General features: G+C 39.1%; 4 protein-coding genes and 1 long non-coding RNA gene across 8 annotated transcripts in view; 2 read left to right on the top strand and 3 right to left on the bottom strand.

Annotated features, from left to right (window-relative positions):
- Positions 1 to 470, bottom strand: part of LOC110904111 — a 3,524-nt gene extending 3,054 nt beyond the window's left edge. For both annotated transcript variants that reach the window (XR_004879549.1, XR_002572354.2), the window contains exon 1: positions 151 to 470. This is a non-coding gene — a long non-coding RNA (uncharacterized LOC110904111). The remainder of the gene's footprint in view (positions 1 to 150) is intronic.
- A 28,582-nt stretch (positions 471 to 29,052) lies between these two features.
- LOC110904107 (lysine histidine transporter 2) lies at positions 29,053 to 33,680 on the top strand. The gene is made up of 8 exons (XM_022149927.2): positions 29,053 to 29,190; positions 31,422 to 31,579; positions 31,666 to 32,049; positions 32,191 to 32,590; positions 32,765 to 32,870; positions 32,946 to 33,037; positions 33,192 to 33,260; positions 33,345 to 33,680. Exons 1-8 carry the CDS (start codon positions 29,128 to 29,130, stop codon positions 33,441 to 33,443), a joined length of 1,371 nt encoding a protein of 456 aa, XP_022005619.1. The 5' UTR covers positions 29,053 to 29,127; the 3' UTR covers positions 33,444 to 33,680.
- Positions 33,681 to 35,779: 2,099 nt separating this feature from the next.
- On the top strand, positions 35,780 to 38,511 carry LOC110904106 (thymidylate kinase). 3 transcript variants are annotated; one of them, XM_022149925.2, is made up of 7 exons: positions 35,780 to 35,939; positions 36,521 to 36,573; positions 36,955 to 37,284; positions 37,381 to 37,492; positions 37,568 to 37,627; positions 37,712 to 37,816; positions 38,085 to 38,511. In XM_022149925.2, exons 2-7 carry the CDS (start codon positions 36,539 to 36,541, stop codon positions 38,199 to 38,201), a joined length of 759 nt encoding a protein of 252 aa, XP_022005617.1. In that variant the 5' UTR covers positions 35,780 to 35,939; positions 36,521 to 36,538; the 3' UTR covers positions 38,202 to 38,511. The 3 variants fall into 3 exon arrangements, with proteins under 3 accessions (XP_022005617.1, XP_022005618.1, XP_022005616.1); XM_022149924.2 differs by having other exon boundaries at positions 35,824 to 36,002; XM_022149926.2 differs by lacking the exon at positions 36,521 to 36,573 and having other exon boundaries at positions 35,804 to 35,939.
- Positions 38,512 to 44,919: 6,408 nt separating this feature from the next.
- On the bottom strand, positions 44,920 to 45,816 carry LOC110907517. Its single transcript, XM_022152488.1, has one exon. It carries the CDS (start codon positions 45,814 to 45,816, stop codon positions 44,920 to 44,922), a length of 897 nt encoding a protein of 298 aa, XP_022008180.1.
- An 18,838-nt stretch (positions 45,817 to 64,654) lies between these two features.
- The window catches only part of LOC110907516, a 19,643-nt gene continuing 12,208 nt past the window's right edge, over positions 64,655 to 72,089 (bottom strand). Inside the window, exon 3 of the mRNA XM_022152487.1 lies at positions 64,655 to 65,413. Coding sequence (XP_022008179.1) covers positions 64,655 to 65,413 — 759 coding nt within the window. The remainder of the gene's footprint in view (positions 65,414 to 72,089) is intronic.

Here is a 72,089-nt window from a genome sequence, read left to right as displayed (position 1 = left end):
GCAAGCATACATGTTTCGATTTTACGTACTTTATGGGTTAGGGTTCATAACCACAAAATAAATCTACTTGTAATCACACAAATCACATGGTTCAGACAATGCAAGCAATTGAATAAACAACAAATCAAGCCCAAACCGAAATACACGAACCTAAACCATGATGGTGTGGATATTCAAATGTTTCGTGGTGGATAAGTCGCTGGATTGCGACGGAAGCAGTGAGCTTCTGATCCTGCTCTAATCCACTATGGATACCATTCTCATTCTTTCTCAGAACACAGAAGAACAATCCCGATTGACGAAGATCAGTTTACTACGATTCAGATGAATGTTCGTTCAAACAAAGTGGGTGGTGGAGCTGTGGCTGGAGCGGCGACCTTGTAGAGAGAGAGAGAGAAAGGGCTGAAATTATGGCCCCCGGAGAGATTGAAAGAGAGTTTTAATCTGATAACACGTGTGGTGAACCGCCCAAATAGCCCAATCACCAAACACAACCAAAAATACACTGCGTGTCTATGCGGTGATGACTTCATCACCGCTAGATCCTCCAATGAAAAGTGTATGGCACTGTTCATTCAGTTTGTTTATTAACATATGTTAATTAATTGATTACCAATGAGGTGGTGATCTATTAGCAAAGACATAGCTCTTAAACATTAGAGTTTGAGAGAGGGAGGTCTTGGGTTCAAGTCCTAAAAACAACAGGGATTAAAAGAATATTGTCGTTCAAAAAAAAAAGATAATATAATTGATATAATACAACCTTTACGTACAATTAACCTATACATTAATACATGTGACATATAGGGTTAGGATAAAATACAAGGTCTCCAAAAAATAAGAAGTCCTAAGAATAATATCAGACGGACCCTGATTGACAAACGGCATTGAAACCGTCTCATTGAACTCTACGGTGTGAGATTTTAGGTTTTTGTTATTAGATGTTTAGCTTGTAAATTTTAAACTTTTTATTTACATCATTGTATCTTTTTATTTATATTTGTGTCTTTTTTTATATTTGCGTCATTGTTTATTTTTTGTGACTCATTGTATTATATTTTATAATCTATTTTGTCTTTATATACTTCTTATTTTTAAAAGCTCCATGTAATAACATATACAAACACATTTGCAAGATAACGTATATCCTTGTGAATTTATCATTAAGGATCCACATAGTTAAACTTTATTTAGTTAAACTATTTTCAACATCATATTGCCACATGGATAATGCCTTTTAGTTTGTTTGTCGATCTGAGGACTTTTTCATATAATCCATTTACATATACTATTATTAGAGGGCAGGATCCACTAAAAAGTAGGGTTGGCATAACGGGTTAACCCGATCTGTTAAAACACGAACACGATAAGATACGAACCCAAAACACATAAACATGAACACGACACGAAATCTTATCGTGTCAGACTTTGGAAACACGAACACGAACCTGTTAATAAATAGGTTACACGAAACGACCTGTTAAGACACGAAAAAAATCACCAACGTATTATACGACCTGTTTAAGACACGAACACGACCGAATTGGGGAAGCTGTGAACCGGATAGGGAATGGTGGTGTTTGTGAGAGAGATTTAAAATTAGGGACTGGATTATGGAAAAAGAACCGCTTGTGTTTACGTATAATTTGTAACACCTCGAAAAATTTCGTCCAATAATGTCTTGACACGTGTCATAAGGTTCCGGTATGTGAAAACAAACTTTAGAGGGACTAAAAGTGACAAACAGTGAAAACTATGGAACGTAAGGGTCCAAAGTGTCAACAATGGATAAATAGACTCTATGATAACCCAACATAATGTTTATAACCTTAAACGAATGGTTCATGGATCATACGAAGCGGAAAATGCCCAAAAGTGAGGAATTACAAACTATAGGGGCCAAAAGTGTCAACATGTTGAATTTATACCTCTGAGTGAACTTTTGGCAGACCCAAAGCTTTGAGAAGCTAAAATATACTCACTAGAATATGTGGTAAAAATTTCGTGAAGTTTCGATAACGTATGAGAAAGTTATGGCCAAAACCGTACTTGAAGGACTAAAAGCGTCAACGTCGAATTTCATGGCTTTTCGGTTGAGCGCAAAGTTATCCGAGGACATTACCATGTTGGTAAATGTCCTAAGGTTCTTAGAAACCAAGTTTGGGGGTTTACGGGTCAAGATAAGTAGCCGAAACATCGCACACAAGATCAGGGACCAAAGCTGCCAAGTTTGAAAATAGTTTGGCTGATCAGCAGGTCAGGCGACCCGCCTGGACAGGCCCAAGCGGGCCGCGTGAGACCACCAGTAACAAAATTTCGCGAAAATTGCAATCTGGTCCGAATTTTGAAATGGGGAACAGCTGGGATCACCTCTAAATTGCTCCAATAGATGGTCTTGCATGCCTATCCTACTGAGAACTCACTATAACCTCTGTATCCTCCATAAATCAGATCAAAGTTCATTTTCTTGGGCATTTGCATTTAGTAACAAGAAGCTCTCAACTCTCAAGAACTCTCAAGGCACTTCTGGAGCAAATCTGAACGACAAGGCAGCATCCTAGTGTTAACTAAGCATCAATAGGACCTTTGTAAGCTTCTAATTCAGTCCTTAATTCGTTCTAGCATAGGTTAATTGCTAAAAGTCAAACTGATTGTTCTGATACTTTGACTTTCTGATTAAACGAGTTTTACTCAGTCATTTCTCAAATTGAAACCACATATATGTTGGTATTTATGTGGGAAACAAACCCTCAAAAGGGTATTCTCTGATTCCCACTATATGCATGCTAATTGTCGAGTCAAACTTGTTTCTAAAAAGTCAACAGAAATGGTTTTTGTGAAAAATAGCTTAAATGGTAATATAGATGACATGCAATCTGTTTGATCATCATAGATAGCTTTATAATGAATATAAGAATGTGTTTTACCATGATCAACTCGACAATCTTTAGAATAAACACGAATCGGAACCGAAAGTCTTGTAAAACGACTTCTTCGTAGACTATCGATTCGGATTCGTACATGCATGTTTGAGATCTGTATTGGAGAGTATTTTTGACCATTTTTATTTCGGTAAAACTCTCTGGAATTTTGTTGCTTGAGTCTATGCTTAGCCGATTCATTTGCATGTTTCCGATTATGCTTAAAAGTTGACTATTTTGCCCTTTTTGATATAAAACGTGATTTTTGGAAAAGTGAAAGAGTAGAAATCTTTATTTCTAATATATAAACTTGCACCGAAAATTTCGGATCAGTTGGTGGTCCAGATTTTGAGTTATGGCCATTAGCGTAAAACTATGTTCTTAAGTTACATAAACGGCCCTTTTCGCATATGACCCATTTCAGGCCACGTTTTGATACAAAACTTTTTACCCACTGATGTTATATAATATTTTGGGATTTTTGATGATTTTTATTTAATTTTTGGCTGGTCGTATCTTAGATCGCTTGGTTATTTCGGTTTATGTCGGTTTTGACCGTTTAAGCCATAAAATGAGTTTTATGCATTCTTCTGACCCGAAACCTTTTCCTACTGATTTTATATGTTAAATAAATTATTTTGAGTATTCTGGAAATATAAAAATCCCAGATTTATTTTGAAAACCCGGAAACGGCGTTAAATCGCATTTTAAGCATTTTTAGCGCATAGTAAGCGTTATACTCATTTTAAACATATAAGACTTATACCTACTGATGTAATTAGCATATTTTCATATAATAACAGTAAGTATAAGTATATGAACTCAGATTTCCAGTTTTGGCATTTTAGCCCTTGTGAATTTACTAAAATACCCCTACGGTGCATAGTTTGATTTTAAATGTTAAGTTTGGTATATGGGTCATACCCTACTGTTATAACATGTTAAATGAAGTATATTTACTGTATAAACCAGACCCGAAACTCAGATTTCTAATTTGACTCTTTTATAATCTTTTAAATGACCAAAATGCCCTTCTAAGGCATAAATTGAGTTTAAAATTATTCCGGGCAATATAGAACATAACTTACTGATATTATATCATGTTTAAAGCATATTATCTCAGGGAACTTGCATTTGACTCTTTTGGCTACCCGTAGCGCCCTTTATGCGTTCGGTTCGGTTTACGTAACTAGTTTGCGTAAATTGACCGAAACGGGTCAAACGATATCATTTTTGTCTCAAAATCCAGAATGTATTTAGTATACCCATATTATACAAGTATTCAAACTTGTCGGGTCTAAATCACATTCTATCCGGTCTGTCGCTTAATCATGCGCTTGTACCGTATCGTCCTTAAAACTAACCGGTCAAAGCTAAGGCTTAAATAAAAGACCCGTTAGAAATCTAATAGATTATTATAAACCTTTGTTCCAGATTAGGAGGCCTAGTAAAAGCTACCAACACTTATCATTTGTGACTTATAGTTGCTCAGGTAAATACATTTTGACTTATTTTCCCTATACGGGCTTGGGGTACGGTATTTAAAATACCGCTTGATCGAGCGCACAAATCCTGCTCCCTATGGGTGTACAGTCTTGAATAGTTTGTGCGACTCGTTTAAACAGTCTTGTTCTTACTTTAGGCTTTGGGGGGTTATCGACCGTGTCCCGGATATCCTTGGCATTATCTTACGAGATGGCCACGACCAGAGCACGGGGTGTAGGCGTACACCCGGCGTGTATAACTCTTTAATGTGGTGTGTCATTTAATCTTTAGCCCGGACAGCAGATCCCGGGCCACCAAATGTACGAGTAACATGTAATTCGTTCACAAGTTTATATTGCATAATTATCCCAAGTTAATAAAAATATTTATGCCTTGTGCATTTAAATCAATTTTCAATCAATTTTCAAAATGAGTCAGTTGATTTGTATTTACCAGTGTAAACTGACGTATTTTTCCCAAAAGGTTAAGTGCAGGTACTATACGAACTAGGCTGGCTGTTTCCTAAGAGCGTCCACTATAGTCTCGCAAGCTCGGACGACAAAATAAACTGTTGAACAATTTTATCTTATTTTTATTTGATCCGCCTGTGGATCCGTTTCAACTACTGTGATATTTATTATTGCAATTTATTTAAAAGTTGAAATGTATCTATTCTGCTTCCGCTGTGCATTATTATATTGTGTTGTTTGTCTATGACGATGCCAACTACGTCACTGTACCCCACACCGGGCCCACCGGTGACACGTGGAGATCGGGGTGTGACAGGTTGGTATCAGAGCCAACGCTGAGTGAATTAAACACTAGTCCTTTGTGTTTAATCTCAGTTACACAATTGCACAATCCTCGATTTTCGAGTCTAGACAAAGAACTTAGGAAATGTTCGACATTTCGTTTATTTTATCTTTATTTTTTTTATTATCTTTGTCTTATATATTTTGTTGTGCAACTTGTTTGATTTTTGACAGGATCATCATGCCGCCACGTGTTCGAGGAAGAGGACGAGGAGGATTCGCCACATCACATGACCACGAGGCAGGACCCTCACACAGGCGAGCCCCATCAGCTTCGCACAACACTGCAGCCCATGATCTTTGGAGATCATTCGCCGAGCCAGCCAGGCACTCGGTATCTCTGAGCACCTCGCCATCCCTACCCCACTCATTTGGGCCCCACTCTGAAAATGGGCCCCATGACTCCCATGGATCTTTCATACCCTTACACCAATCACCTCACCACCACCCAGCACCAGCTTATCAGGGCCTATACAACCCTGATGCTTACTTGGATGAGCCAGTGGGTCATAACCCACTAGGACCGGAAGACCACTTCTCTGGTGGTAACGAGATGGAGGTTGACGAGGACACTGACCCTTCCCTGCCACCGTCCGGCACGCCTAACCATCCCATTGAGATATCGGATGGGTCACCATTTAGGGGATCACCCTACAATGGTGTTGATAGCTATGAGGAGAGGTTCAGGCAGCACGATTGGTTTTACACCCCCAGCCACCACAACTCTCCGATGCTCCAGTCTCACCATGGTTCTCCGGTGCACTCGCAGCACCACTCTCAGCAGCAGCAGCTTCAGCAGCCGCCTTTGCAGCAGGACCCATCTGAGGCCTTTTGGCGCGACGTGATTACTCCGTCGCCACCACCACCACCGGTTTTGCCTCCTCCGCCTCAGAGGCCAAGGAGGAACGCGCGTATGTCTACGCGAGGAGGGATTCGCATTGCCACCCCTCGACATTCAGATAGCGGCCGCTACTCACCGCTCCACGAGGAGTCAGAGACGGGAGAGTCTCAACATCCCGTCTTAGAGGTTACTTCTGCGACTATTGCGCCACTGCCGCCGCAGAACTTTGGAGAGCCCATTCCTGCGTATGCTAGCGCAGCGCAGTTCAACCCGTTCGAGCCGACTTTTCCTCCCGGTTATGATTATACGGGAGATCCCTACTGGTTAGCTTCAGGCTACAACCCTCTCAATCAGGAGAGTACTTTTGGAGGTCCCTGGGCTACGGGACCATCAGCTTTTGGATTCCCACCACAGGTTAGCTTCAGGCTACAACCCTCCACAGCCATAGCAGTACCAGCCACCGCCGCCGGCGCCGATGATGTCGCCACCGCAAGTCCAAGAAATCCTGCAAGGGATACATGACGTGCGACGGGAGTTGCAAAACGATCGCCGACACAACCGCGGTATGTTCAAGAAGATGGTTGACTTGATTAAGGGTAAGAGTAAGAAGGATTATTAAATCCTTTGATGTTAGCTCTTTTACTCATGTCCCTGCGTGGACATTTATTCCTGTATTCTACCCCTGCGTGGGTATGTTGTTATGTTAACCCCTGCGTGGGTTTGTTTCGTTTTATTTGTTGTTGTTGTTATTTGGTTTAGCCCCTGCGCAGGCATGTTATTCATGTTATTTGAATTAAAGTCCCGTTTAGGGCAAAGATGTACTAGTTACTTTATTTAAAATTTGAAATAGTAATTTGAATTTCCCATTTTATTTATGTGCATGAATATAATAATTAAAATAAATGGAAAATATCAATTTTTATTTGATTTGCCATTTTAATAAGAATCTTAGTAAGGTAGAACCTAGCTTGAATGCCTTATTTACAGGCCTAGCCAGTATGGTAAAACCTGGTTGAAAAGATTCAAATCTCTGTTAACATCTGAAAACATGTTAACATTCCTGGCCAAGCGTGATCTGTAAAATCACACAAGCCACCCTTGTTAATAAATTATCTACAGATTATATCTGTACACAAGTCTGTTTATGACTTGATACCTACGGGTTATGACTATGTCATATAGTGGCAGTTGTGGTTTATGACTCCCTGCCTAGCAAAGGATTATTTGTTTAATTATACAATGTTCATCCTATAAAAATCTAAATTTATAATTTAGTAAGTTGTCCGTAGTGACTAGGCCTATTGTGCCAATATATATTTCATTCCATAATATAATTGCTAATAAAAGCCTTGAATGAGATTAAATAAATTAACTATTATGATTCTTAATATCATGGTTAATAAATCGTCTAGAACGACAATACTGTTAGGTTTCTAAATAAGACCTTGTCCTTTATGTAGCTTAAAGCTACATGGCCAAATCGGAGGAGACCAACAGTCATTCTGGAGAACACCCAGATGATACAAAGATTCACGTCACTGGTGCGGAACTGCAAGCACTAGTTGAGAACGCTGTTGCCAAAGCTATGGATAGGCAATTCAGAGAATCTAGCGGGACCCGGAGTAGGACCCGAACTGCAACGCACGTTAAGCCCAAGACTCATTCAGAGGCTCATAGTAAGCCACCTTCTAAGAAGAATGAGCCAAAGAAGGATGAGGGGGATAATCACTCCTCCAACCACAGCAGTATTCCTAAGCAAGAAATCAAGCTGAAGCATGATACGCACAGCAAGTCCTGTACGTACAAGTATTTCGTTTCATGCAAACCCAGGGATTTTACTGGGGAAAAAGGAGCAGTTGATTGCATGACGTGGATTGATGAGATGGATACAGTTGTTGACATCAGCGGGTGTGCTGATAGGGACATTGTGAAGTACGTGTCCCAGTCATTCAAGGGAGATGCGTTAGCATGGTGGAAGTCACTTCTGCAAGCTGCCGGTAAGGCCGCTCTGTATAGCATGACCTGGGATCAGTTTGTGGCCCTGATCAAAGAGAATTTCTGCCCGCAGCATGAGGTCGAAAGAATTGAATCGGATTTCGTATCTCTGGTTATGAAGAACCTCGATTGTCAAGCGTATCTTACTACGTTCAACACTTTATCTCGGTTAGTGCCTTATCTGGTGACCCCGAAGCCGCGAAGGATTGCTCGATTTATTGGGGGTCTGGCACCGGAGATAAAGGCAAGCGTCAAGGCTTCAAGGCCTACGACATTTAGATCCGTAGCTGATCTATCCCTCTCCCTCACTCAAGATGTAGTCAGACTGAGAGCTATGAAAAGCTCAGAGGAAAACAAGAGGAAACGTGAGGATGACACCTCACGAAGATCTGAGAAACGACACAAGGGAAACAACGACCATAAGAAGGGGTCGGGGTTCAAGAAAGGAGATCAGTCGGGTGAAAAACCCAGATGCAAGAACTGCAAGAGACACCATTTTGGGAAGTGTCGTTTGGAAGCAAAATCCCAGTCTTCCGAGAAACGCTGTGGAATCTGCAAGTCCACAGACCATAAGGCATTGGATTGCAAGAAGATGAAGGATGCAACTTGTTTTGGTTGCAACGAGAAAGGGCACATTCGGCCCAACTGCCCAAAGAATGCGAAGAAATCTGATGATGGGAAGAAGACTAATGCGAGAGTCTTCAGAATGGACGCCAAGGAAGCAGTTCTTGACGACAACGTCATTACAGGTACGTTTCTTGTAAATGATGTTTTTGCTAGAGTCTTGTTTGATTCAGGAGCTGATAAGTCGTTTGTAGACGATAAGTTTTGTAAATTGTTAAACCTTCCTGTTAAAACCTTAAGTGTGAAATATGAGGTGGAATTAGCCGATGGAACCATAGAAACCGCCTCGACTATTCTAGATGGATGTGTTATATCCATTAGGAATCATTCTTTCCCGTTATCCTTGCTTCCCTTTAAGTTAGTTGGATTCGATATAGTGATAGGCATGGATTGGTTAGCGAAAAACCAAGCCCAGATTCTGTGCAATAGAAAGCAAGTAATAGTTAAGACTCCGTCTGGTGAGTCACTTACTATTCAAGGAGATACCCAGCATGGATTGCCTGAGCAAGTGTCCATGCTCAAGGCATCCAGATGCATGCAGAAAGGATGTGTCATCTATATGGCGCAAGTCACCATTGATGAGCCGAAGCCAAAGATTGAGGATATCCCTGTTATCTTAGAATACCCTGAAGAACTACCCGGTTTGCCACCGGATAGGCAAGTGGAGTTTCGGATAGACATCATTCCAGGCGCTGCGCCTGTAGCAAGAGCACCATACAGATTGGCACCAACGGAGATGAAGGAGTTGAGGACGCAGTTGGATGATTTGTTAGCTAAAGGTTTTATTAGACCTAGCTCGTCTCCTTGGGGAGCACCAATCTTGTTCGTTAAAAAGAAGGATGGATCGATGCGTCTGTGCATCGATTACCGTGAGCTTAACAAGGTCACTATCAAGAATAGGTATCCGTTACCCAGGATCGACGATCTGTTCGATCAGTTGCAAGGAGCAAGCTATTTCTCCAAGATCGACCTGAGGTCAGGTTATCATCAGTTGAAGGTTAAGGAGGAAGACGTACACAAGACAGCGTTTAGGACTCGTTATGGACATTACGAGTTCCTAGTGATGCCGTTTGGGCTCACTAACGCACCAGCCGCATTCATGGATCTCATGAATCGTGTCTGCAAGCCCTATCTAGATAAATTCGTTATCGTCTTTATTGACGACATCCTTATCTACTCGAAGAGCCAAGCTGACCATGAGAAACACCTTCGTTGTATTCTCAAACTTCTGCATCAAGAGAAGCTTTATGCCAAATTTTCGAAATGTGAATTTTGGCTTCGAGAAGTCCAATTCCTTGGACATGTAGTAAGCGAGCGTGGTATCCAAGTAGATCCCGCTAAAGTAGAAGCAGTCATGAACTGGCAGGAGCCGAAGACTCCTACCGAGATTCGCAGTTTCCTTGGATTGGCAGGATACTATAGGCGATTTATCGAGAACTTTTCATGAATTGCTGCGCCCCTAACATCGCTGACTCGTAAGAAGATTAAGTTTGATTGGGGCCCTAAGCAGCAGGAATCCTTCGACATTCTGAAGAAGAAGTTGAGCAACGCGCCAGTGTTGACATTGCCCGATGGCATAGAAGATTTCATAGTGTATTGCGATGCATCGCACACTGGTATGGGCTGTGTGCTCATGCAGAGAGGCAAAGTCATTGCCTACGCCTCTCGCCAGCTCAAAGTGCATGAGAAGAACTACACCACCCACGATTTGGAATTGGGTGCTGTTGTGTTTGCTTTGAAGCTATGGAGACATTACTTGTATGGAACCAAGTGTATAATATATTCAGATCACAAGAGTCTTCAGCATCTGTTCAATCAGAAGGAATTGAACATGCGTCAAAGGCGATGGATGGAAACTTTAAATGATTATGACTGTGAAATAAGATACCATCCAGGCAAGGCAAATGTGGTTGCCGACGCCTTAAGCAGAAAGGAAAGAGTGAAACCGATCAGAATCAATGCCAAGCGCATTGAGATAAGAAGTAATTTGAATGAAAGGGTGTTAGCTGCACAGAAGGAAGCTGTGTTGGAAGCTAACTATCCTGCAGAGAAGTTAGGAGTAACTGATGAGCAGTTATCCTACGACAAAGATGGAATGCTACGACTAAACGGACGAATATGGGTTCCAGTTTATGGAGGACTTCGGGATGTTATCCTCCAGGAAGCCCACAGCTCTAAATATTCCGTTCATCCTGGAGCTGATAAGATGTACCAGGATTTGAAAGCAAACTACTGGTGGATTGGTTTGAAAAAGTCAGTAGCTGAACATGTAGCAAAATGTTTGACTTGTGCGCAAGTCAAGGCTGAGCATCAGAAGCCGTCAGGTTTGCTTCAACAACCTGAAATTCCCAAGTGGAAATGAGAAATGGTGACAATGGATTTCATCACCAAGTTGCCGAAGACGAAAAAGGGAAATGATACCATATGGGTCATTGTAGATAGACTGACTAAGTCAGCTCATTTTCTACCCATCAAGGAGACGTATAGCTCCGATATGTTAGCTCAATTATACGTCGATAAGATTGTAGCGTTACATGGTATACCTATATCTATTATCTCCGATAGAGATACTAGATATACGTCACATTTTTGGAAAAGTTTCCAGCAATCGTTGGGCACTCGTTTGAATTTTAGTACGGCTTATCATCCTCAGACTGATGGTCAGAGTGAGCGTACTATTCAAACCTTGGAAGACATGCTTCGTGCATGTGCGATCGATTTAGGTGGTAGTTGGGATAAGAACCTACCACTGATTGAATTCTCCTACAACAATAGCTACCATTCCAGCATAAAAGCTGCGCCTTTTGAGGCCCTATACGGTAGAAAGTGTAGATCACCCATTTGTTGGGCAGAAGTTGGAGAAGTCCAACTGTCAGGACCAGATATCGTCTTTGAGACGACAGACAAGATCGTTCAGATTCGCGATCGTTTGAAAGCTGCCAGGGATAGACAGAAAAGTTATGCGGATCCTAAGCGCAAAGACTTTCACTTCGAGGTAGGTGATAAAGTATTGCTTAAAGTATCACCCTGGAAAGGTGTGATGCGATTTGGAAAGAAAGGCAAGCTAAGCCCGAGATATATAGGACCTTTCGAGATTATCGAACGTGTCGGGTCAGTTGCTTATAAGTTAAACTTGCCTGAAGAGCTTAGTGCTATTCACAATGTGTTCCACATCTGTAATTTGAAGAAGTGTTTCGCTGACGAATCACTGGTTATACCGCATACAGATATACACATAGATGAGAGTCTGAAGTTTGTGGAAAAACCTTTGTCGATTGAGGATCGACAGGTGAAAAAGCTTCGAAGGAAGCACGTGCCTATTGTTAAAGTCAAATGGGATGCCCGTAGAGGTCCCGAATACACGTGGGAAGTGGAATCCACGATGCAAGAGAAATACCCTCATTTGTTTCAGTAAATCTCGAGGTCGAGATTTATTTTAATGGGGTGAGGATGTAACACCTCGAAAAATTTCGTCCAATAATGTCTTGACACGTGTCATAAGGTTCCGGTATGTGAAAACAAACTTTAGAGGGACTAAAAGTGACAAACAGTGAAAACTATGGAACGTAAGGGTCCAAAGTGTCAACAATGGATAAATAGACTCTATGATAACCCAACATAATGTTTATAACCTTAAACGGATGGTTCATGGATCATACGAAGCGGAAAATGCCCAAAAGTGAGGAATTACAAACTATAGGGGCCAAAAGTGTCAACATGTTGAATTTATACCTCTGAGTGAACTTTTGGCAGACCCAAAGCTTTGAGAAGCTAAAATATACTCACTAGAATATGTGGTAAAAATTTCGTGAAGTTTCGATAACGTATGAGAAAGTTATGGCCAAAACCGTACTTGAAGGACTAAAAGCGTCAACGTCGAATTTCATGGCTTTTCGGTTGAGCGCAAAGTTATCCGAGGACATTACCATGTTGGTAAATGTCCTAAGGTTCTTAGAAACCAAGTTTGGGGATTTACGGGTCAAGATAAGTAGCCGAAACATCGCACACAAGATCAGGGACCAAAGCTGCCAAGTTTGAAAATAGTTTGGCTGATCAGCAGGTCAGGCGACCCGCCTGGACAGGCCCAAGCGGGCCGCGTGAGACCACCAGTAACAAAATTTCGCGAAAATTGCAATCTGGTCCGAATTTTGAAATGGGGAACAGCTGGGATCACCTCTAAATTGCTCCAATAGATGGTCTTGCATGCCTAGCCTACTGAGAACTCACTATAACCTCTGTATCCTCCATAAATCAGATCAAAGTTCATTTTCTTGGGCATTTGCATTTAGTAACAAGAAGCTCTCAACTCTCAAGAACTCTCAAGGCACTTCTGGAGCAAATCTGAACGACAAGGCAGCATCCTAGTGTTAACTAAGCATCAATAGGACCTTTGTAAGCTTCTAATTCAGTCCTTAATTCGTTCTAGCATAGGTTAATTGCTAAAAGTCAAACTGATTGTTCTGATACTTTGACTTTCTGATTAAACGAGTTTTACTCAGTCATTTCTCAAATTGAAACCACATATATGTTGGTATTTATGTGGGAAACAAACCCTCAAAAGGGTATTCTCTGATTCCCACTATATGCATGCTAATTGTCGAGTCAAACTTGTTTCTAAAAAGTCAACAGAAATGGTTTTTGTGAAAAATAGCTTAAATGGTAATATAGATGACATGCAATCTGTTTGATCATCATAGATAGCTTTATAATGAATATAAGAATGTGTTTTACCATGATCAACTCGACAATCTTTAGAATAAACACGAATCGGAACCGAAAGTCTTGTAAAATGACTTCTTCGTAGACTATCGATTCGGATTCGTACATGCATGTTTGAGATCTGTATTGGAGAGTATTTTTGACCATTTTTATTTCGGTAAAACTCTCTGGAATTTTGTTGCTTGAGTCTATGCTTAGCCGATTCATTTGCATGTTTCCGATTATGCTTAAAAGTTGACAATTTTGCCCTTTTTGATATAAAACGTGATTTTTGGAAAAGTGAAAGAGTAGAAATCTTTATTTCTAATATATAAACTTGCACCGAAAATTTCGGATCAGTTGGTGGTCCAGATTTTGAGTTATGGCCATTAGCGTAAAACTATGTTCTTAAGTTACATAAACGGCCCTTTTCGCATATGACCCATTTCAGGCCACGTTTTGATACAAAACTTTTTACCCACTGATGTTATATAATATTTTGGGATTTTTGATGATTTTTATTTAATTTTTGGCTGGTCGTATCTTAGATCGCTTGGTTATTTCGGTTTATGTCGGTTTTGACCGTTTAAGCCATAAAATGAGTTTTATGCATTCTTCTGACCCGAAACCTTTTCCTACTGATTTTATATGTTAAATAAATTATTTTGAGTATTCTGGAAATAAAAAAATCCCAGATTTATTTTGAAAACCCGGAAACGGCGTTAAATCGCATTTTAAGCATTTTTAGCGCATAGTAAGCGTTATACTCATTTTAAACATATAAGACTTATACCTACTGATGTAATTAGCATATTTTCATATAATAACAGTAAGTATAAGTATATGAACTCAGATTTCCAGTTTTGGCATTTTTAGCCCTTGTGAATTTACTAAAATACCCCTACGGTGCATAGTTTGATTTTAAATGTTAAGTTTGGTATATGGGTCATACCCTACTGTTATAACATGTTAAATGAAGTATATTTACTGTATAAACCAGACCCTAAACTCAGATTTCTAATTTGACTCTTTTATAATCTTTTAAATGACCAAAATGCCCTTCTAAGGCATAAATTGAGTTTAAAATTATTCCGGGCAATATAGAACATAACTTACTGATATTATATCATGTTTAAAGCATATTATCTCAGGGAACTTGCATTTGACTCTTTTGGCTACCCGTAGCGCCCTTTATGCGTTCGGTTCGGTTTACGTAACTAGTTTGCGTAAATTGACCGAAACGGGTCAAACGATATCATTTTTGTCTCAAAATCCAGAATGTATTTAGTATACCCATATTATACAAGTATTCAAACTTGTCGGGTCTAAATCACATTCTATCCGGTCTGTCGCTTAATCGTGCGCTTGTACCGTATCGTCCTTAAAACTAACCGGTCAAAGCTAAGGCTTAAATAAAAGACCCGTTAGAAATCTAATAGGTTATTATAAACCTTTGTTCCAGATTAGGAGGCCCAGTAAAAGCTACCAACACTTATCATTTGTGACTTATACTTGCTCAGGTAAATACATTTTGACTTATTTTCCCTATACGGGCTTGGGGTACGGTATTTAAAATACCGCTTGATCGAGCGCACAAATCCTGCTCCCTATGGGTGTACAGTCTTGAATAGTTTTTGCGACTCGTTTAAACAGTCTTGTTCTTACTTTAGGCTTTGGGGGGTTATCGACCGTGTCCCGGATATCCTTGGCATTATCTTACGAGATGGCCACGACCAGAGCACGGGGTGTAGGCGTACACCCGGCGTGTATAACTCTTTAATGTGGTGTGTCATTTAATCTTTAGCCCGGACAGCAGATCCCGGGCCACCAAATGTACGAGTAACATGTAATTCGTTCACAAGTTTATATTGCATAATTATCCCAAGTTAATAAAAATATTTATGCCTTGTGCATTTAAATCAATTTTCAATCAATTTTCAAAATGAGTCAGTTGATTTGTATTTACCAGTGTAAACTGACGTATTTTTCCCAAAAGGTTAAGTGCAGGTACTATACGAACTAGGCTGGCTGTTTCCTAAGAGCGTCCACTATAGTCTCGCAAGCTCGGACGACAAAATAAACTGTTGAACAATTTTATCTTATTTTTATTTGATCCGCCTGTGGATCCGTTTCAACTACTGTGATATTTATTATTGCAATTTATTTAAAAGTTGAAATGTATCTATTCTGCTTCCGCTGTGCATTATTATATTGTGTTGTTTGTCTATGACGATGCCAACTACGTCACTGTACCCCACACCGGGCCCACCGGTGACACGTGGAGATCGGGGTGTGACATAATTCATCTCGAGTACCACGATTGATGACCCCATGGCCACACCCACATATAATATTTTTTTTAATTTTTAATTATTAACATGTACTTAACGGGTCTTAACAGGTTAACGGGTTTTAACCTGTTTAGACACGAAACCTGTTAAGCTCTTATCATGTCGACATGTTTAGACACGAAACCTGTTAAGGTCAAACACGAAACATGATAACTTCGTGTAAGTTCGTGTCGTGTTATCGTGTTCGTGTCAGAATTGCCAGCCCTACTAAAAAGTTGATTTTGCCTAAATAATCTAAGAAGAATTGTGATGATGACATGTGGCACTCCTAATAAGTAGGAATAAAGGGCATTTTGGTCCTTAGTGCTTGTGTAGTGGGGCGTTATATGCCCTCATAAAGCCCCTATAAAGCCCCAAACACCACTATGAGGGGCTTTATGAGACAAAAAAATGTGGGTGACGCTATCTATATGGCGCCTGATGGGGGGGGGGGAGGATTTAAAAAATGGACCAATAAAAAAGCAAGTGTTTTTTTAATTAATTAATAGAATTAAAAATTAATAATTAGGTAATGATACTTAGGAGCTTTATAACTACGGGCTCTAGTGATATAACGCCCCATAAAGTCCCTGTGCGACGTGACACGACACGTGTCGCATAACGCCCCACAAGGGGCTTTATGACTACGGACGACCTTATAAATAGGAGTGAAAATGACATGTGGCACCCCTTTTATTTTTTTTAAAATACAACAAAAAAAATCTAGTACAAAAAAATATAGCACAAAAAATCAAGCACAAAAATCTAATACAAAAAAATATGGCACAAAAATCTAGTACAAAAAAATATTGCACAAAAAATATAGTACAAAAAAATATAGCACAAAAATACATAGTACAAAAAATATAGCACGAAAAATTCAACAAAAAAATGTAGTAAAAAAAATCCAGCACAAAAAATTGAGAAAAAAAATTTAAGACAAAAAGATTCAGCACAAAAAATTTAGTACAAAAATCTAGCACAAAAAAATGTTATATAACATAGAAATACAACACATTTTAGTGGGTTTTTTTCATATTTTATATAGCAATATGGTACTCAAATTAAAGATAAAAGGACACTCGATTTTACGGTGAAATTTTTACGAAAAAATAATGTCGTATAAAAAAGTTATGAACGTTTAAAAAATAGGGTGGAATATGCATGTGCCTTCCATATGGAGAGAGAAAGTCCATAAAGAAGATTTTCCCAAGATACCCTTGCACTCCTCTTTTCTCCTACACTCTAATCTTAACAACTGATTTGAAAAATGAATAGTTAAGATTCTTTCTCATCCTACTTAGGCAAAATAAACTTTTTATTTACCCCTATTATTAGTAATACAAGTTTTTTTTTAATGGTTATAAAAAGAAGTACCACGTGCATAGTTACTTCTAAGTTAGTATTTGTTCGAGAAACATGTTAAAAAACATGGTTTAAATTTAAATTTTGAATCTACTTTTTGTTTATAACTCTTATAATTTTTATTCCAAGACGTTATCACCTATTCACCTTTTCAAATATAGCGATTAGTCAATTACCAAACATATTTTTAGAGTTAATTACTGTTTTCGTCTTTGTGGTTTGTCAAAAATCACTATTCCAATCCATTAGTTTAAAAATTGCAATTTCAGTCCCTGTGGTTTCATTTCGTAATCATTTCAGTCCACTTCGTAACCATTTCAGTCTCTGTACTTACAGAATAAATGGTTTGAAATTGTTACGAAAGTGAAACCACATGGACTGAAATGGTTACGAAAGTGAAACCACGGGGACTGAAATTGCAATTTTTAAACTAATGGACTGAAATAGTGATTTTTGACAAACCATAGGGACGAAAACAACAATTAACTCATATTTTTATAACAATATAGAACATGTGGAGAGTTCAAATGAAAAGAATTTTTTTGTAAGAAAAAAAAAAAATTCAACCAATAAAAATATTTTATTTTTACTTCATTTAATATAAGTATTTAATGTTACTATATGGGATGGATCATGAGAAAACTAGTTTAAATGAGAAAACCAAAAAACTAACTAAAAAAACCTAAAAAAATACCAAAATTTTTTTTTACAATTTTTTAAAGAAAAATCGCTACTTTTTATGTATGGAAAAAAATTTTCAAAAAAAATTTTTTTTTTGTTGTACTGCACATGTGCACTAATACGGAAAGCCTAAACCACTTAACCTACCCCCCACCGACACCCCCCAAAAACCTAAACCCCCCCACCCCACCCCCCAAAAACCTAAATTCACCCTCCTACCAAAAGCCTAAACCCCCCCCCCCTCCAAAAAAAAACTTAAACCCCCCACCAAAAAAAAAAAACCCTAAAACTAAACCCTAAACATAAACCCGAAAAAAACCTAAACCCCCCACTCCACCCCCCCCCCCAAAAAAAAAAAAAAAAAACCTAAACCACCCCCCTCCCCCGACACCCAAAAACCTAATCCTAATCCTAAACCTCCAAAAAAAACTAACCCTAAAAGCTAAACTAGACTCAAAAAGCTAATTTTAAGCATGTAATGCAATTGTAGTACATGTTATATTGCACATGTGTACTACTATAATAATAGTGTTGAAAACAAGACGACACTATAAATCTTTTTTTATGTCATAAAAAATATGCTCGAATATACTTGAATGAAAGATAAGAAAATTTGTGATCTTATGGTGCCATTTTTGTTTTAAAATGATAACGCATGGAGAAATGGGAAATATTTGAAAAATTATATATTTTTTTTTTCCAATTTTACCCATCCTTCATTAAAAGTCCCCCCTCCTTCATTAAAAGTCCCCCCTCCTTTTTAGTGGATTTTAGTTAGTTTTCTAGTTTTCTCATTTATATCTAGTTTTCTCATGATCCTCTCCCTGTTACTATAAGGGTACATTGGTAAAATCTACATAGGTCATTAATTTGTAGTATTCCTCTTTAGTAGCTAAATGCATTAAATTTTTTGTAACTTATCTTCAAAATATATATTTTTTCAAAAATATTAAATAAAATAATTTAAAGTGTAGGATAAATTACGAGTGATGTAATAATAATAAATAACGTGTAGGATGAATTTAGAAATATGTAAGATAACTTTTGATGTGTGTAGGCAAAAAAAATTAGTGTGGATGATAATAGTCTTTATGACTAATTAATTAGTCAAAAATGATAATAAATGAGATAAGTGAAAAAACTATTTAGTGTTTTACAAAATTACCCTTTGTTCTTTTTCTTCTCAATTAAATTTTCTTCTCAAATGAACCTTCCCCTATAGAACATAGAGCAAATTTAAATATATATGATTTCTTATTTTTCATCCAAATGGATTTTTTTACTTCAAATTCAGTATTTCATTCCAATCACCAGGGCAAATTACATAAGGATAGCAGGTAGACGAGCAATAAACTGAGCCGTCATCCTTATCTGAATAGAAAACACTAATCTACTAAAATCTATCAAAATGGATTGCTGAATAGTTTGGCGATGAAACTTATTTTATGACGAAGTTCCATGATTGTACTTTATACATGTGACAATATTGATTGATTATCTAACGGTCAAAGTTCTTTCGTCAACATTTTCATTTTTATGGAATTATAGTTCGTTTAAATAATTAAATAAGGGTGCTACTAAATGACCCATTCTCTCACAAACATTAAGATGGGACCATATAAAACGTCATTCATTGTTGATGTTTGGATTAAGCAATTACCTAGTCACTACAATAGCTACAACTGCGAGAGGAAATGACAGAAATACATGATGTATTTCATGTAAGTAATCTCAAAAAGTGTTTAGCAGACGAATCTCTAGTAATACCTCTTAAGGACATAGAGGTAAATGAGAAACTTAAGTTTATCGAGAAACCTGTTCAGATTGAAGATAGAAAGATCAAGAATCTCAACACAAGAGATTAGTTCTCGTCAAGATGAAATGGGATTCCAAAAGAGGACTGGAATACACTTGAGAACTCGAATCTGAGATGCAAAGGAAATACCCACACCTGTTCCAGTAGATCTCGAGGACAACTAAATTAAATCCTCATTTATCTTTAATTTTGTTAGTTAGTCACTATTATATTCTCCTGTTTGAAAATTATGATACTTAATAATGTTTTTTGCATTATAATTAGTAGGCTAGTTTTATCATTAGTCGGTTAGTTTTGTCATGATCCTTTTTGTTGTGATATCTTTATATAAAGAGATCTGGTTTTTGGTTGGTTTTTGGTTATTCAATACACACTAAAAATATTATCAATCAATACACTCTTTTACTTATTTTGTATTTGGTTATTCAGTACACACTAATAATGTTATCAATCAATACACTTTTTTACTTATTTTGGTATTTGGTTGGTTTTTAGTTATTTAGTACACACTAAAAATGTTATCAATCAATACACTTTTTTACTTATTTTGTATTTTTCTTCGATGGCATGTCTGGACGGTTTGTAGGGCACTCCAAATCCATACTTTTTTTTTGAAGACAACTATGTTTAACCATTATCCATTAAAGTGTTTCTGTAGCGCATATCTCCCAAATTCAAGGACTTCCGCTCAAAGGCTCTTATCATCGACATTCCATCCTTTTAGGCATAGTGGTTTGGTCTTGTTCATTTACAACTTACAAGATCCTTCTCGACAACCCTCTATATCCGATGGTCTAGATAATGAGTCCCTTGTGCTCGTGAAGAGTCTTGACAGCAAATAATTAAGTTACTAATGTATACTTCGCCTGTTGATTCTTAATGTTTTGTTGTTTCATGAAGAAAAAAAAGCTTATAATGCTATGGTAAAAAAGAAAAAGAAAAAAAGATAGCCAAACGTATATTACTAGAGCTAAACCAGAGAGGGAATTTTGCTAGAACACATGTTACTTGATATGTTTGATATTTTGTAGCTACAAGGAGAAATGGTACTAAAATTATGAAATTACACAAGAAACACGTGTAAGAAAAATTAAAAAGAAAAGAAAAACACTAGAATTTTAAATTAGCATAATGTCTAGAGCTTCAATGTCACATTTATTATTTTCACACGTTCAGCGACATAAATTACGCCTAAGGGAGTGGGGGTGGTCACTAGTGATAGAATTTCATCACTCACAAGCACCCAATTAAGTTCCGCCACGTCATCAACCATTTTTCCATCACTTACAATTTTTTTTTGTAGCAATGGTCATCACTAACAACACCCAACAATAAACCCCTACACATCCATTTATCACGCTCAAGCCATAACGCGTTGATTTTATCACGGTCTTGATGTATCACGCGTTGAAAAAGTAGGTGGCGGTGGGAATTGTTCTTGAATCACGCGTTGAATTTGTGTATCACGGTGCTATAACACACCGCCCCCACCTGCCTAACTAGTGTAACGTGTGAACTTATACATACATTATACCAAAACAGAGCATTTCATAATATATAAATAATGTAACACGTGTGAAATAATCCATATGTTATTTTTATTTGAACGAAAAATTTGGATTACTGACGGACTACTGGAGTATCATCGTGCCACCAGCGGAACCACCCGACACAGAGCTGTCCCCAAGAACTTTTAAAAAAATTCAGGCCTCGGACGATAAAAAAAAATTGGGCCCAAAATTGTGGATAGGGAAATGAATTAAAAAACAAACCATTGGTGGTAGAGTAAAGACATGAACTTGAGAACTTTACATTATCTTGAGATGTTTTTTTCACTCCACCACCAACATTTTTTTTTGCATAGTCAGTAAATGCATCTATTAAATATATAATTAAGTATGTATATAAAAGCTCATAGAAACCTTTCGGGCCCTTTAAAAATTTGAGCCTCGAGCGAAGGCACAGGTTGGCAGGCCCAAGAGCCGGCCCTGACATATCCATCTCCACTAGACATAATGCCTTATACACCAATTTTGGAGGAAACCCAATAAATATGAGAAAACCCCCTTGTAAGAATCAAACCCATAACCTATTGTTCCAAAGTCTTATCCCATCCCTAAAATTATACTAGGCTATAAATACATATGTTTTTGGACTATCTTTTCTTTAGGTTTTGGGATGAGTCACTTTTGTACTTTTAAGGTTGTTAGTTGTTGGGATATATGTGCATAAAACAGAAGAGCATATTCTCTTGTTATATTTGTAAGGCTACGCGGAATATGTAACAACCCGACTCTTCGGGTCATTACTTGTCACTGTCATTTCATTTGTAACCGCTTGTACTCCCGAGATTTCGATTAATGCAAAAGGGTTAAAACTATATTTTCAAACGCATTATTACAACGCTTATTCAAAACGCAGTTATCGCATTTAACGCTACTTACAACGCATTAAACGCATTTTATCGCATGTTATATCGCTTATTTAGACTAAACGCTATCGCAACGCAAACACAACGCTACCGCAACGCAAACTCGAAACGAATATTTACTTTTATGCATTTTAGTTGTTATGTGTGTTATTGGTGTGATTATTTTTTAAATGTTATGTGATTATCAACACAACGCTTACACGCTCAAACGCTCACTCGCAACTCAATTAAACGCAACGCTTAACGCACGAAACGAAAGTTGGAAAACTAACTCGCACAACACGGCTGCCCGAATGGACATTCGATCGAATGGACATCTGTCCGGATGACCATCCGATCGAATGGCCATCCGACCGGACAACCCATTCGACCGGCAAGCCATCCGTGTAACACGCCAGTGTTTCGAAAGTCAAAGTCAAAGTCAAGATTGAAGTCAAAGGAAGAAAAGATTGCTAATTGTGATCTGTCTCCCCTTGCTCAATTCCTATTTTGACTTCTTGACTTATAGTTAGTCTTTTTTATTTCCGCTTTAGTTGTATTATATGGAGTATTTATTAAGAATCGCAGTCATCGATACATACTATTCGCTATAAATCGCCTTATGACTGTGAATAATAAGAAGTAACAATGCGATAAAGTTAACTAAACGCTAATCGAACTAATCTAATCAACATCGCGCTCGCAACTCGAATTACGCATTTTGGTGATTATTATACATGTGTGTGTGCCTTATGTGTTACTTGTGCATGTTTATTTACGTTATGCGTGGTAATCAATCGAATCGCAATCGAATCGCAAACACTAAACGAATACGAAATAAGGATGATTGTATGTTGATATAGTAGTTGGGATTAAAAGTAATTTGATTAGGAAACTCTGTTGCATCGCAACACTCGCAATCAAAATCGAAACAGCAAAACTCGTCGCACCGAACACTCGAACCAGGCGACCGATCGATCAGGCAACCTGCCGATCGACCAGCCGCCCGCCCGGACTGCCATCCGATCGGACAGGCTGTCCGATTGAGCTGCCTGGCCGATCGGCCAGCCCTTTCCTCTTTTGGAATCCTCTAAATACCCCATGTCACTTTCATTCTTTCCACTTTTGGAAACCCTCTGTCCGACCAGCTCGTGCTCCTCACCTTTTCTCAGATTTCTCTCGATTCCGGTAAGATCTCATTCTAAATCTTATACTTACTTGATCTACACGCACTCCTACACCTTTCTATCTTTTAAATCTTAACTTTTAACCGTGAAATCACCGAGATTCAAGGTGTTCTAGGATGACGTCATCATGTGTTCTTGAAGAACTTCATGTTTTGGCCTCAATCCACCAAGAACAACTTAGATCTAACCGATTTCCACATAAACAACAAAGATCTTTCGTAGATCTAAACATATTCACGGTGAAAAAGATTGAGAGAATGTTGTCCAACCTTCTTTCAACTCCTTTACACTCAATGCACTCAAAACCGATAGAATCGGAGCTTGTACCGACTTGCTACTCATTCTTGTGGTTGTGTTGGTTCAAGATCTGGATCATATCGACGAGGGTTACCGATTACGGTTAAACTTGGAACACCGTCTTAAATAGTTAACTGATCAGATTTGGGTGATTCCTGTCCGATCAGGAATACCAAGTATTGACGAGGTTTCTGTTGCTTAACACGTTATCAAAGACATCTCGATAAAGCGACAAACAATCAAAACAACCAAGTGTAAGACGAACAGGACGGGGGGCCGTCCGATCGGACTATTGTCCGATCGGACAGCCACCTGAACGACCGGTCAGCCGAACGGCTTGCACCTTGGGACCCACACTTCACCATTTTTGCCAAACTATGAAGTTTGAGTGTGGAACAAATCATTGTCCGATCGGACTACCATCCGATCGAACTGCCGTCCATACCATGAAACACTTAAGCTTCCATACTTAAACAATTTTCAACATGTTCAATGCACTAGGAATGCCACCCGATCGAACTGCTGTCCGATCGAGTGACATCCTGCTGAGAACTTGTTCTCGCTGAAGTGCCCAGCCGAACGGGTTGTCGGCCGATCGAACGACCGTCTGATCGACCGACCTGGAAGGTAGAGGTACTTCAATATTTTCAAAATGCTACAACAAAAACTTCAAAAGTCAAACCATCATACACAAACACATCCTTCCCAAAGAAAGGAAGAAACAATCCACTCGAGCGGCCATCCGAGCAGACAGCCGTCCGAACGGACTATCAACCGCATGATCAGCTGTCCGATCGGACTACCATCCGATCGACCAGCTGTTCGAACCATCAACACTTACTCTCGTTCTACGTGTTACTTATCGTTATGCTATCGAACTATTCAGGCTAACCTTACTCTCAAGCGCTCCCTTCAATCCATTCAACCGCTGTGAGTATACTCGATCCCTTTTTTGCTTTATGCACTTTTGGGTATTACATACGTTACTTATACGAAATCACATCGAACACACTACGCAATACTTTTAACGCTAACCTCTACCGCATGTATTACGTGACTTAATGAATGCTTGTTTGTTATGTTTACACATGGAATGTTGTCTACCTGCCTTAGAAACGATAGTATTATAGTTTGGACTCAGCACCCATTCACACGGGGGTTGTAAAGGACAATTACTTGCATGGATTACAGTGGTGATCATGTATTGCGAACTGCCTTGGGCAGTCAACCCGCAGTCATTGGTATTGATAGGTTCATGTCGATAACTAACATGCTTCGTTTTCCTCTGTGTACGTGCTAGTTATGCGTAAACTATTTCGAACTATATATGATATTATCAAACTTGTATACTCGCCTTTACACTATGTCTATTGACTTTATTTTAACGTATGTGACAGGTGTTTAGGATGCTTATCTGCTAGGAAAGCGAGGCTAGAATAAGGTCCTAGAGGCCAACAAATAGTTGTCTGTACAAACGAAATCTGAGTTGTCGGAACGGAACTATTTGCCTAGATTTTGTCTGTAATAATTGTACTATCTTTTATGACATGGTATGGGACATGTTGTTTTAAGTAACTGATAAATATAATTGTTATGGAAACTTCTGGACAATCTGTTTCGCTCAGTGCCACGGCCCGATGTTTCCGCCATTGGTTGGGGTGTGACAATCCGACCTAGCGCACCTTTCTCCACCGACTTAAACTCTCTCTCTCACGCCTATAAATACTATCCGTACACATCCCTTTCACTGATTTGACGTCTCCATTCGACCACCCGCACTCAAGTCACTCTCAGCCACTTTTTTTCACGATTCAAGGCTATTTCATAAGTATTTCTTCTCAAATCTTGTACAACTTTCATCTCTAAACACATCTACATCATCTTCTCCATCAAAATCACACACAAACACTAGTTTTCTTCTCGAAATCACCTTATTTGGACTCCTTGAAGGTGGTTTTCACTCGGTTGCTTCTGCAAACTGTTGTGTGACATCATCTCATAAATATTGGTACAGATCTAAAGGATTTCCACACTTTTTAACTTAAAACTCAATAAGATTTCAACATTTTTCAACTACTTTCAAACTCTTCTTCACTTTTCTACTCAAAACTGATGGAACCCGGACTCATTTAGACTCTCTACTCGTTCTTTAGTCGAGAGCCAGTTTGAAAACGGATTTCCACCAAAGAGATGGACCGATTAACGGGTCAGACATGAAACTTCAACATGAACAGTGAGTCTGATCGAATGGGGTGGTTCCCATCCGATCAAATGAACTGAATCTTGGTATGTTTCCATTGTTTGACACGTCGTCATGCCATCTCCGTTAACGCAAAACTCGTTACTTAGAAAATTTTATCAAATTTCAAACAACGGACCATCTGATCGAATGGCCATCCTTTCGGATGACCATCCGACCAGATGGCCTGCCCCCTTATAACTTTCAGTACTTAAACGTTTTTAACAAAACTTTGAACTTTAACAATTTTACAAAACACACACACTCATTCGAATGGACATCCGTTCGAATGGTCATCCGCTCGGATGACCATCCGACCAGATGACCATCCGTTCGGATGGGTTATCCCCATTCGTTCGGATCACCATCCGAACACACTGCCATTCGACCCTCTGTTTACGCACTGTTCAATGCTTACGCTACTATTCTATGCTCAGGCTAACTCTAACGCGCTCCCTTCAATACAATATAGTGTATGTTTAACATCTACGAACATACTGTGAGTATACTCGAACCCATTTTCATTTCACACACTTTTGGGTGTTGCATACGTTCGCTATCAAAACACAACAACACACAACGCAAACACTTTTAACGCTAACCGTTCCCGCATGCTATACGTGTACTTTGAATGCTTGTACTATGCTATACAGTGTTACACTATACCGCCTCTAGCAACGATAGTACTATAGTTTGGACTCAGCACCAGTCGCGAACAGGGGTTGCTAGGGATCACTCTTTACTTCACGTGTCCGCTGGACATGTGTCGCGCATACTCTACAACGCAGTCTCGTGGTTAAGTGTAGTCATTGCTTGATAGTTACATGCTCCGCCCGTTACGTGTTACATGCTGGTTATGCGTAAACGCTTTACTACTATATGCTATTCAAACTTGTGTACTCACCATTACATTTTATGTATTGACTTTATTTTAACGTATGTGACAGGTTGATGTTATGCTATGATGGAAATCAAGATAGGCAGTCTAGAAACTCCACTAATAGAAATCTAGGTTGTCGGACTTGTTTTGCTTTTGAGACACACTATCTGTAATAATTATTTGTGGAATCTTTGTTGATTGGTATGAGACAATTAACCCTTTAAATATTGCCATTTAATAGTTGTTATGGATTCTCTTGAGCAATCTGGTTCGCCTAGTGCCGTGCCCCGATATTTCCGTCATCGGTTGGGGTGTGACATAATATATCGCTTACCCCCTACCCCCATCTCACTTTTTTTCCTCAATAGCGTCGCTTCCCTACAATTTCATGCACGCTATTGCTTAGGCGATGTGTAGTCATAAAGCCCCTTTGGGGGCGTATGCGACAAGTGGCGAAATGCGTAAGAGATGGGCTTTATGGGGCTTTATATCACAAGAGGGTGTAGTGGTAAGGGGGCTATATAACCCCTTTAATTATACATACATATGTATGTATATATGTGTGTGTGTGGGCGGGGGAAGATTATGTAAATGTTCACGCCGTTATGTCTATCGCGTCTCAAAGATTTTCCACCCCCATAGCACCCCCTGTAATGGTGTTCAGGGGCGCCATAAGGCTTTATACTGAGAGATGGTGCTATGTAGCGCTCCATTACACATACTCTTATCCGTGATTGCAATAGTGATAAATAAAGGGTGTTTTTGATGGTGCCCTTGAACATGGCAATTTGACAGCGATTCTTTAAAAAAAAATGTTTTAAAATACACAGCATATTCTCTTGTTATGTCTGTAAGGCTATATCGCTAACCCCATCCATCTGAGTGTATAAATCTTGACCATTGATTTATATCATCAAATTGTAAGGTGTATTTTCGTCATCAAATCATGGCCATTGATTTACACTTATGTATACACTTGTGTATTTAGTCAAGGGCTACAATTAGTTCACTAGTGTTCATAATTAAGGGAGTGGTTCACTAATGAACCTAGCCCTACACACACACACACTAACTAAGGGGTTGTTTGTTTAGCTCTTAATGAGGCTTTTAATGGTTCAGACCTCTTACTGGTTCAACACTTAATGGTTCAGACTGTTTGTTTCGCGAGCAGATGTCTAATGATTCAGACACTTGCCACTGAATGATTAAGCATTATACTGAGTCTGAATGGTTAAAACCTCTTATCTGAATCGGTCAAACATTTGCCTCTGGACGGTTAAACATTATATGGCTCAAAATGGTTCAGACATCTTACTGATTCAACACTTAATGATTCAGACATCTTACTGGTTCAGCACTTACCCATTCAGAAGTTGTCAAACAGCCCCTTACTCAATGATATATTTTTACACACAACATATCACTCTCACTACCTAAATTTCACACAAATATCATCTCTCACAACCCACTACCATCATGTTTCCATTCAACAACGATCTAAAGGTGTTTGATCCGAACCACCCGCGTTACATAAACACTCAAGACAACATGTTGACTGTCAACACCAATAACGGCCAAGGTAAACACCAACCACTACCGACCGAAAACTCACCACGATGGGACATGCAATCCCTACAAAGTCGACAAACACCCCATCCATTCAAATGCCTAGTTATTTCATGTATCCCTTATTTGCCTAATACGTATCTCAACCTTTATCTCTTATCTACTATTATTTATTGTATAATTGCCGGGTTGATGTATTTATAGGAATTTATTGTATAACTGCCGAGTTGATGTATTTATAGGAAAATAGAGAAAAGAATTCAAAGGGGCTTAACAAAAACTACATCATGTATCGTATACGTAATGTCGCTTATCAAAAATAACCAAATAAGTGCAAATAGAACTATTTTGGACCAAAAAGGTATTTTTGAAACCTCTGGTCTGCATTCGTAATTTCCATTTAAACACGTGTATTGAATTATTATTATTATTAAATAAATTTTGCATGTTAGACGCTTTCGCAGTTGATTTAGTCACTGCTTATTACACTCCTATGTATTTTGTCTTTTTTATACTTTTAACTATTCTACCATCTATAATTCTATATCTTTAGCAATATGTTAAATACATTTATTAAAAAGATTACAATTTATATGATAATTACACCAGTTTAAATAAATTTACAAATCTAGATGATAATACATCAATCTAAATAAACTTAGATGATAACTTATCATCATCTAAAAATTTAAAAAGGTAAAGTAATAATAATAATAATATAATTATTGCGAAGTTATCGCAATTGTATCCTAATTTACCGATTCAATGCACATAATATGATCCTACAAGTCAACCCAAATCGAAATCACACCATTCCATTCCTCATACCATCTCTGTGAAATCTAATCTCAACGGCTTAACTGTTACCACCCTCCACTTTAATTGTTTATAAATACCACATACTCCTCCCTATTTTCTCCTCAAACACTCTTTCCATTCTTCACCACTCCATCCCAGCCTCACTATTTCCTGCAGCCATTATGGGAACCCAAGCTCAACCTGATCAATATTACGTCGACAACAACAACACTAACGGCGACAAGGTTCGCTTCTTTATTATCTTAATTTTTGTGTTTTATGTTTTCTGTTTTTATCCTTTGTGTGATGGTATTGAATTTACGTTTATTTTGATTGATCAATTGATCTGTGTGGGGGTGGGGGTGGGTCCATTGGCAACACTAGCGGACTCAGGAATCTTTTTCGATGGGTTCCTATACAGGTTTTCACTAAAAAAATCTATACAGTCTGTGTAGGTTATCACTAAAAATTTCAAACCGTGTGGTTCCTAGGAATCCGATAAATAAAGCTAGATCCGCCCCTGATTCACAATAGTCATTGGAGTTAAAGGGTGGGATGTTAGGGGTTTGAACCTCGGCAACGTTTACTTACAAAAATATATTGATGCTTGTGATTTAGAAAACGTAATTAGTTATAATCGGTTATGATTAACTGATAGCCATTGCACGAGATCTGTATTTGTTGCTCGATTTTTATGATTTAAATTTATACGTCTGTTCATGAAGCCATCAGTTCAGTTATCAGATCCGAATCTTCTCCAAAAGTCTAGGAGGGCTTGTGACTTATTATTTGTTTTTGTTATTTTTATTGTTATTTTATAGAGGGGGTAAAGTGAGCGTAATCTGTAAGTTTGTGTACCAAAATGGCACAGACTTAATCGGCATGGGTTTATAAGAAAACATATTTATATTTCGGGTAATATTGATTGAATACACAATTAATATTGTTCTGTTAAATCTGGAAAAAATAATTTTGTTTGTTTTTCTTTCTAAATTAGATATATAATATTAAATGTGTAGCTCTTAGTATTTTATTTTTATTTAAGAAAAAAGTATACTGTTTATTTTGATTTGTGGGTTGAGAATGAAACCAAAATTATTTAGTATTTGACGTGATGGTTAATGAAGCGAATGGGATAAAATAATTATGTTAAATAAATGAAAAATATTTTTATAGGCGTAACCACACATATTGAATCTATTAATATTTATAACCCATTAAAGAATTCAATTCTTCATGCTAATCTTTTAAGGCTCAATAAATAGCAATACTTATAACATGCGTAGTGAGCGTGATTTTTTCAAAAAATACCCCTAATAACGCCGGATCTCGCCCCATCTCCACCCCCATGGGCATGTTTTTTCAAAAAAAGCCCCTCTGGCGTTTTTTAAATCACGCCAAATTTCAAATGGTTTGGCCAATCACATGCATTCTTTCCTATGCTTGCCCAATCCCATTTTGTGGATGTTTTTTTTATTTAATTGTTTAACACCTCTTTTTAATATAATGTCCATATCTCCACTACATCCATTTTTAAAAAACGCCCAATAATGTCCATTACTGACTGTACTGCCACATGACGAAAAACGCACAAAGGTAGGAACATTATTCACCCAAACCGCTAGATATGTTCTTATAACATTCTTAAAACGCTTCCTAGGTTAAATTTTGCTTTTCGCATGTTAGTACAAATTTATTAAAATACCTTCATTATCAAAGAATAAAAACTCGTGACTTTTTGGTTATTCCTAAAAAGTTTTTAATGATTAGTTATTATTATTTTAAAATTTATTGTGAGTTAATGTTATTATATTATTTTAAATTTTAAATAAAGTCGGTCTACGTCTCCAATTTGAAATTCATATATTTACCATGCATTTATTATATAACCTTTATTTCCTTTCAATGACGCTTAGAAACCCTACTAATACTTATTGGTTCTTCGTTTACCAACGATGGGAATCGAACACAAACTCGAAACTGATGGGCAAGCCCATGAAATATTCGAGACGGGTATTTGGGTATGGAATATGTAACAATTCATTAATCATAGTTTAGTGGTAGTTTATTTTAGTAGTTTCATATCGTGAAAAGTAAACTTTTCTTTTAAAACATGCATCAATTATATCATTTATTAATTTTTGTTATGTGAGGCATTATTATCTTTTGGAATTTATATTATCATGAATTTTACATATTTCAAACCATTGACTGGGATAATGATATGTTTGTAGTTTATCATATATTAATTCGTTGCAGTTGTTACAAATATAAAGTTATATAAAAAATATAATGTTAACAAACTAACAAGTTTAACTGATACCTGACGGGTAATTACCTGACATATACCCGTCGAGTATTGGGCACACGTTCTTAGATTCGGTCCGGAATTACCAAACCATACCATTGACACCCCTACATTTAACTTGTTTTTTATCATGTACTTGTGTTAATGGATTTTCATGCATATAAACAGGTTGACACCAGAACTGAAAGAGAGAAACAAATAGATGAATGGCTTCCCATCACTTCCTCAAGGAATGCAAAATGGTGGTACTCTGCATTCCACAACGTTACCGCCATGGTTGGAGCCGGAGTTCTTGGTCTCCCTTATGCTCTAGCCCATCTTGGATGGTCAGTTGTTCTCCCTTTAATTAATCCCCTTTGGAAACTAAGCCAAATGTATAATGTATGAACCATTTGAAATTCTTGAATTGTAGGGGCCCTGGATTAACGGTACTATTCGGATCATGGATTGTAACCGTATACACATTATGGCAAATGGTTGAGATGCATGAAACCATACCCGGAAAACGCTTTGACAGATACCATGAGCTAGGCCAGCATGCTTTTGGGAAAAAACTTGGTCTGTTTATAATAGTTCCACAGCAGTTGATTGTTGAAGTTGGTTGCGACATCGTGTATATGGTCACTGGCGGTCAATCACTCAAGAAGGTTCATGAATTGCTTTGTGATGACTGCACTAGCCTTCGGCTCACTTACTGGATCATGATCTTCGCTTCTGTCCACTTTTTACTTTCTCATTGCCCCAACTTCAATTCCATCACCATTATCTCTTTGGCTGCAGCAGTTATGTCCATCAGGTACTTTACACAGTTACACGCGTGCACGCAATATATAACAGTAGTCGCTATTTATACGTTGTAAGTAATTAAATGGGTTGGTACCGAGCTCATCCCTATGTTACAAAAAATGTGCAAATTGACACAAGTTGTACGTTGCAGTTACTCTACAATCGCATGGGTGGCTTCAGTGGACAGGGGTGTGCAACCAGACATCGATTACAGCATAGGATACAAAGAAACTACCCAAGCGGGGACAGTATTAAGCTTCTTTAATGGACTGGGTGCAATGGCTTTTGCGTACGCCGGTCACAATGTAGTGTTGGAAATTCAAGCCACCATTCCTTCAACGCCAGAAAAGCCTTCAAAGGGACCCATGTGGAAAGGAGTGGTTGTTGCCTACATAGTGGTGGCCATATGCTACTTCCCTGTTGCCATTTCCGGGTATTGGGCATATGGAAACCGCGTCTCGGATAATGTCTTGATCTCTTTAGAAAAGCCCGTGTGGCTCATTGCAGCGGCAAATGTGTTTGTGGTGATTCATGTTATCGGAAGCTATCAGGTTAAGATTTTATATCTCCGCTACATTAAAACAAGTATCTTTTTACAGTACAAATCAGACGACTTTCACTAACTTATAATATTTTGGATTCACCATTTTTTATATTTTTTACCACATTACCAATCATTTCTTTGATTGTTTTTTAATCTGAATTTGCATCAATTTGTTTTCTAGGTTTATGCAATGCCAGTATTTGATATGATAGAAACCCTGCTGGTCAAGAAAATGAACTTCAAACCGACTTTTATGCTTCGCTTCATCACTAGGAACCTATATGTTGGTAAGTGAAAATTTATTTTAATGATTCTTTCATCATTTTAACTTATATTTTACTAAACTACTGCTCTGGTTGCAGCATTTACAATGATGTTTGGCATTTGTGTCCCATTTTTTGGTGGACTTCTAGGATTCTTCGGAGGATTCGCCTTCGCCCCAACAACATATTTCGTAAGCAACATTTTATTTAGATATTAAAAAAAATTCAACTTTTACAATCAAGTAGTTACTTTTTTTTGACGAAAGTGTTTAAGGTCAATCTGACCCGACCCATGTTGATGTGTTACTCACTTACACGCTTCTAACTTCGATCTTTATGATGCAGATACCTTGCGTCTGTTGGCTTATAATCCATAAACCAAAGGTTGGGAGCTTATCCTGGATTATTAATTGGGTATGTAACCATATCATCACCAAACACATTATTCGTTTTAATGTTTGATAATTGTGTTCACTGACCCTAGTTTTGTGTTTACAGATATGCATTATATTGGGAGTTTGTTTGATGGTGGTGTCGCCTATAGGGGGATTAAGGCAGATCATTCTTGATGCCAAACATTATAAATCTTTTAGTTAAGTTTGAGATCTTAGTAGATCACACAGGCTGAGGTTTCGTACCAGTTTTAAAAAAAGTCGAAGTAGCCTGTGGTGATATGATCTCTTTTATTATTTGAAGACGTTACGATGTTTAGATTAGAAATTATGGGATTTCAAAGCCTTTCCTTTTGTTACGATGTTTAGATTAGAATTTATGGGATTTCAAAGCGTTTCCTTTTGTTCATTTCTACTTCCAAAGTGAGGTTATTTGTGTGCATTTCGGGTTTAATGTTAGATATATCATGTTCGTTTCGTAAGATTGAGTCTGTAATTTTGTTGGCAAATCCCACATCACTCCTCTAAAGGACAGATGTTGGGTCACTCCACATAAGGATTGTCCGGCCGGCTTCATATGCCATCAACATGTTTTGCGTGCACTGATGATTCTTCTTCTTCTTCTATATGGTTTTGTTTCGCTACCAGATAATCTTCCATCATCTTCATAACTTAACAAATCATCATTGTTAAGTTCATTGATATCAGCCATCTAAAGCATAAAATTAATAATGTTATTCAGAAGATAAACTTCAAAAAATCTGTACTGAATTTATGTTTCCCTTACTCAGACATCAGTATCTTCATGAACATTAAGTTAAACTTGCTTCCATCTTTGCTCAAAAAGAAAGATTAAAGAGAATATATGCCATGACATGAACATCATTACCGGGTGGGTTATATGTCATGGCATTAGCAAAACAAGGAAGTCGAGTGGGTTTCATATATGCCTAAATTAAGTTTCTCTTTTAAATACATGTGATTCTTGATTACATCCAACCATGCTTAGACCATGTGTAGTGGTACACACGAATAATGCCCCTACCCATGGGCATTGTGCGACACGTGTCATCCCAGTCAGCAAAGGGGCATTATGGGCGTTTTTCACAAATGGGCGTAGTGGGATAATGCCCCATCAGTTATTACCCAATTATTATATTTTTGTTTTTTTTTTTAATTTAAAATTAATGGTATTTGAGTTGGAATGATCTCATTGGCAAAGCATATTGTAGAGAGGCGTTGATTGAAGCACGCCGTGAAGGATTTTTTGAAAAAAAACACCCTAAAACGCCAAGAGAGTGGGGCTTGGGCGTGTTGGGGAGAAAAACGCCAAAAATTTTACCACTACGGGTGGTCTTATGTAAGATCAACTTCTTCCTACAATTTCGCTCAAAGTTTCCTTAATTCTAAGCATACAGACTTGCAGTAAGTTTTTTTTTTTTTTGTACATGTAACAACATGTTTTATCTGCAAATGGCAGATTTGTTAAGGGATGATGCAAAGCTCAGATTGATCCAATTCTTGCTGGGAGTTTCCATAATCATAATAAGTATGGGTTTAACTAGACAAACAAAGCGAACAGTATGGATTAACTAGTTGCAACTCTTCTTTTTCCAAATATATCTCATGTCTGAGGCTCTGAGCCCATGAATATTTTTGGTTGTTTCCTATTTGAAATATGTGTATCGCTAGCATCTAATACGTGCATATTATATTATATTATATAAATTTAATTTTATTTAATAACATACTTGGCAAATTACATCAAAACAGAAGGTAGACGGACAAAAAGCTACGCTGCCACCCCTTTCTGAATTGCAAACACTAATCTACCAAAGACAAAACTCTGTCCCCCTGAGGCTGAACAATTGCTATGGATGACCCGTTGGACACAAGTTATGGTGATGATGTACTTGTAAAATAATTATGTCATAGACACAAGTTATGTCTTATGTGTTTTTCGGGAAAATCCGATTTCTGCTCACCCCTAACGAGAAGCGGAAGCATGTAATCCCTAATTTCCAATTAACCAATTGACTCCCCATTGTGAATTAACACCCATTGATGAAGCTTTGACTACTACATACGAATTATTATCACTAGCGGCTAGATTAACTAATAAGAAGGCTCTGCAGGGTTTATACACAGACTTATGTTTTTATTTAGTTTTAAACATGAGTAATTATCCATGATTTTTTAAGTAATTTCTATAATTAGGTTATATATCTTTAAATTAGCTCAATTAAGTTCAATCAACTTAACTTAGGGTGGTTTTGTCCATGACATTATAGCGTAGTGACATTTTAGTGGTGAGATAAAGTTTAGGACCATTAGCTCTTTGATTCGATTCTCACAATGTATAGTGGAGATGGATATGACCGGGTGACTCCACCGGTAACATGATGATACTTAAGTGGTTCGTCAGTAATTCAAAAATTTTCATTTATTTATTTTGACAGTTCTTTTTGGGCCTTTGGCATATTGGACCCAATTTTAACATGTCTACTTTTGGCCCATCGACATGCCCTGTTTGTTCACTCTTCTTTTTCTCATCTAAAAACTCTCCCGCCACCCCCTTTCTTCTTAACCTTAGCAGGTCCGAAAGAAACAGAATTAGGCGCCAAATTCAACCGCGTAAAAAGATTCAAATCTTCTGCTTTAAGTCTTTTCTAACGCACGGGGTAGTTAATTCTCACAAGTGGTATGCTGTTTTCTCTCTCTATTTAGGGTTCGCGCTCTCATATTTTGATTTCACTCGATTCAGGTAATTGGATTCATTAACTTGATTTTTCTTACTTACTGTTGAATCCTATGAGATATGTCTTTGATTTTCAGTTCTTATTTCGCTTTTCGTCAATTTGTTTAAGTTCGTTAATTTTGGATCTGCGAGTATTCCCTTTGATTCGATGCGTAATAATAAGTTTGTTCTCCAATTAGTGCATCTCACAGCACCGGAATCCGTCCCCTTTTCTTTGATCTTGTCGTTCAAACACGGTGTTTTGTGTCATTTGGTAGAACGAATAACACCCACCAGGTGTTTGACAAAATGTCACAAAGAAAGTTAGGTATCTTTTACATGTTAGGGTTAGAAAATAAGATGCAACTACAGATCTTATTTAGTCAGTTAACCGGTAGTAAATTTTGCTTGAACTTAAGTATTGAATGAGGGAACGTCATTTATACCGGATGTTGTGCACCGTTTATGGCTGCTTTGTGTTTGTTTAACAAGTGTAACTAAAGTTTTCAATTATCTGAAGATGAAATGTTTTTATATAAATTCAGTTGTGGGGTTTGGAGAACATGCATGCTTGCCATTTCACTCTATCTAAGCTTTTGTAAGTTGATATTTCTTTTAGTTTATAGTTTATGCATCATTTTGGTCAACAATACATTTTAGCTGAACTTTGGGATCATATTACTCCTTAATCAACTTTGATTTTCCAACTTGTTTATACCATTATCATTCAACTTTTTGTGTGAAAGACCTAGGAAATTAAACCACACGGTGAATCTTTTGTCTTGCACCTGTTTGAAGTTTGCTCGGTAGATGAGAGTTTTTTGGTCTAAATGTTTTAAGTTTTCACTTCACTTTAATCACAAAAATTTTATGTTTTATCATTTGTCTAAATTCTTTTATCAAGTTTTCTTAGTTTTTTCAAAAGTAAATCGTTTTAATAACCGTTGCAGCTTTTGCTAAACAAAAACTTTATATGCAGAAATTTTGGAGCTTTAGCTGCACAAAGGTCATCAAATCTCCGGTTTTCATACAAGTGTGCTTCCAGAAGAGTTCACATGGAAAACAATCACCACAGCGATGCAAGAGGTGCTCTTATCGTTCTAGAAGGTTTGGATCGAAGTGGGAAGACCTCACAGTCCGGTAGGCTTGTCTCATACTTAAATGGTCTTGGGCATCCAGTAGAATCATGGCGGTTTCCAGATAGAGATACTGCTGTCGGGAAAATGATTTCAGCGTATCTTTCTAATGAATCTCAGCTGGATGATCACACAATTCATCTTCTTTTTAGTGCAAATCGTTGGGAGAAAAGGTTAGTTAGGCCTTTTTCTTCATGTAATTGCATTATACCGCAAAACTGAATTTATTCCTTGAAACTGTTATAATCAGTTTTTTTTTTTTGGTTCAGATCATTGATGGAGGCTACGCTAAAAAGTGGTACTTCTTTGATTGTTGATCGATATTCTTATTCAGGGGTTGCCTTTTCATCTGCCAAAGGTTTAGATATTGAATGGTGTAAGGTAAGAATCATGCTTTAATCCAGTTAGTTTTTTTAATTGTTGGTGATATTTGAAAACACGACTATTGTTGTGCAGGCTCCAGAGGTGGGACTGCTGGCACCTGATTTGGTGGTGTACCTTGACATACCTCCAGAAGTAATTTTCCTTTGTTTTGTAACTATACTTTTTAATCGTATCTTTCTGTTATCTTATAATTTTCTCGATTGATGAATTTTGTAGAAAGCTGCTGAAAGAGGTGGTTATGGAGGTGAGAGATATGAGAAGCTGGAGTTTCAGAAGAACGTTGCTCAGTATTATAAGAAACTTAGTGATGCATCATGGAAGGTGATAACTAATAAATTTGTTTTAAAGCCATTTGTTTTACCACAACTTATGGGGTGTTTGGCATTGTGTTTGAAAATCATGTTTTTGAGACACAAAATCAGGATCTCATAATCTGATACTGATTATTCTATATTATATTCATTTTCTAAAGGCAATGTCAAACACTTCCTTAGTAATTGAATTTGGGGTTCTCAAACCATTTCTGACACGTGTTTGATGCATATGTTGGTATAACTAAACCGTCTATTGATTTGTGATCTCGTAACAGATAATAGATGCATGCCAACCTATGGAAGATGTTGAAAAACAGTTGAAAGAGATCGTGTTGGATTGTGTGAAGTCGTGCCAAAATGGTAAATCGGTTTCTCAGCTTTGGTTGTCTTAATTTTAGATGCTGTTAAGGGAAATATCAAAGTGGAATTTGGAGATGGTTTGAATAATTATGTCATTACAACTTTTACAAGCTACTTGGTTTGAGTTGTGTTTGTGTATTGGTGTGTTTAGTAGAGAACCATGCGAATCTCATAATCATTTATGCGCAGTGCTGACTAAATATATTGGAGAGTGAGAGAGAGAGAGAGTGAATCATGTGGTTACATACTTATATTATGTATGATGTTTAAAGCCGCAGGTATGTGTGTACGTGGTTCTTTACTTGCTATTGGCTCTAGTGTTGTTGGCCATCTATCTTGGTATATTTTTCTGTTAAATGCTTTTAAAGCCGATGATCTATGCCAAGTATCTTTTTACTTAATATAGTTTTACAAGCTGATGATTTATTCATCTTGGTAGATGTATTTTGTTTTCTTGTTTATATAGTTTTGATGATAAAAGATAGAGTAAAATGCAATTTGCGTACATGTGCTTTAGGGGCGCAGTCAACTCGAGTCCCTAAAATGAAATTTTCGTCTCTTGAGTCCCCGTTGTTTGAAAAGCGTCATGCTTTGAGTCCTTGAGGTTTTGTCACACACTGTCATAGGTGGAAGCACGTGGTGTGATCGTGATTGATTCTCATTGCATACGAATTAGATTTCGTGTTTATTTTATGTACATTTCAAGTTGTTCTACATTTCAACATAAATTTCGTACTTAACCGAGTGTGGTTAAATATAATACATTGTATAAATTCGATTTACTTTACGTTTCGACCTCTATTAACGCAAGACGGGTAAAATTATAGTTATATTATTATTGTCGTCGTCGTCGTCGTAACTAAAAGCATAGTCGTTGATGTTTGCACCTCTCGACTTTGATCATTTCCCTTTGCAAAACACTCATAGTTACCCTTGGATGTGATTGTGTTTTCTTTTTTCCCTTTTGTGGTTTTTATTTTTTTTGTAGCCATAGTAACCCCTTTTGATTACACATGTTAGTTATTTCTCTATGCATCCTTTATATTTTTTTGGTACATTACGTTATAACTATACGATATAAATTCGATTTACTTCATGTTTTGATTTAACAGCAATGCTTATATATAAGGCCGGCTCTGAGAATTCATGTACCCTGTTCAAGCTTGAAAAAATGTGCCTTTAGGCCTTAACGAAATTTGTTATTGGGCTCATTAAAGGTTTAAACCTAATGACAATGAGCTAGTAGCTAATCTAAACCATAAAAATAGTTTTGTAAGTGGGTTAATGTTTATGTTTTTATGAGTATACCCTATTAATTTATTTATTTTTACATTTACATATCGGATTTTTTTAAAAAATAATGTGCCCTTCAAAGCATCGGGCCCTGCCCGGTGGTCCTCCCCGCCCACCCTAAGGGCCGACTATGCTTATATAGGTCACATTGAGTTGAACCGAGTACGTCGAAACATGCATTTTTATACGGTTAACACATAACATAATGCTTGGACTTATCCATTCAATGTATGCAATAGATCCGCGAGGTATCGCTTGCGGGTCATACTACTAGTTGAACAGTGGCGGAGCTTGACCAAAAGTTTCGAGGGGGCGTAAAGTGATGGGACCCAATTTTTTTTTCCTATCGTTATGTTTTGGGTCGGGCAGGGTTGGCTATTCGATTCAAGTCGGGTTAAATAATAATAGTTCCAAATAAAACAAAGTGTATATTTACCAAACAACCCATCATTTATATACAAAGTTTATAAATATTTTAGGATATACAATTTAGGAAAAATAATCGGGGGGCGATTCTATATAATTTTAAAATTCTCGGACGAAAAAATCGGAACTTATACACTTATAACCGAAACATTAGGGTGGGCGGGTGCACCCGGACACCCACAATACTCCGCCGCTTGTTGAACTTAAATTTCCTGGTTAGCAACACAACTTTTACCATCCAGACAAATTCTCATACGTAAATAAGTGTGAGTGAATTTACTGAATTCACATCCAGCAACTACGAGTTTTAATTATCCGAAAATGTTTAAATCCCAGGTTAGCAATTCTCACATATTAATAATTTAAAGATGCCTAAACCATAATAATTTAAAGATAGCTAAACCGTAGTTTTAATAATTCATTAATGTAACACAACATTTTCTTTAAGTATGTTTTTTTTAATGTGTGGAACCCCCCAAATAAACAAGCCATCTTTTTATGTACAAAGAATCAAGTAAGATAATTCTTTTTATGTACAAAGAATCAAGTAACATAACCTATAAATGGGGAATATTGCGGACATCTTATCGTTGAGGTGTATTACGTAGGGACCAATGGTTCCAAGAGGCGACGTTTGTTTTTGGTAATTCATGGTACCAAATGTAGTAGGAATGGCGCCCCTCACAAGTGAATTCTCATTTGCTAATCAAAGGAGTCTACACATAAATTTTTGTTTCTCGTGTCCGTTACCACACTCATGGAGGTGCCTTGGCGCTCACGACGTGGTGTTTAGCGGCTCTTAGGCTATGAGGTGTGGATGGAGCCCCATGGGGCTTTATCAAGTCCACCTAAGATCCACCTCACCTATAGAGCCCCCCTTTAATTTACATGGTGTGGATGGAGCCCCTATTAAACAAAAAAAAAACATTTGATTGGTCCAAACTCCAAGCCATGGCGTTACCGGATGATGCCGTCCCCTCTTCACTTGGAGGGTGTGGTGATGCAGCCCATATGGGCGCTATACATGGTGACATGGTGGGGATGGAGCCCCCACACTCTCCAGCCTTAGGCCGATGTAGTTGATGGCAATGCCACCAACTACATATAGTCTAACAAATGTGTAAAATAAAAGTAGCTCTCTATGAATTATATTATAAGGGTGAGCGGGGCACTCCCCTAAGAGGGGAGTCCCCTCTCTTACGCACACCCAATCAGGTTATGCCACGTCAACTCCCCTCTTAAACTCCCCTCACACCCCAATTTGATGGCGGCACTCCCCTCTTAGATGACTTGTTTTTTTATTAAAAAAAATTTTCATTGGTTGATTGAATGGGGGGCCCACCTTCTCTCTCCTCCCCTCTTCGGTGCCGGCTCCCCGATTTTGGTCCCCGATTGAATGGCGGCACCGCCCCTCTTCGGCGGATTTGGTCCCCGCATGGGGTCACCGAGGGTGCCCCCCTCACCCTAAGTAGGTCAGAACCCCGTGTAATGCAACAGTTGAATAAATTATACTAAATAATTAAAAAATATATCTTTAAAAACCTCGTTTATTACGCGGGTTGAATAAATGTAATTTTATATATCAAATAATAAAACAATATATCTTTAAAAAATCTTGTTTATTACATAAGTTGAATAAATGTAATTTTATATATTAAATAATAATAAAAATTATATCTTTAAGAACCCCGTGTATTGTATGTGTTAAATAAATTTAATTTTATATATTAAATAATGAAAAAAAGTTACATTTTTAAGAACCTTAGGGGAGGGGGGTGGTCACTAGTGATAGAATTTCATCACTTACAAGTACCCAATCAAGTTCCGCCATGTCATCAACCATTTTTCCATCACTCACAACCTTTTTTGGTGGCAATGGTCATCACTAACAATACCCAACAATAAACCCCCACACCCCCTCACATCCATTTATCACGCTCAAGCCATAACGCATTGATTTTATCACGGTCTTGAAATCATCACTCGTGAAAAAGTAGGTGGCAGTGGGAATTGTTCTTGTATCACGCGTTGAATTGATGTATCACGGTTGCATAACGTGCCACCCCCACCGCCTTTATGTATTGTATGGGTTGAGCATATGTAATGGACTAAAATAACTTTAACTCTTTACATTATATTAATTTATATTTAGTGTAGTCTTTTGTTAATTTCAAGATAAATAATTTTGAAATCTAATAAATATTTCAAAAGAATATATTATCTCGTATACGAATTGCTTAAATTTATATTAAATTTTATTTTATAATTATCTTTTAATTAATATTAATTATAATTATGTAGGAGATAGATATGAGAAAACTAAAAAATAGATGGATTCAATAAATGACATGTGTCCTTTCATTTGTTTCTTTTATTGTATAGCATAGATTATAATTTACATCTATATCTATATTCTGTCTGAATTATATAAGACCACACGGAGTGGGTGTGGTTTGGAGGCGTGGAAGCCTCTCCACACCGGCCTATTGGTGGCGTGGAGGTTTGGTCGTTGGATTCTTCACCGGCGTGTTGAAGAAGATGGTAATGAGGTGGATTGTTTTGATTTGGTGGTGGATTTTTTATTTGATTTTCTTTTTTTAATATAAAATAAATATAAAAAATATATGTCACGTGTCACATCACACTACCCATTCACGCCTTATCCTACCCCATCCTTTTTGGCACCACACTACTTTCCTAACAAGTGCTAACAACGCTGTCACATAGCACTTCGCTAATATCGCTGTCACATGACGCTTCACGCCCCCTTTTCAAACTCTCCCACTCCTTATGATCTAAGAAATAAAACCTTTGAGAATACATGTTGCTTGTTGATACCTCCTTATTCTTATTTTCTTGTTTCTATCCCTATTAAATGATAATAATCATAATTCTTTTCCTTCTCTTTCCTTTTAAATAATATATTAAATCATATTTTTCCCTTTCTCCCTTTTTATTTAATATTTTCTTATACTCAACCATTTCCTTTATTTTTTCCACTTATTATTATTATTGTATAATATAATATTCTATTGATTCAATTCCATATAATACACAGGTTAACCTCGCTAGTAATTAAAATAATTTAAAAGGATAAAAATAAGCATAAGTAGAAACCTCATCAATAGTTTTACAACCCATGTTTACGTGACCTTATTAATTAATACATATGTTGGCACATCACCTAAACTACTACCAAGATTCATTGGACTGGTAGGCCATGGCGGGATTTTGTAAATCTAATCTCCATTATTGTGATATCAGTCATCTTATGCGATTTCAAAAATCAGATATTGTTACAAATAATTTAAGAGTTTAAAATAAAAAAATATATAAATAATTTAAAATTAAAGATGAAAATACTTTTATCTTTTTTTGTCCGAATATTTATTAAAGATGAAAATACTTTTAATTATCTTTTTTGTCTGAATATTGTTTTTGTTAAAAAAACAAAGCGTTAAAAAAAACAATATAAAGTCTAACAAAGTAAATAAAATTTGGAAGTTGCAAAAAAATTTGACATCCGGTCTGCCTACCTGTCCAGCCGATTTAAATGAAAACGATTCAAATAGGCATAATCTGATCGATCGACTATGTGTCTAGTTCCCGACACATCCGATTGGGTTTTGAAAACATTGATTAGTTACCAAACAAGATTTGGTAACCTCAATCACTATGATCTTATCGTATCATGGTTATGGATAGTGCTTCTTGTTTTATAATTCATTGGTTGCATGATCAAAATGCGTCAACAATAATCAACATCATAATCTTTATCAGTCAGTATTGTAAAAGTTAAAAAAAAACTAATTTTTTTAATAGACTTAGCTGATTGCCGACGGATCTTCAAGAGCTTAATTAGAAACGGAAAAAAGGAATAACTATGGAATTTATATTCCATTAGTACCTTTTATCCTGGTGTAATTTGTCCTATTAATTGGAATGAAAATCAAGGACAATTTTAAGAAACTAAAATAGAAAAAGGAAGTTATAATTCATGTTACGTAGAGATCGTAAAAAAGTTCGTCGGTGAAATCTTTATCCACGTCTGGTTTTCTAGGGATCGACCTTTACCGATGGGTTATCAATCAACCCGCCTTTCATCGGTAAAAATTCTATATATTTTAGTATTAGTAATTCATATCGTGGAATCTTCGAAGGGTGATGATGTGAAAATTAAGAAGGGTAAAGATATTTGTAGAGTTGGAGATGAAATTGAGGTTTTTAAAGATTTGTAAAAATATTATGTGGCAGATGATGTAGCAGGGCGTCTAAGGGCGCGTTTAGCATTGTAGATAGTCTTAGGCTGGAGGGTGTGGGGGTGCCACCGTCGCCAACTCAGCCACTATAGCGCCCCTAAGGGCTCCATCACCACACCCTCCATTTTAAGAGGGGGGCGCCATAGGTGAGGCGCTAGCATGGTAACGAGAAGGTTAATGTGTTCAGGTGGGCCCACAACTTGTAAACCAATCAATTTTTTTTTTATAATTTTGTTTAATATGGGACTCGATCCACACCCTACAAATCAAAGGGGGCTCTATGGCTAACATGGATCTAGGTGTATCCTAAGTGGACTTGATAAAGCCCCATAAAACTCCAACCACACCCTAATCTTGCATCTACTGCCCTAATTACATAAAAGTAGAAAACCATACAACACATTATCAAGATAAAGGTCATCATTTCAATCAAGTAACCAATGCATCTTGGCTTTTATAAATGTACGAAACCTCAACTTTTGAGATCACAAACATTATACAGTTGTAGCTTATCCAAGCAGCCATTGTTAATGTTACAGATTTCAATAGCTAATAACACTCAACGGTTCAATTATTATCATATATGCAGATACAGATACAGAGAAAAATATCGAATACGAAACAAATCATCTTCTGTGTAAAAGATGATAATGCAGATATTCAACATTCTCTCATGTCATATGAACCTATGGTCTACTCTATACTTGATTATAATATATAAATGTATAATGTAAAGTTTTTAATTACTTGGATTAATCATCAAATTACCTGTTTAGCAAACTTGATTCAACGGCCCCAAGCTCAAAGCAAATTCAACATCAAGCAACCATGCAAACCCACCCGAATCCATCTTACACACATCACAAGGCACCATCATCCACCTCTTCTTCTCACACAACCTGTACTCAATCCTCACTCTGCATGAAAAACCTGGCAGATATTTCACCACCGTTGACTTTTCAACTTTCACCACCAGCCACACAACCGTCACTCCACCGTCACCATCCAGATCTAGCATCCTCCGGTACGCCGGATTCACCCACACCACCTCATCATAACCGTTCGATACAAAACCTGGACAGCTGTCAACTTCTAGATTCTTCCATATCTCGTTATCCGTGTGTCCTAACATCCGCCGATCCTCACACGTGCCGATAACCGACTCCACCGTGATCCACGACTCCACTACCTTCCGCCGTTGCTCCGGCGTTGCAAGATCTACTCCATGCAGATCTGGTGAAAACTTCTTCACTGGTTCAAAATTAAATAAATTATTATTATTATTATTCATGCTACTTTTGTTTCCAGATAGATCGAAACTGATCCAGTTCGACGGTTTCTGTAACGGTTTCTGAAACGGATCTGCAACAACGAACTCCTTATTTGTACAATTCTCGATCATCGCAACGGTTCCGTTCGAATCGAACAAAATTTTGTTCAAATTACACTCACTGGCTTTATTAATCTTTTTCTTCACTCTTACGTACTTCCGCTTCACTCTCTTCTTCTTGAGATTACTCGCAGGTAACATGTAACCGGAGCTTTCAACCGTCGCCGGTCTCGGAGCGATCGGACGGAATCTCAACATGATCTGATCGATAACCGTATTATTGTTACCGTCGCCGGTGGCGACGCATGTGTAGTCAGCGCGCCGGTTTGCACCGTGCATACCTAACTCTGAGCCTGACCGGTTCATCCAGATTCTCTCTGTTTGAAAAATAAACCGGGAATGTGACCGGGCGGAGTGCACTCATTATGGAATGAATAAGATGAAAATCGGTCGCCGGTAAATGGAGGTACACGTGTCTAGGGCTAGAAATTGCGTACGGAGCTTGTGATTGGTAGTTGGAGATTTTTGGTGGGGCCCGTGGGAAGGAGGGTGATTGGTTGGCGTGTGGTGGAGTGACACGTACGGGATCACTTTCCCATAATAAAAGGACACGTATGTGGTTATTCTGGAGAAAGTGGGTAAGTGTTTATTCGTCCGATATGAGACGCGTGTCCCCTGTCACCTATTTCAAATCATTTTATATGCCCCACGCGCGCGTGGTTACGTTCCTGACTTGGTATTTAACATGACATACTTTTTAGACAGCAATTTTACATTTTACATACATATTAAAAGCTAAGTATTCTTTTCACGGCTAACGAATAAAGTCTAGCTGGTAATTTAATTGCAAAAGGCGATTATATACTTCTGTGATAGCGGATAGTGCTGGATAGCGCAAGCCGACCATCTCAAGTTTTGAGAAAAAATCCGGTTAGGATTGGTTTCTAAATTAAGAATCACGGTATTCACTCCAAATCTTCACTTACACTCCAATATCAATATTAAAACAAAGTTATCAAAAGGATTATGTTCACATTTGTACTATTGAACTCGATACACAAGCTTAATTTACAATCTTTTACTGCATGTTACATTTTTAAGTTATTTTCTTAAAGTACTAGTAAAAGTATAAAATTATCTTTATGATTTAGCTTTAATTTTGTTAAACCACACGCTTTATAATTTATATATAGTAAGTAAATGTTTGTGTTTTTTTTTAGTTGGGTTGTATATGTTTCATTAGCATCAATCACTGCTAGTATATCTATATTCACCTAAAAGTAACTTTGATGTTGATACATAATATATTGATTACTTTAAGTTTAGAATACATAAGTATTATATCCGGTATATTAAGCTATGTGGTCTCACGCCTCCAGTCACCTAAGCACTTTAACGCTTTCGGGGCGCTAAGGGCACCTCTATATATAAGTGACTTAGTCGGCATGAAAGATGACGGCGGAGATGAAAACCAATTAAAACCATCCATTTGGAAGGGCATCATTGCATCCCTGTGGTTTAATGACGGGATCAACATAAAACACGATACTTTAAGTTTTGCTGTCTGAGTGCTTTAGGTTTGAAAATCTAACATTATGCGACCCCCCCCCCCCTTTGACCACTGCCACGGCCAGCCACCACTATCATCACCAGGTTGACTTTTCCAAAATTATGTTTCCGAGAGTTATTACCTTTCTTTTCTTTTATGCCACTTCTATGGCATTCCGGATACACACATGCTTCTTCTTCCTAACCAAACAAATACAAACTTGGAAGTTGGAACCTAAAATTCTATCACCGCACTTCTTTTAGCTTTCTTATCAGCCGCTACATCAAACCATAACTACAAAAATGTTCAAAATGCCGGCCACTCCGAAAATTCACCGACCAGAAACCTGCAATACAGTCCAATCTTGTTGCCGGTCGGAGTTACGAGATGCTGATTAACAAAACGAGAAATTGAAAGCTTATTTCATTATTCTTTGGAGTATTGGAAAACTTATACGAATATGTTATCTAGTACTAAAGTTTTATACATTTATTTACTGTTGTAGTTAATTCGTTCAAACGTTTTCAGCTACGAAAAACTGCTTAAAACCTTAATTGTTATACGTACATGATTTTAGAAAAATGGTTAAAAAGTTGACCTATATATAGGTCCATGAGTTTAACAATTTATGAAAAACTTAATAACGACAGAAAAATATTTAACCATTAAAACATAGTTAAAAGCTTAACGTTTCATAATTTATCTTAATATTTTAGTGGTCGAATCTATCTCTTTCAAAAAGAAAGTTAATATAATATTTTAATGTTCGATTCTATCTCCTCTAAGTTCTAACGTGTTAATATGATTGGTTATTGAATACACTACATATATTCCTATTATCAGTATTAATAATGTATAGTAATTGAAGATACATATCCCCGAGTCTGGACCACCTTATAAGGGACGGACCAAAACATCACCGGACGAACATTCTAAAGATCTCCGTACCTCAAGCATACCAGAGACGGACCTTCAAATAAGACCGTGGGGTATGGTGGGGCGTGGGTTGGGGGCATGGTGTGACACGTGGAGTATGGGGCACCCAATATCAAAAGTCAATTTCAAAGGGGTATGGTGGGGCGTGACTGGGGTGGCGTTGCTAGTGCTCTTGGCCAATGTGGTTTCATCATGTCATGTGGGTAGCCCCGCCCAACGCCCGGGCTGAATCCCACGCCAATGGGGCCACGCCCAAACCCAAGCCCACCCGGGGTGGTGAGTTGGTTGTTTCTCTCCAACCCACGCCCCATACCCCATAGTCTAAGTGCGTACAAGACGGATGACGTCATCCCAGTTGACTAGTATAAATACTCATCCAAGTACCAGCTAAGTACGATTTTTCTGAACCTTCGTCCTACTTTCTCTCTCTACCAAATTCTTATTCTCACGCCGGAGGGTGGTCGCAGAGGAGCCCTCCCATCTATGCGGCGAGCCTAACGATTTTCTCTTTTGCAGGTTCAGGTCCTCGATCGCCATCCAAGGTCCTAATTCAAATCACAGGCTCCGGCCTTTCGAATTTTGGATCTTCAGTAATAAATTCAGTTATGAAAAATCGTTAATCATGGTAGGGCCGGACCGGACCTATAGTAGCCTTAAAAAATATGGCCTCAACTTAAAAGAAAATTAGTATGCTAACTATAAAAATAGTGCAAACTTATTGTTCATGGCCTCCACTTAAAAGAAAATTAGTATGCTAACTATAAAAATAGTGCAAACTTATTGTTCAAATTTGTTTGATTCCTTATACAAGCAAACAACTTTGTGTTATAGTTGTGTTAGATTTTTGCTTGGTTCCAAACACGGATAAGAAAGTATTATTTATAATAATCAAAGAAGGAAAAAAGGGTCCTAACATTTTATTTCGCTTTGGGCCTCCAAAAAGGTTGGAACGGCCCTGAATCATGGTCTCTTTTTATAAATTTAAATCAGTACTTACATATTGTCGGATATTTGGTGAAAATGGTTTTTTTATTCACAAATGTAAGAAAATGAGTTTTTCCTAATTTAGACAAAAATACATATATCTAACTGGGGTTAATATGTGTTATCTAACTGGGGTTAATATGTGTATCCGTTTGTTGTTGTATTGTTGTTGCCTTTTCCCGCATTGTTGTTGTTGTTGTTGTTGTTGTTGTTGTTGTTGTTGTTCAGCTACGAACAATTCCTTTTAATATGCATGTCGGCACCACATTGATAGCATCCCTTGTTGTTGTTGTTGTTGACGTTGAGGCTGCTGGTTCTGCTGTTTCTGAGTTTGTTTGGCTGGATAAGGACTTCTGCAATCTTTAGTTGTATGACCCAACTTCCAGTACCGCTGATAGCGGTTTGGGTCGCATTGCCCGTGATGGTGTCGATTGCATCTGTCACATCTAGGCTGGTTTCCCTGATAAACACCTAGGTTTTGATTATTCGACGTTTGTTGGTTTGGAGTACGGTTGTTGTCGAATTTTCTTTGTTGTTGAGGTGGTTGAGTAGAGCTGGAACCCTTGGCTTTATTCCCATCCTATTTACGCTTGTTATCAATAGAGGTTTCAGAAGTCGATGCGTTGTGGTTAGGTAACTTTCCATGTTCCACTACCTGGTCAGTTAGTCTATGGGCAAGCCAAATGTTTTGCTTAATGGTTTAAAGATTGGCTGAGGTCACCATGCTTTGAATTTGGGGAACTAACCCCTTGATGTACAACTTGATGCGCTTGAAGGCTGGTTCGGACATGTTAGGCACAAGGAGGCCAACTCGTTTGATCGTTTCGTATATGCCTTTATCTCTGAGCCAGACATTTTTAGACTGTAGTACTCGGTTTCCAATTTCTAAATGTCATCCTTGTGGCAGTATTCTTCTTTCATCATGTCCTTGAATGTGTTCCAAGACGTGGCATTAGCAACTTCCAAACCTAGAATCCGTACTTGTGCGTTCCACCAGGAAAGCGCAACATCTTCAAGCACTCCCGCTGCGAATTTGACCCTATTCTCAGCAAGGCAGTTGCACATGGCGAACGCAAATTCCACCTTTTTAAACCAGTGGAGCAGACCAATATTTTTGTCGATGCTAGTGCAGTGACTGGGCTTGCAACCCATAAATTATTTGAAGGTGCAAGTCGGAGGCGGAACGGGCTGGACTGGACTTGTGGACCTGAATCGGAAATTTAGCACAGATAAGAATACAAGGCTAAAAATGAAAAGAGTTGAAATAGATATTCAGGGTATTCTATAACAATATATTTACCTCCAGGATGGGCCTTGTAACGCCCAACGTCCCTAAACTTTAGGATTTTGTCAAGATTAGTCCCTGAAGTTTGCCTATTGTCATTTTAGCCCTAATCTATGTGGAAGTCTATGTTATATACTTGAAATGCCTAAATCTACGTGTGGAATGTCTATATCCTTGGGAATGTATATATCTATGTGTTTGGAATGCCTAGTTCTATATTTGAAATGTCTAAATCTATGATGGAATGCCTAAATCAATGTTGGAATGCCTAAATCTATGTTGGAATGTCTAAATCTATTTGGTGCTTGACTCCTTAGACTCGTGAAACTTGATTCTTGGTTGAACGAGAGACTGAGCCTTGTCACTGGCGGAATCTATTAATCTTTGGAACTTTTTATGTTTAGGATGTAATCTAGTTACTCAATAATATGCAACGCTCAATCTAACTCACAAAACGAATCAAAGACGGGAACGTGGAAAGGTTGGATTGGCCAGAGTGGCAATCCGATCGGATTGCCACCCGATCGGATTACCACCCGATCGGGCCACCACCCTAACCATGTTGCACCACCTCCTTTCCCTTTCACACTATAAATAGGCCTGTCACATCACTTTATTCCCTGATGTGACAGCCTTCTTTGACCAGACGCACGCACACGTCATTTCTTCACATTCTCATCGATTCCGGTACGAATTAGGCTAGATCCTTGTACTTTCTTGATTTCCACACCATTCTCTACGTGATTCTCACTTGAAATCACACTTTTCACCGTGAAATCTCTCAGATCTGAGTTCTTGAGGGTGATGTCCTCATGGTGGTTTGTACGAACTACTAAGTGATATCATTTCCGGCAAGATATGGCTCGGATCTAAGGTATTTCATGGGTTTTCACACTAAATCCACGCTATATCTAGACTTTTTCATATAAAACTTGAATTATCTTACTCTTTTCTTTAAAACTTTTACTTTTGTCGGTGGAAACCGGGTCTAAATGGACTGTAGACTTGATAAGTAGTCTAAAGTCGGCTTGGATCTGAGTTATTACCGGTGAAGACGAGCATGGCAACGAATTCCGACATAAACTCGTTTGAGACAGACGATTGATCGGACGGGGGTGATTCCCACCCGATCAGAGCGCCTGTGTGCTGAAAAGTTTACCGTTGTCTCAAGACGTGTCGTGCCGTCACCATTAAGCAAGAAACTTAGAAATTTTATAAAATGGTAAACAAGAACAAGGGTCGCCCGATCGAGCGGCAACCCGATCGGACAGCCGTCCGATCGGACAGCCACCCTATCAGGTGACTCTTGCCCTTTAGCCTTGAAAACTTTTCAACACTTAGAATCTTTTGGAACTTGGAAACTTTGGAAACTTTGATCGAGTGGCAACCCGATCGGACAGCCGCCCGATCGAGCAACCACCCGATTGAGGTGACCAAGGCACTTAAGCAAAATCTTGAAACTTGGAACCCCTGATCGAATGGCAACCCGATCGGACAGCCGTCCGATCGAGCAGCCACCCGATCAGAGGAACCAGTACACCAGACACTAGACACTTGAATCGGATGACCACCCGATCGGACAGCCGTCCGATGGACAGTCACCCGTTCCACCTTCATACTAGACCACTCGATCGGACAGCCGTCCGATTGGACAACCTTCGTTCACACTAAGTCACCTGAATCGACTGGCAATCCAATCGGATAGCCATCTGATCGGACAATGATCCGATCCAGTGACAGTTTCCAACACTTTATGCAATCTCGACTCTTATCCTATTATAATCTAATCAGGCTAATTCTAAAAGAGCTCCCTTTGATCCAATAATAGTTGCGACTGTTAAGCAATCACTGTGAGTATACTCGATCCCCTTTTACTTTAAACCTTTGGGGAGTAACATGTATTCTATATAAACTTGAATCTTTGCAAACTAAACTCTATCCTATGTGTATGTGAAACTTGTGCATTCTAGTATTCTATTTTGTGCTATGTGACGTTTAATCCAGGGTGTGTAGTTCCGCCTTAACAATAGTAGCGCTATAGGGGGTGCACCTCTCCCATTATTCTCAGGGGGTATTGTTAGGAGGATTCTAGTTTACTTGAGTCTTGGGTAAACACTAAAGCATCGGGATACTTGGGCTATCACTGCATGGACTGCGGCACTAGCACGGCTGAAACTATTTTTATTACTTACATTGTGGATACGAGATGTTTTAATCTATTATTCTATTATCAAACTTGTATACTCGCCAATACTTTTTTATTAATATTTTAATACATGTTGTAGGCTGATAGGTTGCTGTGGAACTCATGGAAAACAAGCTAGGAGATGCTTAGAAACGTCGCCTAGTTATTTAGCCTTTTGAACAATCTCGAACAATTTGTGATTTGGTTTGTAATGTGATATTTGTGATGACATTGATAGACTATTGCATGAAATCTACTTAATTCTATTGAAATATCTAGCGGTATGGAATCTCATGAGCAATCTGAACGCTTAGTGCTCGCACCCTGATGTTTCCGCCATCGGTTGGGGTATGACAAATTGGTATCAGAGCCATAACTATAGCGAATTAGGATAAGTAGGAATACTTGCCCTAGTCTATAGTTCTAGGAACTTTGACTCTTATTTGTTGTTTAAGATTCATGCATTCTACTGTATCTGCTTCCTAGCAGCACATATTCCTGTTAAACTTACAAGCCTTTCCTAAGGCTAACATAATGTACACTTTATACTTTGAAAACATTGTTACTCAGTGTTTGTATTTTGCACGAGATTTACTCTCAAGACAGGAGTGACATTTGAACCTCGAGGGTAAAATCTCCAAATTATTCTAGTAGGTCTTGTCTGCGGATAAGTAGTAACGCTATTTGGGGTACGATGTTGTCAAGTTAGAGGTGAAACTCAGATCTTGATAACTAGTCCCACTCCTTGATTTTATGTCTCACCGAAGTCTCGTGACTTATAATCAATTAGGAACTTGAAATGGCTAAAAGGACGAATATCGTAGGCCTAACATCGATGACGTGCTTGTCCAAGTAAGTCAAGACACGTTACCACTATTCAAAAGGGGTTCGAATCACTTTGGTTAGTCGCCGTTCCTCTACCCGGAACAATCCTATGTTTTATGAGCCTATCTTTTATGCTATCTCTATTTTTATGTATGTGATTTTTAAGATCGATTCTTCGTTCATTTTGGCATACTTTTACACTACTCACACTTGCGTCCGCAATCTAAAACGATAATTCTAATCTCAGATCGAACTAAATTTACAAAGCTTTACCCTATGTGATCAATCAATGTGATAATGTGTTTGTAAGGCACTAGACGTAACATGGCATAGAATACGAGGGTAAAGTGACGTGTCCGAAACATGGTGGATACGCCACTGGTACTTCCTATATATAAGTGTTTCTAGCATGTTACCAACTTTCGTACCAAGTGCCATGCGAAAATTAGTGTCTGTTGATGTATTCTAAAACTATGGAAGGCCTATTTGAGTACTCTATGTGAAATCTATGTGAAATCTATCGTGTAGTGAAGTCTATGTGTAAGCTACGTATGTGTGGATTGAGAAACAAAATACGAAACATAGCCTAGCACCAAAGACAAGGAGGAAGTGGCATGTCCGAAACATGGTGGATACGCCGCTGGTACTTCCTATATATAAGTGTTTCTGGCATGTTACCTAAATCTTCATACCACGCGCTAAGTGAAGTTCGTAGTTTTGTAGGCTCGGGTTGAAGTTGTGAAATCTGTTCTGCTTAATCTATGTTGTAAATCTATTTGGTCAACTCTATGGGTGAATTCTAATGTTGTGGGTAACAAAGCATGACACCGACTACGAGGGGGACGTGGCGTGATTGAATCATGGTGGATACGCCCTTGGTACTTCCTATATATAAGTGCTTCCATCATGTTGCCGAACTTTCGTAGAACGTGCCATGTGGGAAATTGTCGTTACGGACTATGATGAGGTTGTTGACTCTAATCTAAGTGAACCTATTGAGAAATCTACGTGGATTAGTTTGGTAAATCTATGTTATTTAATCTATTTGATCAGTCTAAAGTTGTGATTAGCGAAGTATGACACCGATGACGAGGGGGAAGTGACGTGATCGAAGCATGGTGGATACGCCGCTGGTACTTCCTATATATAAGTGCTTCTTTCATGTCGCCGAACTTTCGTAATACGTGCCATACGGGATTTTGTTGTCCATCTATTAAAGCCCAATGAATGTCTATTGAATTCTATTGAAATCTGTTGAAAGTCTATTGAGTTCTGTTAAAGTCTATGGAAAGTCTATTGAAATCTATGGCAATCTATTGAATGTCAATCGAATCTATTGGAGTCTATTGAGTATATTATAGACTATTTGAAGCCTATCGTAATCTATTGAAATCTATGAAAGTCTATGTTAATCTATGATGAGTGTGGATTACGACATGTAACATGAAATCGAGTGCGAGGTGGAAGTATTGTGTCCGAAGCGTGGTGGATACGCCGCTGGTACTTCCTATATATAAGTTCTTCTGACATACTACCAAGCTTCGTACAACGTGCCATGTGAAGGTCGTGGGTTGTGGTGTTAAATCTATTGAAACCTACGGAGTTAGTCTATGTGTATGATGAGAGTATTGTTTGGCAATTGTGACACATAACATGACGCCGAGTACGGGGCGGAAGCGATGTGCCCGAAACGTGGTGGATACGCCGCTGGTACTTCCTATATATAAGTGTTTATGACTTGTTGCCAAGCTCCGTACAAGCGCCATGCGAAGGTCGTTGGTTCGCGCATCTATGTAAATCTATGTGAATCTTGAGTCTTGGTCTATCGTGTGTGAATCTATGATAATCTATGTTAATCTAGGCTTATACGATCCTCTTGTTGGATCTTTAGGATGTCTTCTCGAAAGTTATCCGACACTCTCAGGAAATCCATGGAGAAGTCTCCGAAGAAGATGATGTCTTTCATGGCCGGCCAGATTGCTCGAGTCATGCCAAAGATCGTCTCTGAGCTCCAAGGATCTAACACTCCTCCTTCCTCTGTGGACTCCAAGGCTGAGAAGCAGAAGCCTACAAAGTTCAGCTGCAAACATTTCATCTCTTGCAACCCTAAGCCTTTCACGGGCAGTGATGGGGTGACTGCTATGCTTGAGTGGTTCGACAGCATCGAAGTTACCTTCATTAACAGCGAGTGCCCAGATCATTTGAAAACTAGGAGTGCGACTGGAATGTTTCAGGGAAGAGCGTTGGAGTGGTGGTCGAATGAGAGGAATATCCGTTCTAATGAAGAGCTCTTCCATGGAATGAGGTGCGTGAACTCATGATGCTCGAGTTCTGCCCTCCCCATGAGCAGTTAAAGCTGGAAGAAGAGTTTTGGCATTTGAAGCAGGTTGGTGATGATAACCTGGCTTATACTACCTGATTCAAGCAGTTGAGCTTAATCGTTCCTCACTTGGTTTTGACTCCTAAGCGGATGATAACTAAGTACATCAATGGTCTACCTCTTGCTATGCGTGACTCTATTGAAGCGGCTCATCTCGACACTATTGAGGAAGTCTACCGTCTCGCAGCCAGTCTCAACAACAATCGTGTGCGTGATAAGCAGTTCACCACTCCTTCTACTTCAAAGTCTGCTAACCAAGTTACCCAGCAGCCAAGCGACAGCAAGAACAAGAAAAGGAAATCTCAGGGTTCTGGGTGTAACGCTATTACTCCTGCTGCAAACCCTGTTGCCAAACCTGCTCCTGCTCCTGCTACAGCTGCTGCTAACCCTGTTGCTTCCGAAGCAAAGAAGCAATACACCGGGTCTTACCCCAAGTGTACAACTTGCAACTTTCATCATTCTACTGCTTCTGCATGTCATCTGTGCACCAACTGTAATCGTTATGGTCACACGACACCCTATTGTCATCAAGCTAACCAGTTCCAGCAAGCTCAGCAAGCCCCAGCTCAGGCAGCTTTACCAGCACCTCCAGCTCCTCTCCAGAACCCTAAGTCGGTCAATGCTATACGTGCATGCTTCAAGTGTTGATACTACGCATCTCCGTAATCGTTGCCCCCAGCTAAACCAAGAACAACAAGCAGCCGCTCATAGACGAGCATTCAACCTCAATGCTAATCAGGCTCGGAACAACAACGACGTGGTGAATGGTATGTTTCTCGTTAATAACATTTATGCTTCGATCCTATTTTATACTGGTGCCGATATAAGCTTTGTGTCCGTGGATTTCGAGTCTTTGATAAATTGTACACGCTCTAAGTTACCAGAGTCGTTCTCTGTTAAGGTCGCCAATGGTAAGTCGATTCTTGTTAATTCTATCATACGTGATTGTTCGTTGACTCTTAACGATCACGTGTTCTCTATTGATCTCATACCCATGCAGTTGGGTAGTTTTATTATCGGTATGGATTGGTTGCGTAAGAACCATGCCGAGATTGTTTGTCATGATAAGCTTGTTCGTCTTCCTCTTCCTTCTGGTGATATTCTAAACGTCTATGGAGACCGACCTTCGAAAGGACTAACGCTGATGTCATGCACACAAGCGAACAGAAGTTTACGTAAACAGAACCCTGCCTTTTCGGCCCACGTGGTGGAGCAAAAGAGCAAGGGGAAGAACATAAACGATGTTCCGGTGGTGTGTGATTTCCCTGATGTCTTTCCTGAGGATTTACCTGGTCTTCCTCCTCCTAGATCCGTCGACTTTCGTATTGATCTCGTACCTGGTGCGACTCCTGTCGCCAGGGCTCCCTATCGTCTTGCACCTTCCAAGATGCAAGAGTTATCTAGCCAACTACAGGAATTACTCGATAAGGGTTTTATTCGTCCAAGTACCTCCTCATGGGGTGCTCCAGTTTTATTTGTCAAGAAGAAGGATAGTTCATTTCGCATGTGTATCGACTACCGTGAACTTAATAAGCTTACCGTGAAGAATCGCTACCCTCTACCTCGCATTGATGATTTGTTTGACCAGCTACAAGGTGCGTCCTGTTTCTCTAAGATTGACCTTCGATCTGGATATCATCAGTTGCGTGTTCTCGAAGACAATATTCTTAAGACTGCGTTTCGTACGCGATATGGGCACTATGAGTTCGTAGTCATGCCTTTTGGCTTGAAGAACGCACCTGCAGTGTTCATGGACCTTATGAACCGTGTTTGTAAACCCTATCTTGATTATTTTGTTATAGTCTTTATCGATGATATTCTTATTTATTCTAAGTCTAAAGCTGATCATGCTCGCCATCTACGTCTTATGCTCGAACTTACGTGGTGAACGCCTATATGCTAACTTTTCTAAGTGTGAGTTTTGGATTGATGAAGTGCAATTTCTTGGTCGTATTGTTAGTAGTCAGGGTATTCATGTTGACCCTTCTAAGATCGAGGCAACGAGGAATTGGTGTACGCCTAAATCCGTGTTCGAGATTCGTTCTTTTCTAGGATTGGCGTGTTATTACCGCTGATTCATTGCGGATTTCTCTAAAATCGCTGTTCCCCTTACTACTCTAACCCAAAAGGAGAAACCTTTTGTTTGGGGTCCTGAACAAGAGGAATCCTTTCAAACCCTTAAGAACCTTTTGTGTAACGCTCCTGTTTTAACTCTACCCGATGGGAATGACGATTTCGTGGTATATTGCGATGCCTTGAACCGAGGTTTGGGCTGTGTGCTCATGCAGCGGGACAAGGTCATTGCATACGCCTCTCGTCAACTCAAGGTGCATGAGAAAAACTACACTACTCACGATCTGGAGCTTGGTGCGGTTATTTTTGCGTCAAAGATCTGGCGGCACTACCTGTATGGTACAAAGTGTGTGGTTTTCACTGACCACAGGAGTCTTTAACATATCTTTGACCAAAAAGAACTGAACATGCGACAGAGGCGTTGGGTGGAATTACTTAACGACTACGACTGCGAAATTCGCTATCATCCTGGCAAGGCGAACGTAGTGGCCGACGCTTTTAGTCGTAAAACTCATGTGAATGCTATTCGTATCTCTAGTGATCTTCATGCTTGTATTCGTGAGGCGCAGTATTCGTCAGCTAATGAAGGAAGTCTATCTGTTGAAGTTCTTGGTGCTAACGTCAATCAGCTCGAAACTAATTCTGATGGTCTTCAGTACTATCTAAATCGCAACTGGGTGCCAGATCGCGATAATCTACGTGAGCTCATTATGAACGAGGCTCACAAATCTCGTTACTTTATCCATCCAGGCGCTGATAAGATGTACCATGATTTGCGTACAACCTACTGGTGGCCTGGTATGAAGAGAGACATTGCTATATATGTTTCAAAATGCCTCACCTGTCTGAAGGTGAAAGCTGAACATCAGCGTCCCTCTGGACTTTTAGAGCAGCCTAAAATCTCCATTTGAAGTGGGATAGTCTTGGTACGGACTTTATTACTAAGTTATCCCGTACACCTGCCGGTCATGATAGTATTTGGGTGATTATTGACCGTTTAACTAAATCAGCCCACTTTCTTTCTATTCGCGAAGATTATAAATTGGAGAACCTTGCTAGGATCTATACCGATGAGATTATATGCCGTTATGGCATTCCTCTTGACATAATCTCTGACCGTGATGGTCGCTTTACTTCACGTCTTTGGTAAACATTTCAGTCCGCTATAGGTTCGCATTTGAATCTTAGCACGGCCTTTCATCCTCAGACGGATGGACAGACCGAGCGTACTATTCAAACCCTAGTGGACATGCTCCGTTCTTGTGTCATCGACTTTCTTGTGTCATCGACTTTGGTGGTAACTGGGATGTACATTTACCATTGATAGAATTCTCATACAACAATAGCTATCATTCCAGTATTCAGATGGCTCCTTTTGAAGCTTTGTATGGACGAAAATGCCGATCTCCTCTCAGCTGACATGAGGTTGGGGAAAAGCAGTTCACTGGCCCTGAAATTATTCAAGAGACAATGGATAAGATTCTTCAGATCCGTGATAACTTGATCAAGGCTAGGAGCAGACAAAAGAGCTATGCTCATAAAAGGCGCAAGCCTACGGAATTCGCTGTTGGGGATCGAGTTCTACTCAAGGTATCTCCCTGGAAGGGGGTAGTTCATTTTGGTAAGAAGGGAAAGCTCGCTCCTCGCTATGTAGGTCCTTTCGTGATACTTGAAAGGATTGGCAAGGTGGCGTACTGATTCGACTTGCCACAAGAACTAAACAATGTGCACCCGGTGTTCATGTGTCAAATCTACGAAAATGCCTAGCCGACGAGGAACTGCAGGTTCCTCTGGAAAACTTACAAATAAATGAAGCTGTCCAATTTGTGGAGAAACCGGTCGAAATCATGGATCAAGCTGTCAAGCGTCTAAGGCGCAGCAAAATTCCCATTGTTAAGGTTCGATGGGAAGAAAAGCGTGGAGCCGAATTCACTTGGGAGTTAAAAAGTGATATGAAGGCCAAGTATCCGTAGCTCTTCGAGCAGTCTTCATCTAAGATATCGGGGACGAAATCTCCTAAAGGAGGGGAGACTGTAAAGCCCAGCGTCCCTAAACTTTAGTATTTTGTCAAGATTAGTCCCTGAAGTTTGTCTATTGTCATTTTAGCCCTAATCTACCTGGAAGTCTATGTTATATACTTGAAATGCCTAAATCTACGTGTGGAATGTCTATATCCTTGGGAATGTCTATATCTATGTGTTTGGAATGCCTAATTCTATATTTGAAATGTCTAAATCTATGATGGAATGTCTAAATCTATGTTGGAATGTCTAAATCTATTTGGTGCTTGACTCCTTAGACTCGTGAAACTTGATTCTTGGTTGAACGAGAGACTGGAGCCTTGTCACTGGTGGAATCTATTAATCTTTGGAACTTTTGATGTTTATAACGTAATCTAGTTACTCAATAATACGCAACGCTCAATCTAACTCGCAAAACGAATCAAAGACGGGAACGTGGAAAGGTTGGATTGGCCAGAGTGGCAATCCGATCGGATTGCCACCCGATCGGATTACCACCCGACCGGATGGCCACCCGATCGGATTACCACCCGATCGGGCCACCACCCTAACCATGTTGCACAACCTCCTTTCCCTTTCACACTATAAATAGGCCTTTCACATCACTTTGTTCCCTGATGTGACAGCCTTGTTTGACCAGACGCACGCACACGTCAATTCTTCACTTTCTTATCGATTCCGGTACGTATTAGGCTAGATCCTTATACTTTCTTGATCTCCACTCCATTCTCTACGTGATTCTCACTTGAAATCACACTTTTCACCGTGAAATCTCTCAGATCTGAGTTCTTGAGGGTGATGTCATCATGGTGGTTTGTACGAACTACTAAGTGATGTCATTTCTGGCAAGATCTAGCTCGGATCTAAGGTATTTCATGCGTTTTCACACTAAATCCAAGCTAAATCTATACTTTTTCATATAAAACTTGAATTATCTTACTCTTTTCTTCAAAACTTTTACTTTAGTTGGTGGAAACCGGGTCTAAATGGACCGTAGACTTGATAAGTAGTCCAAAGTCGGCTTAGATCTGAGTTATTACTGGTGAAGACGAGCATGGCAACGGATTCCGACATAAACTCGTTAGAGACAGAAGACTGATCGGACGGGGGTGATTCCCACCCGATCAGAGCGCCTGTGTGCTGAAAAGTTTACCGTTGTCTCAATACGTGTCCTGCCGTCACCATTAAGCAAGAAACTTAGAAATTTTACATAATGGTAAACAAGAACAAGGGTCGCCCGATCGAGGGGTCACCCGATCGGACAGCCACCCTATCAGGTGACACTTGCCCTTTAGCCTTTAAAACTTTTCAACACTTAGAATCTTTTGGAACTTGGAAACTTTGGAAACTCTGATCGAGTGGCAACCCGATTGGACGGGCGCCCGATCGAGCAGCCACCCGATTGAGGTGACCAAGGCACTTAAGCAAAAATTTGAAACTTGGAACCCGTGATCGGAGTGTCGCGCTCCGGTCAAAGATAATATTTATAAACCCTATTTACCTTTAACAAATAGCTAGTGGTAGCAAGGGGTTGAACCACGAAGAGTATGTGGTTTGTGTGTGGATTCGATTGAATTATAGAGAAGTGACCCAATTATGAAGCTTGCTATGATATTTGTTTTCTTTTTGTTTTGTTGGAAGATGTGAATTTAAACTAATGAAATAGATTGAAGTGATTAACAACTAATGAGTAGCGATTGCAAGAAAGATTGATTACTAAACAATAATAAGAAAAAGGGATCACACCCGGTTTCGGTAATTGCCAACCTAGGGTTTCTACAAGTTTTATAGATACAACTCAATTGCGTATGATTAGCGGATTTAGTGTACCGTGATTTAGGTGCTAATAACTATCAGCGTTTCGAAAAACGGACAAGAATACACTTTATAATCAACACAAGTAAATCCTAACCACGACAACGCATAACTACACATAACCATTTCGTAAAGTCATAACTTTTAACATCGTTCGACAATTTACGAACACGAAACAAATGTAAACTATTGTCAATGGTTTCAAAAATCAAACACAAATTGTCACAAAGTTAAAGCACTAAACAATTCAAAACCCTAAATTAACAACTACCTATGCCGGGGTGAAACTGAGATGATTAGCCGCTCATGGTTGAAGAAGCTTGATCACCGGATGTTGAGAACTCGAAGTTGAACATCTTGAAGCCTTGAGGATGGTGGATGATGAGGTTTAGGGTTTGGGTAGGTGATGATAATGAACGGATGAATGGATTGATGGAGTTAGGGTTTGGAATCAAGAATGTGATGTTGATTCGATTCTTGATTCCGGCTGTAGTGGTGAAGGTTGGTGGATTGGTAGATGATAGATGGAATTGGTAGGTGATTGGTGATGAGTTGTGGCTCCAAGATCAAGTTCAAACCTCAAAAGAATGTGTAACTCCCGTTTCTTGGTCAAAATTGATGTTATAACTCGTCCCCAACTCAAAAATCAAGTTTTTTCGCAAAGCAAGAAAGTAAGGGCCGTCCCCGACGGCCATTTAGGGCGTCCCCGACGGCCCCTGGAAGTCCCAGTTTCGCCCGACGGCTTAATTAGCTGTTTACGGAGGTTTCTGGCCGACGAAACAATCCAGAGGGCGTCGCCGACGGCCCTATTGGGCGTCGCCGACGCTGGCTAGTTTTGCCAGTTTCGTCCGAAACTGTTTTCTTCATAACTTCTTCGTTATAACTCCGTTTTACTCACCGTTGTCGCCCACGTACTCGTAATTCAGCCCTCTATCATGCCATCTTACAATATATTCATTTTAAATCCATTAAAATTCCACAAAACACATCCAATCTTCTTGATCAACCCGGTTTTGTTCATTTCACATCCCCAGTTGATCCGATTCGCGTCCTGGTGCTCCGTTTAGCTCCCGATTAGCTCCTTAAACTCTTTTAGACCTGTGAAACACAAATCCCATTAAAAGTATGCTATTCAAGATTAAAAGCTACGTAAAAACATCAACTTAAGCACAAACGATCACCGGTTTTCGACCACGTATCACATCCCCACACTTGTCGTTTGCTTGCCCTCAAGCAAATCTGTTTTTCACTTTCATGTTGGTCGAACGAGAAATACACTCCCCATTCCCGAGACTAAGGTTAAAGTCAATTGTCATGCCCAAGTTAAAACTTTTTACAATTTTCACATATTTAGCAATAAATGATTAATCATGTAAAAGTGGTTATCCAAGATTAACCCGCCCGTGAAACTCACATTTCATGCATATCCCTCTCAATGTTCTCTCCACTCGGCTTAAAATTGGCTAATAGTTGATGCATTAGCGCTTTTGAAATAATCACTCAAAACCAATTAGAACACATACCCGCATATGCTTGCAACTCAATCATTCTCCACCACCGAACATGAATACTAAGCACAAGTCAAAAGGTTATTGAAGGGTTGTAATGGGGCTAGGCGAAGGGTAGGAAATAGGATGTTTTAAAGTGGCTAAGGTGATGAAAACTCAATTTTTATTACAAAGCAACTACTCTAAACAAAACTAACTATAGACATCAACTTCAAGGCAATGATTTTTTTTCGCCCTTTTATTCAACAACTAATAACTCATATTCTTGTATTTTCTCAATGATTTTCTATTCTCTTTTTTTTTTTCGCAACATTTTCTGATTGATTTTTTTTTGCAAACACAACTATACAAACAAATAATCCTATAATCGAATTTTCATCACACGGGTTTAAAAGAAAAGGTTTAACGGTTATGGGCTAAATGGGTTGTCAAACGAAAGGATTAGGCTCAAAGTGGGCGACTAGGGGATTTATTTGGGTAAGGATGGATAAATGGTTTTAAAGGAAAAAGGTTCACCTAATGCCTTAATCATCCTCGTGCTTGTATTCGGTCTATGGTCTCAAACGTATCAAAAGTCGCAAGTTCTACAATACATGACTAATGGTCCACTCAAACAAAGAAACATGAATATGTAATCCTATGATGTAAAAGTGGCTCAAAACCTCACATGTATAAAGGGTATGGTATGTGACATGCATGATGTACTAGTTTCTTAGGCAGATTATTCCCAAATAACCACCCGCTAAATACCCGTCATGCTAATTGTTTGAACTTGACCATGACAATAGACCAAATGGGTTGTGCCATCCCTCGTTGACTTAGTTACTTGTGCTTTTTAGATCGCTTCAAACAAAGACATTTTTTGAAAAAAATTTGAAATTTTCCCCCATCCCCACACTTGAGGAAAACATTGTCCTCAATGTGTAGTGTTTAAATGAACGGGTCAAAATCGAAAACTTTTACTACTCCCCCATCCCCACACTTGAGGTGAACATTGTCTTCAATGTGTAAGAACTAGAGTTTTTGAAATGCACAAGGGATGTGACACGGCTAACCTTCCCAAATTTCCACCCGGAAAAATAAAATACAAAATACAATCCACTTATTACTAGACTAAGAATCAAGGTAAAAATGAGACGCATGCACCTGATTTTTGTCGCTTGATGCCCGTATCTTCTTCTTCTCTTCATAAAAACGGTTGTCCCGCGAACATGTTGTACCTACAAATCTTAACCCTTAGTGTAGAAGCATGCTTCTCACAACCATTGAAATTTGTTAGGTGATTAGGTCTACCATTTTTATGAAAGTGTTACCAAATCATGCGTTAAATTACCTTGATTTTTGTGGAAAATAATTTACAACAATAACAATCCTAACTCACTTTCGTAGGAATCACGGTTGCATTTAACTCATGCAACAAGCCCTTTTAACCCCCCCCCCCAATAGCTTGGGGGGATGAGAGGTCTCGTGAGAGTTATATAGGGAACACACCCACAATGTTCATTTAACTACTAAAACGAAATAACAAAATTGTACAACAACAATACTAAATAAACTACGGATAACACTAAAACGAAATGCGAAATAAAATATACAACAACAATTAACTTACCACCTCATGGTGGTCGAATGGCATGCTTGCCGTCCACGAGCTCCTCAAAATCACCCACCGGTGATTCATACCATTTGTTGCCAAACGGTCCAAACTTCCTCACCTCCTCTTCCTTTTTCTTTTCAAGAGGTGACTTCTTTGCTTTCTTCTTCTTGACCGTCTTCTTCTTTGTTTCTCCAAACCTACCAACCATAGCACAAACCTTTTTGTTTGGATTCATGTCCTTTTTAGGACACTTATCCTCACCAAGTGGGTTAGTAAATTTTGGAAAAACATTTAAATTTAATTCCCGGTCCCCAAACTTCATGCTTACCGTTCCCGTTGCACAATTTATTATGGCATTAGCAGTTGCTAGGAACGGTCTACCCAGTATGACTATCGGTTGGGTGTCCCCAAGACACCCAACATAGTCTACTACCAAAAAGTCAATTGGGTAGTAGCAATCATCCACCTTAACAATCACATCCTCCACCATCCCCCTTGGATGCGTGGGAGTCTGATCGGCCAATACCACGGGAGAATCAAATTTTTTTAATGGACCAAAATCATATTGGTCATACAAACTCCCGGGCAAGATGCTCACACAAGCTCCAAGATCTAGGAGCGCCCTCTCAATTTTAAATGTTCCAATTTGAATTGGAATAAGAGGATCTCCCGGATCTTGAGCTTTTGGGAGAAGGGCACTCGATAAAACGACACTCACATGAGATATCAAATCAACCGGGTTGGGTAATTTGTTGTGCCGTTTTTCGATGCTTAACTCCTTTAAGCATTCCACATGAGCCGGAACCTTTATAATGGCATCTAGTGTAACACCCCGTGTTCTCGAATGTCAAAGTCAAAGTCAAAGTTTGACTTCTTTGACTGTTAATAGTCTATTTTTCATATTTGTATTATGTGGAGTAAGTGTTGTCTAATCAAAGTGATCGAATGTTTAAATCAATCCGATTGTTTATCGACCTAGAATAGCAGGAAGTAACAATGCGAAAAAGTTAATCAATCAATAATCAAGCTAATCAAATCATCATCGAACTCGAACTCGAATTATGCGAACTTTGGTGTTGCTATACGTGTGTGTGTGTGACTTATGTGTTATTTGTGCGTGCTTACTTTATGTTACGTGCGAGGTAATCAATCGAATCAAATCGAAACCCGAAACTCAACCGAACTCAATCGAAATCGAACTCCGTTCGGGTTATCATCAATTGTGGATTCAAAAGGAAGACATCCCCAAAACCGCTTTTCGCACTCGATACGACCACTATGAGTTCATTGTTATGCCTTTTGGTTTAACCAACGCACCCGCGGTCTTTATGGATCTGATGAATCGCGTGTGTAAGCCATTTCTGGACCGTTTCGTCATCGTGTTCATCGACGATGTCTTGATCTTTTCCAAGTCGAAAGCCGAACACGCGCAACATCTACGTTTGGTTCTCGAGTTACTGCAGGGGAATTAACTCTACGCGAAATTCTCCAAGTGCGAATTCTGGTTGGAGGAGGTTCAGTTTCTGGGTCACATCGTGAATAGTCAAGGTATACACGTCGATCCCGCGAAGATTGAAGCAGTTAAAAGTTGGATTACGCCTAAGAACCCGTCTGAAGTTCGTTCTTTTCTCGGACTAGCGGGCTATTATCGACGATTTATCGAAGGATTCTCTAAGATCGTTGTGCCGCTTACCGCTCTTACCCATAAAGACAAGCCTTTCGCTTGGGGAAACGCACAAGAGTCTGCCTTTCAAACCCTCAAACATATGCTGTGCAATGCTCCTGTTCTCACACTGCCTGACGGAAGCAATGGTTTCATTGTCTATTGTGATGCTTCCAACCTTGGTCTTGGTTGTGTCCTCATGCAATGAGACAAGGTTATAGCTTACGCATCTCGTCAGCTCAAAATATGCGAGAAGAACTATACAACCCATGACCTCGAGCTAGGCGCGGTTGTCTTTGCATTAAAGATTTGGCGACACTACCTATATGGTACCAAGTGTACGATATTCACCGATCACAGGAGTTTACAACACATCTTTAATCAGAGGGAACTTAACATGCGTCAACGCCGATGGGTAGAACTTCTCAACAATTACGACTATGAGATTCGTTATCACCCAGGCAAAGCAAATGTTGTTGCCGACGCGCTCAGCAAACGGAGTTATGTGCTCAGTATTCGCAATGTTCAAGCCCAGCAAGATCTCGAAACCCTCATCCGCGAAGCCCAACATGCTTGCTTTAACGAGCGCACATTGAAGAAAGAGAGGATCTATCACGATGGAGCTCAGCTAGTAAGCAAATCGAATGGGATCTTCTACTATCTAGACCGAATTTGGATCCCTAAGCGGACCGATTTGCGAAAGATTCTAATGGATGAAGCCCACAAATCCCAATATTCTATTCATCCCGGTGCCGACAAAATGTACCAGGACCTTCGCTATAAGTACTGGTGGCCGGGCATGAAACGGGATATCGCTCTCTATGTTGGAAGTTGTTTGACTTGTGCAAGAGTTAAGGCTGAACATCAAAGACCTTCTGGCTTACTGGAACAACCGCCGATTCCTATATGGAAGTAGGAGAGTATAGCTATGGATTTCATAACCAAACTCCCGCCCACGCCATCAGGTCACGACAGTATTTGGGTTATAGTCGACCGTCTGACCAAATCAGCCCACTTTTTGCCAATACGAGAAGACTACAAGGTAGAACGATTAGCCCGAATCTACACCGACGAGATCATTTGTAATCATGGTACGCCTCGCGACATCTTTCTGACCGTGATGCTCGGTTTACCTAGCAATTGTGGGAAACGTTTCAAGCAGCGCTTGGTACGTCGCTTAATATGAGTACCGCATTCCATCCTCAAACCGACGGACAGACGTCGCTTAATATGAGTACCGCATTCCATTCCATGCTCCGTGCGTGTGTTATAGACTTCAGTGGTAGTTGGAACAAATATCTGTCACTAGTCGAATTCTCGTACAACAACAGTTATCATGCCAGCATCCAAATGGCACCATTCGAGGCTTTATATGGAAGAAGATGTCGATCGCCGATTGTATGGCACGAGATCGGTCACTCGCAACTAACCGGTCCCGAGTTACTACAAGAAACGACTGACAAAATACTCCAGATTCGAGACAACTTGTTGAAAGCTCGGAGTAGACAGAAAAGTTATACCGATAGAAGACGCAAGCCCCTTGAATTTGACGTTGGCGACTACGTACTCCTAAAGGTATCACCTTGGAAGGGTGTGGTCAGATTCGGCAAGAAAGGGAAACTAGCGCCTCGATATGTTGGACCTTTTAAGATTCTGGAAAGGATCAGAAAAGTCGCCTACAGACTCGAACTACCGGAGGAACTTAGTAACTTCCACCCGACTTTCCACGTGTCTAACCTCCGAAAATGCCTAGCTGACCATGATTTAATCGTACCGCTCGACGATCTTCAAGTGAACGAAACACTACACTTCGTGAAAAAGCCTGTCGAAATCATGGATCGCCAAACCAAGCAACTCAGACACTCGCGCATCCCTATCGTGAAAGTTCGATGGGAAGGCAAACGAGGCGCGGAGTTCACTTGGGAACTCGAAAGTGACATGAAGGCCAAGTACCCACAGTTGTTTAAATGAAGATCTGAAGCGTCAAATTGGTAAAATAAATCACAGTGTTGTGCAGCTTTCAGCCTAATTTCAGGACGAAATTCCCTAAACAAGGGGAGGCTGTAACACCCCGTGTTCTCGAATGTCAAAGTCAAAGTTTGACTTATTTGACTGTTAATAGTCTATTTTTCATATTTGTATTATGTGGAGTAAGTGTTGTCTAATCAAAGTGATCGAATGTTTAAATCAATGCGATTGTTTATCGACCTAGAATAGCAGGAAGTAACAATGCGATAAAGTTAATCAATCAATAATCAAGCTAATCAAATCATCATCAAACTCGAACTCGAATTATGCGAACTTTGGTGTTGCTATACGTGTGTGTGTGACTTATGTGTTATTTGTGCGTGCTTACTTTATGTTACGTGCGAGGTAATCAATCGAATCAAATCGAAACCCGAAACTCAACCGAACTCAATCGAAATCGAAACATGAAATATAGATGCTTATATGTTGATATAGTAGTTGGGACTGAAGGTAATTTGAATAGGAAACTCTATCGTATCCGTATCATCCTCCACCGAAATCGAAATATCAGAAATCGTCGCCCAAACGCTCGAAACAGGCTGCGGATCGAACAGGCTTCAGCCGACTGAACAAGCCAGCCGATCAGACAGACCGTCCGATCGAACAGGCTGTCCGGTCGGGATGCCTGGCCGATCGGCCAGCCCTTTCCTCTTTGGGAAGCCTTTAAATAGCCCTGTCATTGTCATTCTTTCCACTTTTGGAAAGCTCTGACCGACCAGCTCGTGTTCTTCACCTTTTTCCCAGATTTCTCTCAATCCCGGTAAGATTTCACTCTAAATCTTGTACATTTTTGTTCTATGCACACTCCTACACATTTCTATCTTTCAAATCTTGAATTCCAACAGTGAAATCATCAAGATCTAAGTATTCTAGGATGATGTCATCATGGTGTTCTTCAAGAACTCTATGTTTTGGCTTCAATCCATCAAGAATCACTTGGATCTAGCCGATTTCCACATTAACAAACAAAGATCTATTTTAGATCTAAACATTTCACGGTGTGAAGGATTGAAAGACGAATTTTCCATCTTTCTTTCAACTCTTTTACACTCAACGCCTTCAAACCGGTATAAACGGAGCTTGAGTCAACTCAACCAACAATCTAATGGATGAGTGATTCAAGATTCGGATTCTATCTACAAGGTTCACCGACTCCGGGTTAAACATCAAACTACCGTTCCGAACCAGCTCACCGGCCGGATTTGGGTGATTCCTGTCCGAGCAGGGGAAACAAGTAAGAACGAAGGTTCCATGGTTCAACTCGTTGTCAAACTACCTCGATATAACGTCAAATAATCAAAACAGCCAAGTGTTAGACGACAGGCCGACCAGGTTAGGATGCTGACCGATCGGTTAGGCGGTCCGAACGAACAACCCAACCGATCGGACAGGTCAGCCGATCGACCAGGCCAGCCGATCGGCTAGCACATGGCCCCACACTTTGCAAATTTATGAAGTCTAGTATTGAACGAAGTAATGTTCGATCCAATCATAGTTGATAACATTACTTCAGATCATGAGATACTTTGCTTCAAAAATTAATCGATTTTTAACTTGTCGAGTCCTTAGAGTGCCACCCGATCGAACCTACTGTCCGATCAGGTGACTACCCACTGAGGACTTGCTACTAAAGTGTCTGACCGATCGGTTAAGCCGACCGATCGAACGACCCGTTCGATCGATCGACCTGAGAGGTAAGGATACTTCAATGTTTTCAAATACTGCAACTAAAACTTCAAAAGTTCAAACCATCATACACAAACACATCCTACACAAAGGAAGAAACAATCCACTCGAACAGCCCATCCAATCGAGCCTACCGGCCGATCGAACAGGCTGTCCAAACGGATTATCCAACCAAACGGTTAGGCTGTTCGATCGAACCTACCGTTCGATCGACTAGGCCATCCGACCCATCAGTACTTGTTTTCATTCATCGCGTTACTCATCGTTATACCATCGAACTATTCAGGCTAACCCTACTCTCAAGCGCTCCCTTCAATCCATAAATCAACCGTTGTGAGTATACTCGAACCCTTTTTGCTTTAGCACTTTTGGGTGTTACATACGTTACTTATCTAAATCATAATCGAACACACTACTCAATTACTTTATACGCTAACCGTGCTGCATGTATTACGTGACTAAATGAATGCTTGTTGTTATGTTTACACGTGGAATGTTGTCTACCTGCCTTAACGACGTAGTACTATAGTTTGGACTCAGCACCCGTTCACACGGGGGTTGTTAAGGACAATTACTTGCATGGATAGGGTGGTAATCATGTATTGCGAACTGTCTCGGACAGTTAACCCGCAGTCATTGGTATCGATAGATCCATGTCGATAATTAACATGCTTCGTTTTCATCTGTGTACGTGCTGGTTACGCGTAAACTATTTCGAACTCTATATGCTATATCAAACTTGTATGCTCACCCTTACATTATATGTATTGACTTTATTTTAACGTATGTGACAGGTGTTTAAGATGTTTTCTTGCTAGGAAGCGAGGCTAGAATAAAGCTCTAGAGTCCCCCCAACAAATAGTTGTCTGTCAGGATCAAGCGTCTAGAGCATAGTTGTCTGTAGATCTTGTCAGAACGGGTCCCTAGAAGCATTTGAACAATATTTATCTGTTTTATTTAAAATCTGAGTTGTCGGAAAAGAATTGCTTGACTAGATGTTATCTGTAATAATATATTTTATTATTTGGGATACGGTATGGGACGTATCATTCAATTGAATAGTATTAATAGTTGTTGTGGAAAACTTCTGGACAATCTGTTTCGCTCAGTGCCACGCCCTGATGATTCCGCCATCGATTGGGGTGTGACAGATTGGTATCAGAGCCATAACTATAGGGAATTAGGCTAGACACGACCTAATCCGGGTCGCTGTCTTAGAGACCTAGACTATAGCTAGGAACCAACAGACCAAGTTTATGTGCTATGTTCTGCTATTTATCGCTATCACTGCACTCGAACTTTCAAAATAAAGTCAAGCGATTTAGTCAGGATTAGGTGTGAAAACGCGAACTCCCGACTGAATTGATTGATCAATGCTGATTTTATCAATTTATCAATGATTTCCCCGTTATTTTCAATAACAAACGAGGAGAATTATACCAAATCAGGAGTGAAATCCATATTTTGATTAATAATCTCCTCATTTTTTTTCTGATACAAGGAAGAAGTGGCTAAGCCAGGGGCGAAACCCTAACCTTGACAACTTGTTCCGCTACTTGTTTTATCTCACCAAAGCCTCGACGGACTCCAACGACCTGAACTCACGAGTAAGACCTAGGGAAGGTGTGCGATATGCCCAAGAATCGAGGCAAGCACGCAAATCCCGAAGGTCGAAAAGTGACGACAAGTCTACTGTGAATAGTCGAATCGCTTTGGGTAGTAGATGTCTAATAGCCGTAGACAACGTATTTCTCGATTTTATACGTTTCGATTCTGAGCCCGCACTCGCCGTCTCTGATAACTCGATCGTTTTATGTGCTTTGCGTGTAATTAGCCATTTGCGTGTTTGAATTTGAATTATTCGATTTTTGCTATCATCTCGATCGACACACACATCTCGCATTGCTATTCTATCTCAAGCTGTTGCAATCTAGACGATATTTTGATCTATTATACGCTTATGCTATAATCAAAATGCTATACGACTATACCATACTATGCTACTCGGTATGCTATTCGCGATTGCTATATTCGAACGACACGCGAACTTGAAGGATAGGTTTCTGTACTCTGATTG

The sequence above is a fragment of the Helianthus annuus genome, chromosome 14 (genome assembly GCF_002127325.2).
Source record: "Helianthus annuus cultivar XRQ/B chromosome 14, HanXRQr2.0-SUNRISE, whole genome shotgun sequence".
In the NCBI taxonomy this organism is placed as follows: Eukaryota; Viridiplantae; Streptophyta; class Magnoliopsida; order Asterales; family Asteraceae; genus Helianthus; species Helianthus annuus.
This window is presented reverse-complemented; position numbering and strand designations above follow the sequence as displayed.

What these genes read in the sequence shown, in the direction of transcription:
- LOC110904107 (XM_022149927.2), top strand. Translation starts at nt 29,128, where the DNA reads ATGGGAACCCAAGCTCAACCTGATCAATATTACGTCGACAACAACAAC. An exon ending in GCTCTAGCCCATCTTGGATG is followed by an intron (nt 31,580 to 31,665) that starts GTCAGTTGTTCT and finishes CTTGAATTGTAG; the next exon opens with GGGCCCTGGATTAACGGTAC. An exon ending in GCAGCAGTTATGTCCATCAG is followed by an intron (nt 32,050 to 32,190) that starts GTACTTTACACA and finishes TGTACGTTGCAG; the next exon opens with TTACTCTACAATCGCATGGG.
- LOC110904106 (XM_022149925.2), top strand. Translation starts at nt 36,539, where the DNA reads ATGCATGCTTGCCATTTCACTCTATCTAAGCTTTT. An exon ending in TTCACTCTATCTAAGCTTTT is followed by an intron (nt 36,574 to 36,954) that starts GTAAGTTGATAT and finishes CTTTATATGCAG; the next exon opens with AAATTTTGGAGCTTTAGCTG. An exon ending in TTAGTGATGCATCATGGAAG is followed by an intron (nt 37,817 to 38,084) that starts GTGATAACTAAT and finishes ATCTCGTAACAG; the next exon opens with ATAATAGATGCATGCCAACC.
- LOC110907517 (XM_022152488.1), bottom strand. Translation starts at nt 45,816, where the DNA reads ATGCACGGTGCAAACCGGCGCGCTGACTACACATGCGTCGCCACCGGC.